Genomic DNA, 72,089 nt, shown 5'->3' on the forward strand with positions numbered 1-72,089 from the left:
GCATTATTGTTATTATTTATTTATTTGCTTACTTCTACAAGCAGAAAATGAACTCCACTGTTTTATATGATTAGCCTTGAGTCTTCTAGGCTGTTTATTTGTCCCACGGTTTCTTTTGCATTTTTCTGCAGGGAAAGCCCTCTCAGAGATGACTTTTATGATGGAAATTAGAGTCATAGAATTAACTGGGTTGGAGATCATCAACTCCGAGATCATCAAGCCTAACCCTTGATCCAACCCCACTGTGATTACTGGATCATGGCACTCAGTGCCACATCCAGCCTCATCTTAAAAACCTCCAGGGACAGTGAATCCACCACCTCTCTGGGCAGGCCATTCCAATGCCTGATCACACTCTCTGTAAAGAACTTTCTAATATCGAAGCTAAACCTCCCCTGGCAGAGCTTAACCCCATGCCCTCTTGTCCTACTGCTGATTGCCTGGGAGAAGAGACTGGGTTACACATGCAACCAGTCAGAATTACACAATGAAATACTGCAAATCACATCTTTTTTAGATAGTCAAACCACACATTTGCCAAGGAATGTCATGCACACAGATAAGTATGGCTGAGAAGAGCAAGTGAAAACTCAGAATGATCCTCGCTGGAAGATGTGTCGTTACTAACTTGTCTTCAGGATAAGGCAGTAAGTTTTTCATTATTTTTTTCCTCTTTTACTTTATAAAGAATTTACCTTTTCATTTGTTTGTTTTTTTAATTCGTTTTGACTTCAGCTTCTTACAGTACCCTGTTGTAACTCTGATGTTTCCTCTTATTTAGGATAAATATTTTAAATGTTTTCTATTTTTGAGGCAGACTTCTTTTTTTTTTCACTTTTCAGAGTAAACTGTAAACAGTAGTGCATACAGAATTTCTGAGAAGTGCAAGGCACCTAAGTATAAGCAAAACTTTTTCTTTTAATAGATATTGAGCTTTGCAAGCTGGAAAGCTGTGTCTGCAGCTATTCTACTCTACATATAAAAAATCTATTTGTAAAAACTTATCAACATGTCATCATAATATCATTAAAGAGCCACCACTTTGTAGCAAGATTAGTGTTTTGCCCTCAGTGGGAGCCAAAGCAAACAATATAGGTACAGATATAAAAAACCTCAGTAACTATCATCCTTCTGGATCCATAAGCAAAATAAAGAAAAGAGAAAAAAAAGCAGACACGCATTTGAAGCTTGACTGCTTCACTAGCATCTGTTTATGGCATTTGAATAATGCCAGATGTATGAGAAATACCAAAAGTTAGAGATACAGGAGCTCATGTCATCACCTGCGCCAACAAGTGTAAATACACACAAACAGAAAAAGATCCAAATAAAGCTCAGTCACATGTATAATTTCTCAAGCTGTTTTTTGAAATTCAGCTGGATGACATTTCTAGAACAGTCCATCTTTTCAAGCTGAAGTGGTTTTTTTTTTTGCATAACTGAAAGGAGGATGTTCTTTTTTATCATTTTTGAAATAAAGTTCAGTTTCTATTGAAGAGCAGCTTTGATTGAGCTGATGTTAAAAGAAGGACCATAGCACCCTCATTGCTCATGCTAAACTCAGCCTTTTCTAACCAGAGAAAGATTTAAGGGATATCCAAATGTGTTAAATTATTAGACCAAGGAGAAGGTAATCATTTTTCTCAGTTGAACTTTTTCTTTTATTAAACCCAGACACTTTGATCACTTTTACTGTTCATCTACAAAATAAGAAGAGCTATTTTTTTTTTGGCTCTGCCTCAGTATCTGCCCTTTCCTCCAGTACAAATGACTGGGGAGGCTTGATGATGATATTCTGGCTATTTTAAGGATAATTTATAGGCCAGATAATTCTGTCACTTTTATCCCACCACCTGACGAGAAACACTTCCTTTCTTTGAAGAAAATCAGCATCTCCACTTATAGTGTTTCTTCTAATAAAAATTCCAGCAAATAAGCATAAAATCATAGCATGGTTTGGGTTGGAAGGCAGTTGAATTTGGGAGTTTTTCTTCATTTTTTGCTATTTAAAAAAATATATACCTCTGCTTCCAAAAAGCCTTTTCCTTTACAAAGCATCAGTTTTGCTTACTGAACCTGAAAATAAAGAATCAGGCTGAAAAAGAGGACATTAACAGTAAAATTTAGTTTTGCATCTCTTCCTAAGTATCACTGTAATAGAGAAATATCACTGCAGTGAACTCCTTATCTGAATGTGAATAGCTTTATTGTCAGCTGTATACCTACTTTATATACTAAATGACAGCTTTTCTCGTGTTCTCCCCTTTCTCCCCTCATTGCCCATTAGAAACATTTGTACTGATATGTTAAACTATTATCCTATTAAGATTTTGCTGGTTATGATGCAACAATTGAGCAAGCAATTCTTCCTAGTTTTTCCCCAGAGATTTGTGTTAGTCTCTGTTATACATGATAAATAGGAGATATTTTAATAGATGGTTGTCCTTCCAACTCAAGCCATTATTAATGCACTAAGGTAACAAAAGACAAATTGAACTGCAATAGAGGAGTCAATTAAAGCAAATATTTTGATAATGCTGGCACAAAGCACAATCATATTACTGTACCAAGCGCAAAGAGTTAAACTTAGTCTTCTTTGTACACCGTAGATAGAGAGACAAAGACAGTTGGTTTTATACAAAGTAGTTTCCAAAATGTCTTAGTATGACAGGGGTTTTTTGGCTCTTCTAAATGGTAATAAACAGTGAATGTATGTAATAGATATTTGCAACTTAACCAACAAAGTTGTATCTCTGTAGGCTTCTACAATAGCGCCAGATCTAGCGCTCTGTGGTACGTTCTAGCCCGTGCATTCATATGACATGAACACACAGTGTTTTCACATATGGTTTCAAGTTACTATTTCCTGGGGATTTTCTTCATTTTAGTTGGCTTTAGCCTTCTGTAATATTTCTTCCTCTACTAGTTTTACCTGCTTTGTCAGTGGAGTGATTTCTGGTGTACTTCCACAGATGCCTTTGTAGGGACTGCAGGGTTAACTTGTTTGATACTAGTTTAAACATTCTGTGTAACTTATCCATGATGTTGGCCCCAGATGTTCTGTAGCATCTGCAGCTATGGAAGAAGGACTTAAATCTTTTCAGTGGATGCTGCCTTCGCACAGCAGATCTCTTCTGGACAGTCATAAAGGTTGTTGTAGACCAACATCTATCATGAGTGAGATACTGTGTGCTGAGAATCAGTCATGCAGTTCTCCCTTACACTAATTATAACCACTGGGATCTCTTTTTTTGCCATACTTGCTGCTGAAAGCATAATCCTTGAGATATAATAATTTCTTGGAAAAAAACCCTTGTGGATATGATAAACATTCTATTCATTTTAGAAAATTACATTCTCTCTCATGGAGTACTCAGAAAACTTCTAGAGCACGCTTTTCATATATGTAATAGGCTAGTATACCCATTTCTACCTATTGAGAATTCTTCAAACATAGTGAGTTTTAAGGAACTTTTCAAAAAAGAACAATTTCAGGATTAGCTGTGATTATGTTGCAAGGACTATGTGAGAATTTACTGTGCATTCGTTACTCCTTCCAGTAGAGTTCCTGTAGAACCAGCCCCAGGGATTTATACTAAGGGAATGTGGTTCATGAAACACTTCAGATGTAGTAAACTACTCTGCAGTAAGTCTGCACAAGCTCACTGTGCTCTAGTTTCCCTCTATAAATGGTGTCTGAGAGTTTTGCCCTTTTTTGAAAGGGCAAAATTCAAGGTTTTTGTATTAATCCTGACAGGGATTAGTATCTGACTGTGTATCTCCATGTGACCTCTTTACTTCTAAACCAAGAAGTAGCCAAACATTTGCATTAATATAACTCACAAAGAGTTCTCTCTAATTACATCTGTTTGAACATTTATTATAGATCTAGTTTCTACTGAAGTATTGTTATGGTCAGTTCATTGAAAGAACTTGTTGGCAATGGCCAACCACCAACCACCGTCTCTTGTGAGACGCTTTCAAATAATTTAGAAAGCAGCAGTAATTATGGCCATAACTCAGTGAAGAAATAAAAACAGTGTAGTCTGTCTCTGTCAGCAGAACCTTTTAAATCAGAGAAACTACGTAGACACTTTGCCCACATTTTGGGACATCTCTTCATAGTTGATTGCACCTGCATAACCATAACAGGTTATAAGATTATCTCTACATAAAAACCTTATTCACCTCTATAGATTACCTTTTCAAAAAATTACAGACTAAGGTCTTCATCTTCTTTGAGCCTAAAGAGAGATGGCATTGGTACTCTTGTTGCATATGATGAAGAATAAAAGCACAAAAAAAATATAATCCTTTGAATAAAATACATTTGCCCTGGAATTACTTTTTTAATAACTTGGCATTTGCAGTCAATCCTGAAGAAAGAATTTAGGTATTCCTCTATTTCTTTCTAATCATCCCTACAATTACATATTGAGTTAACTACTCTTACTGGTATTAGTATTTTCTGAGTGGTCTTCTTTATATGGACCATGGCTTCAAATGATTTTGTGATTTTGAGTGCAATTTTATAATTTTTCGTACACATACCTGGGGTTTTTTTCAGTTCAGTACAAGACATTGAGTGCTGACTGCATGAGCAATGAATGACTTTGCCAGCTGATTCAAAGGTGAAGCTGGCTGGCAGCAACTATGATGGAATAAATGTGAAAAATATAACATTGTCTGCTTATAGGTTTATCTATTTATTTATTTAACTTTTCCGTGTACCCAAGATGCTCTAATCTACTTGGCCAGTACATTGTCATGGTATTTTTTATAAGGGTCAGATTTAACTCATTTTTTTGTTTTAGAGTGAGACTCCATTCTTCTGGTATGCTGAATTAAAAGTAATATTTTCCCCACGTTTGTAGATTTTTTAAAGAAAATAAGTTCTATAAATTTACATAATAGAATGTGGATTAGGATACCATAACTCTCAGTTCATATTAATTATATATATATATATATATATAGAGAGAGAGAGAGAGAGAGAGTGACTAAACCTGAAGAACCTTGTTTCAACTATTCTTTGCCGGTAGTAGACATACTAAGGTGTTTCAGAAGTGTATGTTTGAGATACATTGTTGCATTTCGATATTACAAAAACCCCAACCAAACAACAAAAAAACATACATCTCCAAAGAAAAAAACACACAATGAAAAAAATGCGTACTCATTTGTTTTCATTTGAACATCTGCCTTCCGCAAAACTAAAAGCGCACCGATTGTACTTCTTCTTTTGATCTGGTGAATTGGTATCCAAATAAGATCTGACAAAGTCAATTAAAAAAATCAAGAAGCCATTTTGAGAAAAACTATATGGAATAGAACCAGTTTTTTCTTCCTCAGTTAATCAAATATGGCTACTAAAAATGTATTTATTATGTAGGGTTTGTGAACTAGTTTTCTTTTAAATTATGAAAAAATAAGATTTTGTTTTAAAACTTACAGAAAATAGTGTAAAAGGACAATTTTAACGTGAAAAACTAGGAATTTTGTGAAAACAAATTTCAAATGTAAAATTTTAAATTCTTTCACGATGTTTCTACATTCACTCATTTTTATTGGCTAAAGCTGCATTTTTTGACTGAGTATGTTTGCAGTCAGAATGTTTATGGTTTCTGTTTGAATTTACTTAGTTAACGGCATAGATTCTTGAGTTTTCAGATGGACTTAAAATCTTGTATAACTTATTATAATAGGAGATCCCAAAGTTTCTTCAACTGCAGGAGCACAACAAGTCAATTGTAGCTCTGCATTAGCAGAAGGAAGGCTGCTTATCTGAGAGTAGAACATGACTGGGCTCCTCTAAACCAGTCTGACAACTTCAGAGCTTGAGTCATGTAAAGTAAACTAAAGCACTCAAATATAATGACAGCCTCAGCTAACATTTAATTTGCAAATCTACATGACTGAAGATAGTATTACTATTTTTAATACCATAAATAAATAAACTTCCAGTTGAAAAGTTCAAAATATTAATACCCACTGGTGTGACTCCCAAATTATCTTACAAGAGTACTTGATCTTGGTATTTGTAATGTTATGTGCACATGTTTGTGTGCTTTCTGTCCTACAAATGTAAATTATTTATTATTATTATTATTATTATTATTATTATTATTATTATTATTATTATTATACAAAGGCATAAATATTCTATTAGTAATTCTAGTACAGTTGTTATATAAGCAAAATATAAAGAAGTGATAATAAAGTATGATTTACTGAGATGATTTTTGAGTTTTAACATAAATAAAGATGATCAATTTATGGTCAAAGCATTTCCGAAATCATTCCCCAACATAAACAAGAAACTTAGGAATCATTTGTCACAATTACAAAATTAGGCTATGTGCAGCATGACATTTCTCCCGTTAGTCTGAAGTAAATCTGCAATGATGTCAAAAGTCAGTCCTTTGATATTTATAAATGCTTACCATTCTGCCATAGGCACCTCACTTGTGTATTTTCTCATTAGCATAAAAAAGGCTAGCAATGATTCAGTGGCTTTTTATGATTATTTGCAAGGGCTGGGTCTCTGGGTGGTTCAGTGGTATGTGGCTGCCAGCCTTCTCTTACCATTGAAGATGTGGATTGTCTTCCTATCCTATAGCAGCCCCAGGATCCCAAGCACATGACACAAAGAAAATAGTATGTGCAAAAAGATGGGTTTTTTCCCCTGAGCAGTCACTGTTCTTGTTTGTATTTTTCCTGCATTTGTTAAATTAATTGGCCCTTTTTATTGTTTTTTTTCTCTTCAAGCACTTAAAACTCCCCAATTATAATAATGCTTTATGTTCCTATAATGCCTGTGTAGAATATATTTGTCCAGTTCTGTATTTTTCAAACGCAATTAGCACTTCTATTTAGTATTAAATATTCATAAATTTGACCTCAAGCAACTGATGACTCTTAACTAACATAGAGATGGATAACAGCCCTCCGTTCTGAAACCTGATGGTTTTTTAACTCTTTTGCAAGAGTAATATAGGTACACCAGCATCTGCAATGTCAGGAGCAGCTGCTAATTGCCTTTTTTTTTTTTTTTAATATCATCAGTTTATTTTGCTCAAGAATTTCTTTCATGAAACAGAAAAAGGAAACAACATTCTATAAATATTTCTAATATATAAGCTTTCATAAGAGAACATAATTTCTCTGTGTGACACAATATTACATGGTTGGACAGCATAATTGATTTTGTCTGTTTTTGCCAGAACACTCCTTGCCACCAAAGTTACTTGAAATATCTGCTGTTCAAATGTTAATTTCCTGGATACAAAGTCTAGTTTTTATATCAGAAAATGCAGCAAGCAGCAGCAAATCTAGAGAATACAGTGACCTTGACCAGTTCCTGAAAAAGTGTGTGAAACTTCATTTTCTTTGTCACAGAAAAGTTAGATTGTAAGTTGGGAAATGTTGAAGGGTTTGGAACCATCTTCTTCTAGTCCTTCATATTAAAATATGCTTACTGAGACTGCTTCCCATGTACTGAGGGGTTTTGTAACAGATTGCCCCTCTCACTATGACAATATTTAGTCAGCAACATGGACTGAGGAAGCAGAGGTGGTTAGGGGGCTAAGAAGAGCAGTTTTGAATTTTCTGAGCTAAGAGTTTCAGCATGAAAAGGTTTCTTTTGATTTTTTTGAATCTTATATCTTGAGTTGTTTGGTTGTTTGAATGAGATTTGTTTCCGTGTTTGTTTCACTTTTGTTTTGTGAGATTTGAAGCAACTAATTTATTGAGTGAAAACCATGCTTCCTGGGTATCACCTTTCTCATCTCAGCAGCAAAAGAAACTGCTCTGTAGTTTTGGGCCCAATGAAAGTTTAGTCTTAATTTTCTGGAAATTTTTTGATGGACAGAAGATAGAATTAGTTAAAGCTTTTCCCAAATGACGTACAGAATTAAAGTCCAATATCATCATTCTTATGTTAAACTTCTGAAAACAAAGGCATTCTGTTAGGGTGCCACCATTAGAGAACAAGGCAAAAGTATCTTTGGTTTCTTTCTTAACTATTTTTGAGCCATTTTGAGATGGAGCTATTTGTAATGTTTTTATCTATATAGAAGGAGATACAGAGCTCTGAACATTCTTTCAAAAAGCCCCCTAAGCCAATCAGCAGTGAAATTAAATAACTAACTTGTTAGGTAACAACAGATTTATGAGATGATCATGTCTTCAGGGTTATACAAAGATGTAAAGTCATGTAATAAAGAGCTTTCATTTGAGAGGGATGTAAAGGAAGATTTAGGAAAGGAAAACATTTCTAATTTTGCTCTATTTATGTTTTAATTAGATATCAATGTTTAGTTATTAGACATTAATATTGTTTAGCAGTTGCAGATTCAGAGAGACTAAATTTTTTAACTAAAATGCCTTAATGAAACTGGTAAACAGAACTTGACATGTATTAAAAATTGTTGTTGTTGTTATTATTATTATTATATATCAAAAAAGAGACGCATAAAAAGTACAGGGAGGCTTCTTGAGAGGAGCTGTTGACTCCCTCAAAGGCAGGAAGGCCCTGAAGAGAGACCTTGACAAATTAGAGGACTGGACATTCACCAATCATATGAACTTCAACAAGGAAAACTGGCAGATTCTGCACCTGATGTGGGGCAACCCCAGTTGCATGTAAAGACTGGGGAATGAGATGCTGTAAAGCAATGCCATGGAAATTGATGTGGGTGTCCTGGCTGATTGCAAGTTGAATCTGAGTCAACAGTGCTCTGGCAGCCAGGAGGGCCAGCCGTGTCTGGGGGGCATCAGGCAAAGCACCATCAGCAGGTTCAGGGAGGCAGTTGTACTGCTCTGCTCTGCACTGGTGCAGCCTCGTCTTGAATATTGTGTGCAGTTGCGGGTACCACAATGTAAGAAAGATAATCACCTATTGGAGGCCGTCCAAAAGAGGCAATGAAGCTGATGAAAGGGCCTTGAGGGGAAGCTGTATGAGGAGCAGCTGAGGTCACTTAGTGTGTTCAACCTGGAGGAGACTGAGTGGAGACCTCATTGCAGTCTACAACTTTCCTGTGAGGGGAAGAGGAGAGGTAGGTACTGATTTCTTCTCCCTGGTGACTGTAAAACTCCAGCATATTCTGATTCTGTAAGATACAGGTAGTTTACCTAGTTGACTAAAATGTGCGGGAATGTCTTAGGAATAAGGAATTTCATAAGTAAGTGATTTTAGACATGAGCATGCCCTTAATAGTGTAATAAAAGAGGTGTCATACTACTGGACAAAATCTCTTCATTACAAATGGGTCCTCTAAATGCTTGTTACACAAACAAGCATTTCTGGACTTGTTACTACTATAACCTTGTAGCAGCAAAAAAAGGACCAAAGAGAAGTGTATGACTTCGTCTCATTTCGCTACAGCTGAAAACAGAATGCATATGCCAATGGAGTAATGCTTGGGATAACAAAAAAGTGCTCCTTTCATAGTTAGTGTTCTTTTGAAAGAATGTATTTTCTATTATCTCGTAGTTTGCTTAACTGGTTGTATCTATCAAAGATATTTTATGTGAAGGTGAATCAAAATCCTATTTAATACAACATACAGACAAAGGACAGTTAATTAATTGTATTAAGTGTACTGATGGCTCATTTTCCTTTTTTTTTTTCCTTAATTGTAGGAAGTGAACCTATATGCGTTATCTGATTTGAAAAATATTTCTTAAAAATTCACTTAAGATACTGTAGGAACAAATGCTCTATTTACTTTAAATTGATGGTAAGGCAGTCCCCTTCGATAAAGAAAGAAACAGGGGAAAGAGATTATTGCTGCAGAAAACAGCTATATCTTCAGTATATCATCAGTATATCATCAGCTGTATCATCAGTCCTTTGTTTTATTAATAATCTATATTTCTATCTGAACTCTATTTCCAACCTCACCATCACTCAGATCCACTCAAATTATTTTTTTGTATCATGTGAGATTTTCCACATGGAACATGTTCTCTTTTATTTTACCTGAATAAAAATGCCCACACATTAATATTATGGCATACACTAATTGAGATTGTGTTTTGAGTGTGTGGGATTTTTCCACTTCTTCTAGCCTTAGAGTTCTATATCAAAAATATGCAAGTTTTAGTTTTCATTTATTGCATTAATGTAAATCTGTAAGTTAAGAAAAAAAATGTATTTCCCTTTTTTAACCTTTTTTTTTTTACCACTTCTAGTCTTCCAAAACCTCAAACGTAAGTATTTTGCCATTTTTAAAGGAAATCTGTAGTATTACTTATTGATAAAAAGAGGGGAGAAGGTAGTTGAGAGGAAATGACAGATCTCTTTTTCTCTGATGTTTCTTAGAATCATAAGAAAAAGCCTATGAAACTGATAAATCACTAGGGAACACCCGATGTGTAAAATGCATACATATATTCACATGCTTATGCACATATATATGCTTGTTTATACATATACATATAAATCCCTCTGTATATCCTGTTTGCTGTGAATGGCATAGATAGAATGCCATTCACAGATAGAACCTACAGGTAGAAGCCTAAACACAAAGGGTGCTCTGTTATTTGCACAGTAGTCAGTTTACTTGGCAAGTATCCCAAAAAAGAAAATGTAGTACAAGAAACTGTCACTTTTACACTGCAATTTTTCAACTTTTAATCAATCAAGAGCATGCTGGATTACTTATTTACATCATATAAATTTAATCTGTAGAAGTTAAAGATCATCAGTTCTTTTCTGAATCTGGACATAGATATTAAATTGAAGCTAGGCAAGATACAGCTTGATATTGGTGTTGGACTAAGTGTATAGACTGATGAATTCCTTCAGGTATCTAAAGAGCTCATTTTTCTTTGTCTCCTCAATAAGTGGAAAGGTGCTCATGATACCTTTCCGAGGTGCATATTTAACACTTCTGGAAAACAGGAAGACTGTGGCATGCTTGTTCCCTCCCAAGTCTACAGCATTATTATTATTTAGTACTTCAGTATTAAAGTACAAAGTAACAAAGTAACTTTAGTTACTGTGGCAGTTGTTTCATTAAATCTACCGTCTTAGTTTATGCTCCCTACAGTATTTTCAAGTGGTAAATTATGGTTTCTGTTTCAGGATGCAAATAGTTCTTTTATTCATTCCCTTCCACCATGTTTTGTTCTTTGTCAAGCAGTACCAAAGGTTTCAGACTTGATTCTTTACAACAGTAATGGTTCTCTGTAGAACTGAGTGTTCTACTGTGATTTAGGTCACTTTGATACGTAGATGATATTACAAACTAACTGCACTGCTTTGGAAGACTTTTAGATTAATGAATGACAGTAGGATGTCATTTTGCTCTTGACATCTTAGATATAAGTGTGAGCTAATAGTTTAGGACTAGGATCTGTAAACCTGTGAAATTTTAATTGGGCTTCTGACATTGACATCCCTTTGTCTCGAGTAAGCCATTAGCCCATCTCAGAATTCCCTATTATGATATAGTCAAGATATATAACCTTATGTAAGTATATTTTACATAAGATCATTGAGTTAATGTTAAAGGATATGTCATGGCATTGTTCTTTAATTCATGAAGTTTGCATAATATTGGATTTATTTCTTTTGGGTTTTGAAAGGAGTGAACTCGTTTGAAAGAAGCTTCCCTTTGGGGTTTAGTCCTTTTTTGAAACCAATGTTAACAAATTAGGAAAACTTACATACTTAAATATTTGCTTTTTTCATTACATATTACTTGCTGTATCTTCTTTTGATAATACCAATATATGTGCAAAAAATTACATCTTACTGACAGAAAAGTCTTCAAGACTAAAATTTCCCAATAGCTGTTGTTTAGTCTTAGGTGTATCTGTCTGACCAGCTGTTTTATTGAAGGGTGCCTGTTGTAGTTGAGGACGACCAAGACAATAAAACTGGGCACTAGATGATGATGATTTAAATTCAGGTTTTATTTTTTATTGAGGATATTATACTTTTCTTCGTACAGTTGTACTCTCACACACACACACACACACACACTGAACTCAGAGCCTCGCATACCTTTCTATCTTTAGTCTCTTTATCTTTTTGTTGTTAGTACTACTCACATTTAATTGGTTATTTTTATTATTTACATTCCTTTCTCATGGTCAGGACTGGCACCTCTAAGATCTATACGACCCCTGCTTTTCTTCAGGGAAAAGGCCTCAGGGTGTCTAAATCAAATTCTTCTTCTTCTTCTGCATCCTCCAAAAGGGGCACGGCGGACCCGCTGCCTACCCCGACAGGTGCCTTATAAAAAAATTAGCTCTGGGGGCAGCTAGAACCGGGGAACTGTCAGTTCTTGACCTCTGAGCAGATGTTGCCTATAAAGGCTCTTATTTTGACAGTGTTTCCTTTGAGGCATAGGAAATAAGAGGAAATACCTGCAGAGGTAGAATTAACTCTGCAGAGTATTCTAGAGGATAATTTTCTATTCTGTGTTACAACACATTACACCTTTGAGAGTATCTTTCATTTGGGGAAAAGCTGTACCTGTAAATGCCTTGTGGTTCAAACCTTTTTTGTCCCCAAGGATAGTTGAGTGTCATGACAAGGGCTCCCCTTCTCTTGCACTCAGAAGCAGCAGCAGAGTCTGCTTGGACTTGATGTGAATGTCTTGACTTTACACAGGTCCCAGTTCTGGTTTGTGTGCGGGACATAAAAGGCAGAGCCAACATAGGAGCTGTGCTCAGGGCACAGAGTTAAGTGGTACAGTAGTAGGACAGAAACTAGCACAGTACATTTTCTGAGGCAGTAAGAAACTTCCAGTCATCCACAATTCCTCCACATCCATGTTGTCCTTGTTGCTTCTTTATCATTAACTCTGTCTGCTCCCCTAACATATATTAGCATACATAACATATATATTAAAAAAGGTCTCATATCCTCCCAGCATATGTTTTGTACAGGAATTTCTTACTTATTTTTTCACAGAATCAATGAATATTCTAAGTTAGAAGGGACCCACAAGGATCATCAAGTCCACAGCACCTCCTTTTTGTGCTTTAATTAGAGATAGATTTCAGAGGATGAAGAAAACAGTCTTAAATTAGAGTTTAAGGCTAACAATTAAATATCTCATTAGTAACACCTGTTTCCAAATCATATTCCCCTATTGTTAATTTGTATTGTTAAACCCTCTTTACTTATGTGTACATATATGTATATGTATCATATAGTTGTAAATGAGGTCATGATAACCACAGGGAAAATTTCTTCTAGAATTCTGAAGCCATGAACAATCAGTGCCTTAATTTATATTTAAAGATATGTTTTAACGTTCTCTTCTGAAAGTCTGAGTCAGCTGTCCTGGCCCTCCATGCTCCCTTACAGCATCTTATGCATCTCCTCACTGGCAGAGCATGAGACACTAAAAATTCCATGATGTAGAGTAAGCACTACTGAGCAACAACCAAAACATCTGTGTGCACAGTATCAGTTACTAGAAGGAAATTAACTTTATCCCAAATAAAACTAGGACAATAATTAAAGAACATACTTCAGGTAGAAAAGCTTTGGATGTTTGTATGGAAATCTATAGCACACCTGATCTTTTCTAAACCAAACAAAATTAATCTAAATATACACAATGTGGAGACTTTAACTGAATGGTTCGAAATGTTATCTCAATACACAGTGAATGTATAAATATAAATAGTTTCAGAAATAGGCCTTCAGGGACTTAGCTGCAAAATTTATCTAACATGAAAAATTTCCTGGATCAGAAACTGTTGAATTGTGCAGTTGGGATGTGTGGGGGGAGACAAGAAGGAGAGCAAAGAAGAAGTGGTCTAATTATACTGGTTAAAAAGTAATACACATGAAGGATTTTCAACAACTACAACAATAAAACATCACAATTAATGCCTGAAACAAATATACTGTTTTGGGATTTTCTGTATTGAAAAAGACCAATAAACTTCTCAGATAGTTTGCGAAAGACAAGGCAAAGAGGGTTCCTATCTAAAAAATAAAAACATTTCTACAATATATGAAGGTACCAAGTATTGTACGTGATTCTGTCACAGGTCAGAGCTGTACAACTCTTCTTCTTTTTTAAGCATATCATTCAGTTTTAGAAAATAAAAATATAAGGGTAGGGGTTTGGGGGTTTTTTTGTTTGTTTGTTTGGGTGGGGGGGAGGTTCTGGTATATTTTCTTTAAAAAAAAAATTTCAAAAGAAGAATCATTGGATTAGCAGCCCTTTGCTTTCAGTCTTTCAGTGGTTGCAGAATAGATGTTAGGAGGCATGCCTGGAATGTTAAACTGGTCTTTTGGAAAAAGGAATAACATTTTACATATCTCTAGGCATACTGAACCCTGGGGCAAAGCTATATTTCTTCAGTTGGAGTATATATTCTTACTGACTTTTAGTTAAATTACGTAATATGTATGCACTGAGAAAGAATTTGTTACTGGCAGTTATTAGTCCTGATGGTTATTTCAGTACAGGTAGTAAAATCCACTATGGAATATATTATGTAATTATTAATCCTGCTTTACCCTACAAGCCTTGATATATTTAGTGTTATATTTTGCTTTTACATACAGTAATGTCATGTATTGACACAGTGTGAAACTATGGAAGACACTACCAAAATTACTTTGCATCACAGTTGGTGCAATTAAATGTTAAAGGTGGATCTTCTTTACTGTGGGAAGGTCTAGCTTAGAGTTTCAGTATTGTTAATTAATAGAGTGGAGATTTTCCAAGCTGTCTGAAATTTATTGCTGTTCTTAAAGATAGCTTATTAACAGATTTATGCTTATTGAAAAATAACTTGACCAAATACCTCAATCCAGTGAATATTATTTTCACTGTAACATGCTGACATCTGATAACACCATAAAAGAAAACTGAACATGAATATCTAATATTTTTTCTTACAGGTCACAGTAGTCATTAATTCAAATGAAGAATCTAAATTTGTTGTTATTATAATGACATTTGTCACATTAAATATCTCTGTTGGAGACTTCTGCTTGAGAGAAATCTTTGTTTCCACCTTGTGAAGAGCACTCTCCATTCCTAGTCATTAATTTTCTCAGATTTTACAAAACATTAAAAGCAATTTACTAGAATAATATTGAATTTGATTAAAACAATCTGAATAGTTAAAATCCTTGTTTTCAGAACTAATCAGTTGTTGTAATGTCATAGGAGTATTCTTATATTTGGAGGTTCTGACTTGGGACAGCTCAAAATTATATAAATACATACATAAATTATAATTGCCATAAATATAGAGTTTTAGGTCACCTTTTTTAAAAAAAAATTTGGGCATTAGTTTAGTATTCTCTTAGTTGAGCTCCTGCATATATCAGATAAGTATTTGCAACTGTACTTTTTTTTAATTCCCCCTCCCCTGCCCATCCTTGATTTGTAACAGCAACCACAGGCTGTATGTGCAGTAACAATTAGGAATATTAAGCAGCTAAAATTGGTGGTTATTATTTTTTAGTTAATTGTCATACCAAACAAACTTATCTCCTGGTAGTAAGAAAGAATTTGTGATCAGTAGTTTTCAAATTCACAGTATCATTTTGAACAAAGTCATATATAGACTTGTCAAGGTAGGGCAAAAAATATGAAAAAAGAGAAATACAGACATCCTTGTCATCAGTGCCTTAGCAGTTAAATAGATCTAGCCTCCCTGAATAACTGAGTTCTTGAATTATTAAAACATCTTCTTACTTTCCTTCAGAAGATGATAGACCTAATTTAAAAAGAGATATTAAATTTGAAGTGATAGTTCTTAACATCTTTTGTTCTACATTAATATGATTTACTGATATTCATTCTTTCTGCTATAGCATGTTATCTTGCTTAAACTATATATAAAGAAAATTACTTAATTCAAAAAATGTTCAAATTTCAAACTCCTCTGGGTTTAGTGGTATTCATATCTGCCCAAGAGATTTGTCTCCCTAGGTTTCCCCTATACTTAGAGAAGTGGAAAGCCCTTACCAGAGGGTGATTTGTATGTTCCAATTTGCCCTCTAAAATAATGTCTCTCATTTTGCTACTAATAGAAAGAGCCTAGGGAAAGAGCCTCCGTGAATAACCCATCAAAACCCAAAGACCATCTTTTCAAAAGAACTCAGACAATTAACAGACTGATTTTTGAGAAATGTACTTATTGAACTGCTTTTAGTGTTCTCTTAAACATTTCTCATCTTAAGAGGAAAGATTCTTGAATGGAGCAGTTAGTGACATGAGGAGTTTCATTCAGTGTTTCACATTTGAACACAACTTTCTAAGAACGAGACTGAGAATTAATTTAATTGAACTCAGCTTAAATTACTTCAGCTGAGATAAGATGGATGTTGATTAACAGAGACAAATGCCAAGTCTGTTAAAGTAATTCAAACTTAACAAGAAAACATTTGTGACATGTTTATTGAGGCAAAGTCTCTTGAAACAAGATTACATTACTACATACTGAAGTCTAGGTATGTTCGGGACCTTATGTGAGCAGGAATTGCTGACAAAAAATATAGAACTTAAAATTAATATTTCCTTAGTGTTCATGAAGTTAGAATCTTAAATTTTACATACAAAGCCAATCAGGTTAAATTGTGCAGACTCTTATCCTCTAGTTTTTAATGTAAAAATGGAATTGCAGACATTGAAACTGTAAGCATGGTCTGTCTAAAGAAATTTATTTGTTTCACTGGATCTCTAATAACAAAAACAAAAGCACCTTTTCTTTAAGGTTGTTGTATCACATAAAACAATATTCATTCCTCAGACTGCCAAAGCACAGCTCAATCTCCAATAAAATATACCGCCTAAGGAGACTTTCCACTGTGCCTTTTGCAACTGGACTGGTCTATCTCGCATTGGCCTGTTTCGCCATCAGCGCGCTTGCAGCAAGCGTGAGGAAAGCAACGCAACATAATTGCACTTTACCATGCAGCTAACATATAGACTGCCCAGAGGAACACTTTCTGAGCTCTAGAAGGTAAAATGTGCTCATTTAAACTCTGGCCTTATATTAAAGTTGTGAAATTCTATTCCTGTACAACAAAAGAAAAACATATCAAATTCCTGTTTTCAGGGATGATCCTTTTTTAAAAATTAAAGCTGCTATATTGAAGGTTTGTGAAGGTGCTTAAAGAATACCACAGATTTCAAAGAGAGAAAAAGAGATTAATTTTATTGGCTGGAAAAAAACCTTTCTCAGATTTTTCTTTTTCTCTGACACGTTGGAGGTATATGTTAGTTTATTAAATTTTCCCTCTTATTCCTTCATCTTTCAGCAGTAGAATGTATGTGTGTGAGGTACTTAAACATTATGGACAGGATTTTTCCAGTCAACAGATTAGGTAAGAGTGTTTAAAGATTGTGTCTCATGCTGACGAAATAGTCAGCAAAGAAACAAATGAAAATAGAGGGTAGAATGGCTCTCACAGAATGTTACTGATGGAGTGAAAAGTGAGAAAGGATTGTATGCTCTTAGTGAGAAAGGGGTGGATAAAAGAAACAGTTTGATCAAAAAAAAGTTTTAGAGTAAGGTGATAGAAAAGGGTCTCCTTGAATATTGTATGGACTAAATGTTCTTCATTCACAGAAGTTTAAAACAGCTGGCCTGTGAAATTGGAAGTTATTAGCAGGGATTTGTAATGAATCTGCCAAGTCTGAGTGGCGCCATATGACAGGAAAATACAATATCTAGCTTATAGGAAAGAAAAACATGCAGCTGCAAGCTGATGAGGCTATCCTCTGTAGCATTCATGTCTTATGAATAAATGTTGAAAGTAAGTAGTCAAGTCATGCCTGTAAATGAATAATTGTTGGAAAATAATGCATCAGTTCATCAAAAATAGATTGTGTCAGACTAACCTTGTATATGTCTTTGATAAGACAACTGATTGACTGTCTAGACAGGGATAGTCAATAGTTTTAATCTAATTTCAGTAAAACATTTGATATAATACCATGTAGCAAAAGACAGTGATGCAAGGTGGCTAAGGAGGTTGTGTTGCCTGATTTTAAAACAGAGTATTATTGTTTTAGAAAGAATTTTGTACCACTGGTGACTGATTCAAGTGGTTCCTTCAGGTTTGTGCTCACTGAAGAGTGGTTACATTCGTTAAATAGATTAATCATTGCTATTAATTTTCTCTTGGTCTAAACTCTTTTATACAAGCCTGCTTATGGAAACAAGGAAAGGGAAGGTTAAGGATCATTATTGAAATATATTGAGCAGAAAATTTAGTCCATTTCTTCAGGATCATTTTTTTGTCTTCCTGCATCATCTTCATTTTTTATAAATTATGGGTATTACTGACATTACATATTCTCTATTTAGTGTCAGATGAGTTCCATATGTTTTACTGATAAATAAAAAAATAAGGAGATTAAAATGAATATTCTGGCAAGCAGGGCTAAGATTTGTGAAGGTTTACTTTTAAGTAGCTTTGAAGTCACTTGAGGATCTGCATAATAAAGATGGCTGTATCTGTGAATAAGTCTGCAGTATCCCACACTGATTTCAGACCTTGCTTAATGTCAATCACTATAATCAGCATATGGGTCTCAATAAGAATACTTAACTTGAAACTGTTTTGTGAGCCATCTGTAATTTACAAGTTTTTGATATTATGGGTTATAAATTAGTCTGGACTCAAAGAGCCAATACTGTATAAAATGAGAAACTAAATTAGAATAGCAAGTCTTTTTGAATTGTATGCTCTTCTTAGACGTAGATTTAAGCTACATTCAATTTCTTTCATTATTTTTAAAAATTCCATTACAGTGCTAACCAATATAAATCTTTTGCTTTTAGACCATAAGAATTCATTAGAAAAACTGTTAAATCTAGTGGACAGATTACAGAATCATAGGGAATTTCTATGGATAACTAACTAGGCGTATATGTCACACATCTCGTCAAATATGGAGGGAATAGGGATGAGAAACGGAGGAGGGAAATGATAGTGGAAAAGGGTCAAAATATGTTCACAACAGAAATATGTCAAATAAGGAATCTAGATGTCACCAGCTTGATGTTGTTGAAAAGAGTTATTTGAACTTTTGAGAAAATAGGGAGCTCAAGAGCCCAAGTTTGAATGACACATCCTACTGACTTGCACGTTTTTCAAAAGGTTATTTGGGGCTATAATTATATCTTCAATTTTGCCTATGTTAAAAGTAAAAAATGCTGCCTGTTAATGTATGATTTGTGATAGGAATTGTCAGAATATTCATAATTACTTTAAAAAACCAAACAAAAACAAACAAACAAACAAAAAAAAAACACCAAGAAACATATACAAGTTTTCTGTCAGTTTTGTGGCTTTGTCTTTGATCTCTAGTGCATCACGTAGTCATGCACTAGCCCTTTTCATATGGTTATGTGTGACCATAAAGTTGTATTATGCTGTACAACAAAGCTAATAAGTGACACCAGTAACAGAATCATAGAAACATTTAGCTTGGAAAAATCCTTTAAGATCATCAAGTCCTACCAGTAACCTAGCATGTCCAAGTCCCTAAGCACCATGTCTATAACCCATTTTTCAAATACCTTCAGGAATAGTGACTCCACCACTTCCCTGGACAGCCTGTCCTAATGACTGACAATCCTTTCAGTGAAGAAACTTTTCCTAATATCCAACCTGAATCTCCCCTGGCCCAGCTTGCGGGCACAGCTGTTTAGCCTCCAGGCTAAACAATCCCAGCTCCCTCAGCTTCTTCTCATAAAACCTGTGCTCCAGACCCTTCACCAGCTCTCTTACTCTTCTCTGGACATGCTCCAGCACCTAAATGTCCTTCCTGTAGTGAAGGGCCCAGAAATGAACACAGGATTCAAGGTGTGACCTCACCAGTGTTAGTATGAGAGGATGATCACCAGTCTGGTCCTGCTGACTATACTGTTTCTGAAATAAGTTAGGATGCCATTGGCCTTCTTGGCCATCTCACCACATTTACTATGAATAAAAAGGAAATTATAATTAAGAAGTACTTTATGATTTCAAGAAGTTTAAATATAATGCAGATTAATTTCTTGTGCATAGTGTAAATTGTCATCAAGCTATCAGGACAGTCATCTGGGCACAGGAGCAAAGAATAGACATTTCTTGCAATGGTGGAAATAAAAAAACTTATGCCAAAACTCAATGCAGTTAGAAACATTTATTTACATTATAGGACTTCTCTGTCTTACTATTAGACATATCAAATTGAGATCTACAGACTTCTCTATAACCTGTTCAAATATTTACTGTTTTTTTCTAAGATGTCTACTGGGCTGTGGGCTTTCTGAATTTCTATTTCAGCATTTCAGAAACATATGATTTGCCTGGCACTAGTATTTCTAGTTTATGATTGCTTTCTTGTGCAATATGCTCAAGCACATACCAACAGTCAAATGGAAAAAAAAAATCCTTAAAAAATTTCTGTTGAGTCCGATCTCACTTTATATTGAAGGTGAAACAAGTCCACTCCATACTTTCCTTTATTCCACATAAGTATTATAAAGTTGTTTTATAATAATGACACAGTTATTAAAATCAGTACTATAAAAATAAGATTTGTACAAGATTATTTCATATGAGCAAATTAGTTTAACTTTCCTCCGCTGTTACCTGACTGGAACGCATTACATTATTGTGATTTGTCAGTATGAGTAAATTACAAATGGAAGGCTGAATTATTTGTATAGAATGAACTTACTGATTTAGCTAAACTTGCACTTTCTCACTTTATAATACTCATCTGATGTATATCGTTGGATGATTTTCTATGTAGTCTAATATTGCTCAAAAGCTACTCATTCATGGAAAATACATAGATGAATCTTTACCTAGAAAGAACTTCTGCATGTTCTCTAAATTCTGAAGTGTTGCTGGTAAGAACTGTTTCTGGACTAGGTTTAATTCTAATTCTAGTCTGCTTCTCCATTATAAACAAAAAAAATCTTGACCGTTATTGTGAAGATAATGGTGGGGTTTTGTGAGGTACACAAGAGCCACATGCCAAATGTTAATAGTTCTGATAAAGCATTCAGATAGTACTACCGCTGCCCTGCACTACAGTATGGTTTACCTTATTGTCAAAAAATAAGCTGAAAGACTTCCCGAGAAAATGAACAGAAAAAATCTGGGAGTTGCAAAGATAGATTAAAAAAAGTGACTAAACCCATACGTGGGATAATTTCCCACTGAGTTTGCTTACCTAGCTTGTAATAAAAGGGAATATGATAGTGCTCTCCACATTAATAAAGTTGAATAGCAGGATAAAACCACCCAAGCTCCTGTCAGCGTGGTGAGAAGGACTTGGATAACACAATACCTCTTTTTTGAGACTGAAAACACCATTATTATATCTTCTTGTGTTTCAGAGAAGTCTAAACTTAGTGTGACAGAAAACAGTTGAAGGTCTTCTCTCAGGCACAGCTATCCTAGTAGGATAGAAAGGTAAGTCAGGTCTTTTGCAGAGAATAATTTTGTCTTTTAAATAAATGATAGAGAAGATTGAATAGACTGTCAACAACATACTAATCGCCTTCAATTCTGCTACCAGTAACTGTTCCCCACAGACCATAAAAGATATTCTGATTTGACTTTTAGATGCCTGGCCATCTGTTTCCTGAACATCTTGTATTAATTGTCTGAATGGATAGATATTTGGCAAGCACATGTAGCCTACCTAACCTGTCCACTCGTTCAGATGAGACGCATCATTAACAGTACACTATCTACAGTCCGCAGTTGTTTCTCCCTTTGACAAGTCTGAAGTAATTATGTATGCATAACATGCAACCTGTCACATTAGGAAAGTCAGTTGTCAGTGCTGTCTCATATTTATGTAATCTGTCTGTCAAATGATTACTCATAACAAAAAGAGACAGAATGAGCATAAGTAGGGGCATAAGTCTCTTGGCAGTTAATGAAACTACACAATATCTCATGTGGCGGTGATGTTTTTCCATATGTAGGTAGCCCTGTTGTCTTCAGCAAAGCTAGCTTTTAAAATGGAAGAAATACCACTGTTGCCATTGGTGTAGTTAGATTAGCATTGTTGAGTCCTGGCCATTAATTTCATATGTTAGATATTACTGTAGAGGAATAATCAGTAGCAAGGTCTTGTTATCCTCCCTGACTGTTTCAGCTGAGTTTGATGCTGCAGTTTGATATAAGGTATAAAACAACACTGAAATGAACATAATAGTTTTTATTGGGGTTCCTGTCTTTTAAATAAAATTAATCACTTCTCTAAATGGTTATGTGGACCATAAACTTTCATTTATGAGTTCAGCAAAGCATTTAGTAGAATTATCTATTTACTTTTAGAAAAGGAAACAAATGGGGAAAGCTTGAAGCCCTGAAATGTTACCCTCACTGTATTTGGTAAATATCATGGCATTCAGATCATGAATACATTAATGTATGACAAATCACATTATAATAATGATTTGAACTAAATTAATTCTTCTTCCTTGATCAGTGGTAGAAGACTTGCAAAGGGTTAATGCAAGTGGAGAAGTCTGGTAACAAAATTTTTGTTAGCGTTATTAACAGTACACCAGATTTCCTGCAACTAGAATAAAACTTAGGGAAAAAGATCAGTTGGGTATATTTCACAAATGTCTCCTGAGAATTGAAAAATAATGATAGAAGTGCAGATAGTGCAAAGATTCTATAAAATCATAGGACTGATTTAATACTTCAGGACAAAAGGGTTGCTTGTATGCTTTTCTTGTTGTCAATGAACATGTGTATAAGTTTTAAATGAGTATCATTTAAAAAAAAAGAAACAAACCCCAGCAAACTGCAAACTGGAAAAAATTCACTGCAGATGAAAACCAGTGCAAATATAATTTCTCTTTTCTTCATGTTTGTTACTAGTAACTGTCTTAAAAATATTTTCTGCATGTTAGCAAACTGTTACCCTATTGGCTTAACCTTGAGATCTGATTTTTTAAAGCATGGTGTGTAACACTCCACATGAAAAATCCATAACCTCTACTAAAAATTGATATGAAGGCTATTGCAAATGTTGAATACAATTTTGACCTGAGAAAATGTATGGTGATATATGTGTATTTTAAGGGACTCCTTAAAGTATTTCTTCAAATGTTTATTTGATTAAGATATTCTCCCAAAGACACCATTTAATATTTAATTATGATGTATACTTTATACACCTACAGTCGTGTCATTTGTACACATCATATTCTGTTAATGTTGTGTTACATTATTTTTAAATACTTAGCTTTTTAAAATAAGGGCTCAACACTGATCAAGTATCCCTAAAATAGTTTTTGACCACTCTTTTAAAAAGTTTTTAATCATACTGGATAATTTCCCTATTTCCTCTGGTTTCTCTTCCTTGCCCGTCTCCCTCTTTGACCTGGGATCAGCTTCAAAGCAAAAGACTTGTGAGGGACTGAACAATGGTGTTATGTTACTACAGGTGTACCTGACCTCTTTTAATTCAGTTGAAATACATCCACAGTTGTGCAACGGGAAGGCAGGCTTGCTTTGAGCAAACCTTTCTCTTTTATCTTCTTTGAAGTAACTTCTGTAGGCAACAGCAATGAAGCTAAGGTAGCAAACTGTGCTTCATGGGTGAAAATAGTCCTGAGGACTTGGTCCAACAAATGCTGTCAGAATTTCACAGCATCTGAAGGCACTGTCCACGCAATGTTCATAAAACCAGTGTGGCATCTACATGTGAGATCTCTTCAGCATGGCACTAGCTATGATTCCTTTAGGTAGTTAGTCATCACCAGCTAAAAATAAAGCCTTTAAACCAATTTAAGAAAAAAATAGAAACACAAATATAAATTTAGAGATGGAATTTGAGGATAAGAATTCTAAATGTTCATGAATTTGGGAAGTAGTTACTGGAGGAAAGCACATATCTTAAGAAGAGTGTTTTCTTTCACTTCCACATCTTCTGATGAAAGTCTTAAGATTATTTTTTATAAGTTGGAGATAGTAGCAGCAATACCATACTAGAAGAGGTCACCATGCTCACCTGGAGTATTTACATCTCCTTCAAAAAAGCTTTTTGTGAATTTTTTGTCCTTTTATTTTTGTTTCTTCTTCCAGATATAGATAGAATTATTTAAAATTGTATTGCCTTTTCATTCTTACATGAATGAGCTGGCATTCACTGAGTGATGGTATCTTTGTGCTGGTCTCAGCAACAGAGATCTAGAAAGAAAGACAGTAAGAGAAGAGGGCATACTATTTTATTAGGACTGTAGTCTCCATACAAATTGTTACACTTTTTGTTGTGATTTACAAATTCCCCTTCTGTATAGCTTTCAATTTCTTGAGGTAGTCTGTATAGATAAATGGAGAAGAATGCAAAGCAGGCAGGGAACAAAAGATTAGTACCAAATATGCCTCCCTTATGTTCTAGAAGGTGTGCATTCTTGCAGAAACAAGCTCATATGCCATGTGAGCTATTGACTTCCTGGAGTGAAGCTTGGAGCACTCTTGTATCAGGCATAGCCTAAAAGAAGCAAAGAATGACCAAGAAAGTCCAAAACTATGCAGGGTACTGGCAAAAGAACCTTGGCAGAAAGTGTGCCTCAGGAATGCGTTCACATTGAGTTCAATGGTGGAAAACATCCCACATCTCAATGAAACTGCTTTTCATTAGGGTTAGAAAATCATTTGCACAGGCTAAATGACACACAGGAACGTTTTGCCTGTGGATTAAGGGTGTTCTGACATGAAAGAATTCAAAATGACCCTCTGCAATGTAGAAGTGTAAACAAAGCCCAATCATGTCAGAAATACTTGTTTTGAAAAGCACAAGCTTATAATTAACTTGTTGTAACGGCTTAACTAAATCCATTTTTTTTTCTGTAGCCACATGGTTAGAATTCCACAGAAGTTCAGCAGGAGCACTGGGATTACAGTACAGTATGCACATGTATGTATGTTTTGAATTGGTATGTATTTTATGATCTAGTCCTATCTTACCGTGTTACTTCATAAGGATAATACAGAAAGTTCCAATTTTTAAGATATTACCTAAACCCCCAAATTTTCTGTCATTTTAGAGCTGGAAGCCAGTCTAAATAGTAGTTCGAGTCAAGTATAGACACTCCCTTGGTATTTCCAAGGTTCACCTTGGTAATTCCCAAAGTACTTCAGGCTATGAGCCTGATAAACAAGAATTACTATTAAAAAAACTGATAAAATTACTGTTATACTTTAAAAAAAACCCCAAACAATCACTGTTACAGTAAGTTTTAAAAAGAAGCAATGGCATTTATATGGCATTGGTAAGATTTTGGGGGGGGGTTTTGGTTGTTGGGGTTTTTTTTTTGAAAAGGCACTGATTGCTCACTTTGTTCTTGAAAAGCATTAGGAGCAGTTTTCCTTATGGTTGGGTGAAGGAATATATAAAAAAATCCATCTCAAGGTAAAAGTAAAAAAAAAATCTGTAGAAAAAGGCTTAAAAACTCATCTTTGATTTCACTTTAGTACCATTTCCTTTCTCTTTCTCGTTCTTAACTTTGGGGTTTAGATCAAGTGTATAAAATCCTTTAATATCTTCCACGTGAATTAGCACTTAACTAGTTTTTCTTTTCTTTTTTTTTTTTTCCTCAGCTTGCTTTCTTGTATTAGTTACAAATACATGATTCTGTGATAAATCTGAAGTGAGTTCATGCTCTCTTGCTCAGAAGCATGACATCTAGTGAAAAAGACGTTTAAAATTTTAAAGAGGAAGAAAATCCCTTCACATTGATTGTTTGCACACTGTGCTCTGTGTGATATAGTATTTGTATCAAATTTTCTGTTTGTTACTATGGCAAATTTGAAATTACAACCATCTCAAGGAAGTTCTGCTGACTTTGAATTTAATAAATAGCCATTGTATTTCTAAGTATTACCATTAGCTGAGTCAGCTTGTTTCTACTTAAATAGATAGATTTTTGGAGTCTTTCATGTACCTAATACTTCCCTTTACATAATATCTTGAATTATACATCTCTTTCTGTCACTAATTTGCTGCTGTTTGTAACCTCTCAGTGGCATATAGAATCATGCAATCTGGGGGAGTTTGGTTTTAAACCGCACTATATAAAATGCAGAGGACTTCAATAAGAAAGAAAACCATGAAATTAGGCTGCCTGCACTCCGTTGCTCTCTGTTCTGGACAAATGCTGACAAAACAAAGGATACCTGAATAATGGCTGTTAAAAATAGAGACAAAGAGAATGCAGCGATCAGAGAAGCAGTAATGAGAGATTCCCAGCCCCTCGGTATCAAGTACTATAACTAGCAAGATTGATAGATCTCAGTCTTTATGCTGAACAGCTACGCCTTTCTCCCTGCTGGAAAATCTGCTTTGGTGCTTCCACAGAGGAATGCTGAACAAACTAAGGGGATGATTCTGTAAAGGTGGATAGGACATACTAGGGGAAACTTGGAGAGGGATGGAGAGAAAAAAGTGAAGAGATAGGAGTGAACTGGGATGGAACAAATGCTGAGCAATGAGGGGAAAGGGGCATAAAAGAGGCTGGGAATGTGTAAGCAGGCTCTTGATCACTGTGCTTGTCTCACCAACCCTGCAGCTGATCATCACCTGTCATCTCCTGGTTAACCTCAATTTTTAAACATCTTCTGTCTGAGTGTGCTCTCTATTCTGCATATGCGACCCAGTAGCAAAATTCAAGGCAATCTATCTGCCAACCTGGAGAAGTCTGGGTGATGGTTAGCAGGGAGACCAAGGGTCTTGGAGCTGGCTAACTGCAGACTTTGGATCTGATAGCAGGACCCCAGACAGACAGAGCACCTGGGAGTGAAACACTGGTGGAATCTGGGAAGGGATTTTTTCCCCAAGAGCTCTGAGAAAGGACTGAGTGATTATTCATGCAGTCTCTGTTTTAAGTGGGTGTCTGTGCCAATGCTTTTCTCCTGTCTGTTGATCTGTTTGTAAGCAGTTGTGTCTGCACAGACCTTTTGTGTGCCCATGAGAGATTAGGGTTCAGAGAGATTAGGGTTCATGAGAGATTAGGTTCCTGGTGAGGCCTGGAAATGGGACTAGGGCAGATCCTCTCAGTCAGCTCGCGAGGGAATGGACCACCTGCATCCTTCAATCCACTGGATTTGGATGTATATTACATGTCTATTAAATACTCTAAGTTTACCTACTGATCTTAATATTTCAAAACTCTAGGTTCAGAACTCTAGGAGCTCTTTCTCACGGTGTGTGAGGGTAGGAGGGGGTGTGGATTTTTGTGTACTTATTTTTGGTCATGGGGAGTATTTTTGGGTGGGGTTTTTTTCCACTTGTAGTGTCATTAGCTTGGACCATAGCTAGATGGGAGGTAAGAGAGGAAGAGTTATTTAAAGGCATTGAGCATGGATGTGCAACTATGCGTTTTGTTGTCTCAGTGAAAAATTCATGTTACACCTGAATTCAATACAAATCTTGTCAGGAAGTGACCTGAGATATCCTGACTCATCTCCCTGCAGGTCATGTTTTGGCTGGCTTTGATGTTTAGAGTAACTGGCCTGCAAACCTGGACTGAAGTTTTGCCTTTGGAAAAGAGACTCTGTTTCAGGATTACTTTACTTTTTCAATAATTCACGGTTCACACATTACAGTGTCATGTCTTAAACCCCAAGTCTGAGGTGCAATTTTGTTCCCATGAAAAGTTGCAGACCAAAGCACTTTCTTTCATGACTGTGATAAAGATAAAATACTGCAGGGCAGGTTATCAAGGTATTGAAAGGATTAAATGAGGTTAGAAATAGCTTTGGGGTTTACTTTGTGCAGGAAAAAAATCTTCTATGAAGAAAAGAGACTAACAAGTTGTATCACCTGCAGGAGAGCACATTCTTTTTTGAGTCTCTTGAGGCTATCATAGAATCTTACCAGGGAAAAACAATAGAGGAAAAAATTATTAGTGATTAGATTTGAAAGGAAGCATAAAACTTGAAAATATTTTATATCAATGTTTTTTAAATGCTTTTACCAAAAATGTTGACACAGAAAATAGTTTTTATTACACTAATATTTTTATTTGCTGTTTTAGTCTGTTGATAACGTTCTTACTTTCCTTAGTAGTTGGCCAGCTAAACAAATACTAGTCATTTACACATGGATTTTTTTTGTAAATGTTTCTCTTTCAAATGACTTGCAAATTGGTGATTTCAAGAGATTTGCAAAGCAGAATTAAATTTCAAGCAATAAACTTCTAACTCAAATACTGTAATAACTAATTTAACTAATCAACTATTTAACTAATTATTAACACAATTAGAGTTTACAAAATCTACTCTCCAAGTTTTTGTTTTGCCCAGATGGATATTGTGAGAGGAAGTACCCCATAACTGGAGATGTCTTCCCAGGAAGAAATCTTGCAGAAGGTTGCCTTTATGTGCCATTTTATGACACAAATAGAAAGCACTCTCATTTTATTTAGATAATAATCCTCAAATATGGAAATGCGTCAAGCAGCATTCAGGGACAAAATGTTGATCTAACAGGATACACTGTCATCTGATCTTGCAATATTAAGCTTTACTTAATACTTTTCCCTGGCTTCATGTCCTGTCCATCAATTCATTTTTAACCAACTATGTTTCTAGTACATCTCAAATTCTTTATATATACTACCCCTCACAAGTCCTTAATTCTAGAACTCTGGAATTCATCATCCTCCAACTTCAGCACATTCAAATACTGCTGTTGTCTATGAAAATACATAGTCCTGTATAACTATTTCTCGTGGTCTTCGTTCTTTGCTGTATGAAGATATGACCATATATTTCGAGACCTGGAAAATAGTTATTGATTCCAGAGATTTCTCTCCTACTATTTAAGAAAAAAAAAAATCTCACAGCTGATAACATTTTTTTAATTGAATACCTCCTGATATGTCGTCTTAATCTAAGTTACAATGCAGTAGAGGTTACTGCGTAACCTTGCAGCATATTCCTTCACTTGCAAAGAACTGTCTTACTTAAAAGACCAAGATCTTAGTTCTGTGTGACTTTAAAAATACGTTTAGTTTATCTCCTGTCAGTGGTGATCATTCTTAGGGAAAAATCCTTATTGTTGTACATGGAGCTTTACAAATACCTCCTGAACTGTGGGGGTTTTTTAAATGTTGAAGAAGACATTAAGTCAAAATAGAAATTGATCACAAAATGGAAATTCAATTTTAGTTGAGGCAATTGAAAAGAACATAGGAGTATAGCAATAATTAGACAATTACAGTGAAATATCATAGATGAATGAACCAAGTGACAAAAAAGTCATGTAAAAACGTCAAGTGTCTGTGTAAGTTTACTCTAGATTCCTCTGTTATCTCCTAACTGCCTTCATTACTGTTGCCTGGGACATAACATCATGTAACAGAGGGTCACAAATTTTTTGCATACTCAAACCTCACAAATCACGAAGAACTTTTTTCACCCCAAAGTTTAGGAAACAGAGACCATCTCTGCAACAACAGGCAACACTGCCAGGGTATTGTGGGGGAGATAAGAACATTTAAGATAAATAAAATTATATGAAATATTCTTTTTCATAAGGCAATTTAGAATAGGGAAAAACTTAGGAACTGCAACAGGTCTAAAATTAGTAGTCATATCACACTGATGCTCTGACTGTGGTTCAACTAAAACAATGTTACTGAAAGAGTAGCAGGAGATGTGATTGAAAATCAGTGATAAAAGACAAAAGCTAACAAGAAATTTTGACTGGAGAAGAACATTTTTTTTCTATGGCAATAGTTCTCAAACAATAGTGTGGTGACAGTTGACACTAGGCAAGCTGGTACACAGGGAATTCTTGACACACCATACAGTGTGAACTCTACTGTCTCTGATTGCTGTATCCACTAAGGCAGCTAAAAAATATTTTCCTGCTATCACTTTTCTATGTAAACAGCTGCTGTATTTGCTAGTGATGACAGCTAAGTTGGGAACATCCATGAGAAGTTTTCTATTTAACAGTTAATCTGTGTTGCTGATAAATACACCTGTTCCTGCTGCTCCAAGTTGGTTTTCTTGGTGGTATGCTGATTGCAGGTACATCTTGATAGTCTTGAGAAGCCAAGTTCTGCTTCTTGTGTACTTTTTGTCCTTTGGAGTTTGTGAGAATAATCACCTTTAACTCATTTTGGTGGATTTTCAGTGAATAACCTGCATTAAAATACGCCAGTAGAGACTTTACTTACAAAAGGATACAAAATGTAGTTAAGTAATCAGCATGTATTCATTGGGCTTAGCCCTCTAAGCTTCAGGCTGAAAATAGCTCAAAAATAACAGTATTTTGTAGGAATTCTCCCTCTTTTCAGAGTCTCTACTACTTTCTGATAATTACCAAAATAGGAAATCTGTTTGTCTGAAATACTGGAAAGATTTATTCTTGCCTGAAACCTTGTTGATGGGTGTAATAGGTATCTAAGGTATAATAACAACATTTTCTTATGATATACTATTCTTTTTCCTTTTTTTCAGCTAATTTCTCCAACCTAGTAGTTTCTGATATTATTACTAGGCCTTGGGATATTTTACTGGTGCAAAATAATAGCTGCTGGAGAAAGAAGAGCAGGTTGGCTTGCTTCCAGTTGCATTTGAGGGGAAAGGGGCAGAAGCAATGCATTTTCTAGTGCTTTCATTGAAGCATATTATCTAAATGTTGCAAATTATATAAGTTCTTCTGCTTTCCTTAAGAAATTGTTTCAAAGTTAAATATTTTTGCGCTATCATGGTTTATTTTATTTTCTTTCTTTTATTTTACTTTTTTTTTTCTCCTCTCCTAGGACCTTGTCAGTCTTCCTACTCACATGGTCCTCTTAATCTCTTCCTTGCCTTTAAGCGGGGAAAGATTTCCTTCCTTCAATAACAGTATATTATTGTCTTAAGCCATTGCTTTCTAATTTCTATTTTAGCTATAGTATATGTGTCTTTCTTTTTCCAGTTTCTAAAGTAGCTTTCATATTTTGGCTTAATGTCATTTTTTGAATTCTCTTTGAACTGCTAATGACTTATTGTCAAGACAATAATAGGATTATGCATAGGATCCCTGCCATGCCACATATGCAATTACTGTCATAATCTGCACCTTATATTAAAATCTAAGAGAATTATCTGGCTTCTATTCAACAAAAGGGGTTCATTTCCAGTTCTATTACAAGTCTTTCTAAGTATCTTCTTCCTGTTAAATAGCTATTTATATTAGTTCTATATAGTGGATCAATTCTTACAAGATTGTAGAATACATGACTAATGGAGTGGGCCTTGTGAAAAGATCATTTATTCAGGTTTTACAGGGAATCTTGTGTGTCTCTTGGTGTGTAAGAAATTTTAAAATAAAAGTAACAGTACATATTAGGAAGTTAGCAAAGAATATTTTCAGGACTCACAAAATTTTTCTGATAATAGAATCACAAAAAATTTCTCTCACTAAAGACTTTGTAAGTGTGATTTCTGAGTATAATTGTTAGAGGTTAGAATCAAGTATTTATTTTAAATTTATTGTACCTAATAACCTTATTTTCTTAATTATCACTTGTTATGGCATATTCAGAACACTAGTAAGTACTTGCAACATTCATTACATGTTATTCCATACGTATTCAAACTTGTATCCCATCACTTAATGATAGTTTTACATTACGTGACAATCACCATAATGAGATTTTTTTTTCCTCATTTTGATACAAGCCAAGCAATGTGAACTTCCACAGATGCCTCACTTCAAATACTATTCAGTTCCACTGATTTTCTTGCATTTTATTCAGATTAGGCAAGTACTTTTACTCTTTATAAGATGGATTTACTTGCATTTTAAAAAATAATTAAATAAATGCAGTTGATGGGATAATTGTCGTAGATTCCAAAACAAATATTCTATTTCATTATAAATAAATATATATCTCCTGGTTCAGTATCATTTTACAGAAATACCAGTTCCTGGAAACAATATATTTTTTAAAGGTCATTTTAAAGGAAAAAGGTCCTTAGGTCAAGATTCAGGCTGAGAGTTTAAAAGAAAAAAAAATTTTGAAAAATCATTTTGGATTTTCTGTGAATTTTAGATGTATTCTTTGGATTGAATTGTGCAGAAGGGTTAACTCTGCACATTTGTGGAATTTAGGGAAGACCTATAAAGAATTTTTTATTTTTAAAGGAGACTTTTCATGATAACTGTGGTAGTCTGTGAATGAAAATTACAAATTCCCTCCTAATGATCCTATTCGTCTTCATAAAACCACAAGTATTAAAGGTAAAGAGAGGATGAGCTGCTTCTAGATTTATAATGTCAAGGAGGGAGACATCTAATGTCATGGAGTAATGGATATAAAAGGTTAATCTTGGTCCAGAAATCCAAGTAGCATAGTAAAAACAATGACTGCTAACTTCAAGTATTTCTGTAACTATGTATTTCAGAAACTTTTAATAACCTTCATCTTCTTGCAGTGCTCAGTAGACAAGGCAGCAATTTTCTGTCTTTGTTAAAGTAGCTAAAAATGCTTCATGGTGAACTACAGAATAATTAGTCATACCACAGGATTTTGAATTTTCAAAGGCATGTTTCTGAACAAGTAATCCATACCTGATAGTGTTTTCTGTGGTTTTTTTCCCTCTCATAACCTTGGTTCCTAGCATCCCAAATCTGCACATAAAAGAATAGAACTTCTATTTTCATCTTGTATATTTTCTGTTTCAAATCCTTTTATACAACTATTTTTTCTTTAAGTTGCATATTGAATTACTTTTCGGCACAAGATGATTTTGGATCCTGATTTTTGTCAGGTGAATTTATATGACCACAAATAGCAAGGAGCACTGGAGTGAGAGTGCACTAACTCAAGACTTTAAATCAGTTTACTATTTTCTTAAAACTCTGACCCTTGCAATATAAAGGGGAGGACTTTATTTCTACATTTATGTCCTCAACATATGCATCTTTATTCCATTCGGTCTTCACTAGAAGTGTTCACCAGTTGATGCACTTGCTCTAAAATGTGAGAATGTAGGAACATCCACCAAAGCAAAAGCTCTGATCCCTTCACTCTGTCATGGGTTGTTGTACTCAAATTCTGTAAAAAGGTGGGGTTTTTTCCCTCTCTAAAAGTAATCACATTCCTTATAACTGAGATAAAAATCCAACCTATGTGACAAACAAGCATAACTTCAGAAATTCACTTCAGCCTATGAGCCCAAAACCCCAATGGGACTCAAAGTGGATCTGGAGGCAGCAGAGGACTAGTGAACTAAGGAAGGAAGCATTTTTGAGATAAGCAATCATTTCAAGTTTTTCTTTCCATTTTTCACACTCTGGGATTTACTTAAAAAAAAAAAAAATCCACAACACATTTTCCGCTCAATAGATCTGAGTTTAAATCATTTTACTGCTGTAGTGGATGCAATTTAAAAAACAGTCAGTACCAGAATAACAGAGGTGTTTATGTTCTCTGGCAAAATTAAAAAAAAAAAAAAAAAAAAAAAAAAAAAAAAAAAAAAAAAAAAAAAAAAAAAAAAAAAAAAAAAAAAAAAAGTATAAAGGAAAATTGTCACAATGTTCATGTGAAAAGAACTTAGGTGTGCTTTAGGTCTTTACAGTTTCTATAAAATGCTTATAATTGCTTATGCAATGTTTCTGTAGTTTAAAGAGCAAAAAAATAATAGAAACAAAAAACATTTTTCTGGGAAAAAAAGCAATGCCCGGAACACTTCCATGGAATTAAATTCAATATCTGATTTTGATGGAAGATATCACAAGGTAACCACAACAACATTGGTTAATTGGGAATGTGGAGATAAGAGGTGCGACCAAATATCTCTAAGCCTTCAAGGACATGAAAGTGTACGGTGCTCACACAACCCTAAAAAATTGAAATTGGGAACTGGCTGAACAGCAGGTCCCAGTGGGTCCTAATCAGTGTCTCAGGGCTTGCTTGGAGGCCTCCCACCAGTGGTGTCCCGCAAGGTTCAATACTGGCCCAGTAGTTTACTTTAAAACTGCAGAGGAAACTCCATATACTTAGAGTTAAATAGGTTTTCAACATCATAGAGTGATAATTTGGTTTTAATGTAATGGAACCTATAGAAAAACAAGATTCTTAGATTGAAACTTAGACTTAATCTTAAATTGAGACAACAGTCATAAATGCTGCCAGACTTCACCAAAATAAAAGTAGTAGGTTTCCCGTATCCAGGACAGATTTCTGACAATTTTAAAATCTTTTTTTAAGATCAGTTGATTTATTTTTTTTTTTTTCAGTTCAGGTTGCTGTTAATAGACTCACCTCTATGCTACCAATTTTCTCTATTAAGTCCCTCCTTTCATTATTTTTTAATAAAAAGCACATTTAAATTAGAAAGTCCATTAGTCAGAGTAGAATAAGAAAAAGTTCACAAAACATTTTAAAATTAAGCATTTAAAATTGGTAATTCAGCTATTGTAACTGTAGCTGCAGCTATTTTTATTCTGTGTGCCCAAGGTATAACCTTATACCTATTACCTTGGTGCACAGCATGTATTTCTTGTTCTCTTAGGAAAACCATTATAGAAACTTAGCTCTACTTTGACAACTTTTATTTTATTTTATTTTATTTTTAGGTTTAGAACATTCGTCTTTCCCAGCAAAGGGAACCACTTACCTGCTCTGTAATTATTGCACGTCTCAACAGCCTTTACCATAGAGATTGCTGAATATGCTTTCTCTCCCTCTCTTTTTCAGTTATGTAACTTAAAATTTTGTCTCTCCTTGGCTCTTAGTCTACTGGGAGAAATTGGAAGTTTTTGAAATTTCAAATTCCACTTGACTTAGTTTCAGTTGAAGTCTTATTACAGTAGTTGTCCTGAGATGTTATGGTGAAGGTATGTAAAATATTAAGCTCAAACAAGTGGGAGAAAAGGTAGATCATACTATACATGATTTATCCTGTTGCTTGCCCTTTTTTTCTGTTTTTGATTTCCACTACTATTGCAGAAAGTTTTATCTCCATCTCCTACAGGTTCTCAACCTCTCTGCTTTAGCAGCACTATTCTAATAGCTAAGATTGTTTACTTCTCTGTTCATTAAGTTCTTTTTAAAGAGAATAAAATTAATTACTTCTTAAATTACATTTTTACCCCAGTTCTCATTAATGACGAATCAGGATCTTAAGCAAAATTCAGAGGAATTTGTCTTTATTACAACTCTGCTTGATATTGTAATCTAAGGCATAAAGTCTGATCAAGAAATTAAGATAATTGACTTGATTGAATAAAGCTATTTATATGTGTTTACTCCCAACTATAAATTTGGAAGTAAGGATATTTCAATGGCAGAAGTCATTCAGGAAGAAAGTTTTATTTGAGTGAAAATACAGTCATTTGATTGGGGATAAATTATTCTAAGAACAGAGAAACAAGAGAAGAATACAAGCAGGTTCAGTCTTTCCCTGTACTGCACCTAACAGAGCAATGATGTTGTGGTGGCAATTAATAGTACTTCCCACAACTTATCAGGAAGAAAATAATAACCTAATCTAACCTTTGCAAAATGAAAAAATGGTCAAAGTAGTTTTGTTACAGTAAAACAATAAACCAGACAATTGGAGAATTATGTCATGGTAATTTTTTAGGTTGTTAATGTGATAAATTTTAATTAGCAAGATTATAAAGGTTTCTTTATTTCCAGAGAGGAGGTGCAATGTTGAATACCAAAAGATTATCCAGCTATAACACCTAACTGGGGATGACTTGGAGTAGGATATTCCTGAAAATTTGAAAAGAAATAAAGAAGAAGATGGAGATTTTTCTCTTCAGAGGTCAGGAGTTCAAAGTATAAATCTTTCTTCAAAAGGTAAGAAAAAGTACACAGGATTTTCCTTAATTCTCTAACAAGAAGTAGCAGGGAGCCAGAGAGAAAAAACAAAGAATTTTTAGGGATAAGATATAAAGGCAAACTCAAATCAACAACTAGGATGAACACAGCAGCAAGTGACTTTCTCCTAATGTGTTTTATTTATGTCTTTGTTTTCAAACCGAATTATGGATTATTTCAGTTTGTGCACAGAAAGCACACACAGGTAAAAATGGTATTGTGCTTGTTGAGAAAGATGAGAGGATGAGAAAATACAGCAAATGGATGGATAAAAGTGAATTTTACTGTAGACAAAAAAAATAGACAGGAAACAGGCTTAGCAGCTTCACTGAATGTGATATGAAGTTATTAGAAAAATATAAGTAAATCAACGGAAATCGAACAATACCAAAGTAAATGAGGTTATCAAGCTGAAAAATAACATCAAAGGCATAAAAAACTTACGGAGGTATGTCTGTTCAAAAAGCTGAAATCAGTTAGTAAGGTATTAAAGGGACTAATATTGTAGCATTTATGCCGGAGTGATAGTTACAAAACATGTATTTGTGGGGCAATGAAATGCTAAGAGTGCTATTTCCAGTATGGAGAGTAGGAAAACATTCCAAATTATATTTTAGCCACCCAAAAAGAACATGATTGCGATGGAAGCAATTTTTCTGTCCCTGAAGACATTCAGCAGCTCCTGGTGACATAAGTGGCCCTTCCAAAGGGCTCTGTTGGAGCCAGTTTTTTTCCTTAAGGCAAGCACAGAGATATGCTTGGGAACACTGACATGTAGATTGACCAAAGACCACCAAGTGAGCGTGTGTAGTTGTCTACTATGCACTTAAACACTGTATGTTTCTTGATGGATACTTGATGTATTTTCATTGATGTGTTTCTATTTAATTCTTCAATTGCTTTAAAATCACATTAGCATACCTTTTACTCATTGGACAAGTCTTGATTTGAATTACTGGGAGGCCATATTTTATTAATAAAATGTAGTTAGTTAAGTGATTTAAATTTATTTTAGCTCCTAGCTAAAGTAACCCTGATTTCATGGTGGTAGCTTTGTACACACTAGCACTGAAATTCTCCTCCTTATTGGAAACATATTCTGGGACGTGTATCATAGAATTAAAATTTAGATATCTGGGCAGGTTTTATAATGAAGGATTAATACTGGACACTTCTATTTCTTTGGTTTGCTCTTATATAGCATCCTTACTAGTGCTACTTTGTAAGTCTTTTATCAAATGCTATGGTGGTAATCTCCTTCCCACATGACTTTCACAGTTTTGAGTGCTTTCCTTGTTCTGTGCTCTCACAGCTTCTTTTCCTGCAGATTAAGCCCATTACATAGAAGCAGTGGATAGCAGTTCCTGATGGTGATGGGAGGGCTCAGAAAAAAAGAACATTTTGTAAAGCTCAGAATCTCAGTCAAGAATGTAATTTCACTGTTGAAAAAGCACCAACACAACAACCCAAACCCACAAAGTAAAACAAACTAAAGAAATGGTAGCCAACTCAACGAACCGATACTAATCTAGATGGACAAAGAATTAACACTATCTAGACTGAGAACAGTAACCTTACTATAAATTAATATACTATATTCTTTCAGTTTTCTCTTTTAAAATTTGGTTTGATATATTCCTAAAAATGCTTCCCTATAAAAGTTCACTGAGTTGTAAATATTTGGCATAAATTGCCTTTTTTCACAGTTCTACAAAATGGTTTAGTTGAATAGTGAAAGATAGAAAATTTTAGTGGCTTCATGGAACAATCTCCATGCAAAATGACTGATGGTATAGTTATAGAAAAAAAAGAAACAGGGAAAAATAAAAACTGAATTGAGTTGTCATTACTGTTAAAACTGTTGCAGGTAATATTTATTGGAAAAATAAAAATATTTCAAAGGGTTATATTTAACTGCATGTTAAGATTGCATCTTAATGGTAATAACAGGGACATGAAAGCATGCTTTAATTTTTATAGAATGAATAATTCCCTAAAACAAGTAGAAATTATAAATCTCTCTCAGCAATATCTTTTTTTATTTTGTAGATTAGAAAATACTCTTTAGTTGGATGACTTTGGTGCTAAAGAAGCTGTAAATAATGAAGCAAAAGAAAAGGAGTCAGGGAGTAGAAGAAAATAATAAATAGGAGAAACCCATCATTTTTCCTTCCAAGCCTGAATGAGGGTTGTTGTCTATCTAGGAGTCAAGGTGCTTGAGTTCCCATGAGGCAAAAGAGAGCAAATTGCCAGTTGCAGACAATGCGAATGCAATTTTACACAAGGTGGGTGAATAGGGGACTCTCTTTGTGATTGATTGCTTTCTAAACCATCAAGAGAGTATGAAATAGGGCAGCCCAGGGGTACACTTTGCACTTTACACATTCTGTTTGTGGCTGTGTCATTTTCATATAAAATTCATAATAATGTATATTCAATGTTTTTGTTAATTTTCTCAAACTTTCTATTGAATTTGTCTGGAGGTTTATTGTTTTATTAATTTTCTTTCTCTGAGGGAGGATTTTCTGGGGTATGGTGGTTCTCTGCTCTTATTCCTGACAACAAGGGGAAAATTGCAACAGTGTTGCCCAAATACTACATTTCATCTACCTGCATGAATAAGCAGTCAAAGTCTCCAGTCTGCTCCAGAGCCTTATAGAATTTCTGCAATGTTTGTAAACTTAGAAAATGCATGTAGCTGTTTACAAATTCAAATATGAAATGCAGATCACATCCTAGTCTTAATTAATAGTGTTTAAAGAGCTGTAATGTTTATTTGTAGAAAATCAAGCGATTGAAATTGAAATAACTTGGACTAGCTCTCTTTCAGTTGTTTACTTTCTGCTTCTTCTTGGACCAACTGTCCCTGGAAGTTTGGAGGAGTTAATGAAATTTAAATTGGAGGTACTATACTTGATTAAGCAAAAAAAAAGTTCCATGTTTTCTGTGAACCGGATTCAAAGACACTTGTGGTAAATACATTTTCACCTTGCTGATCCAACTTTGCACATTGCCTTTTAGCTTGCTTATGGTTTTTTTTTTCTCTGCAATTAGCCAAGTGTAAAATCCTGAGGACAATTAAAATATTACCATAAAAATGGAACTATGGTTTACATTTCTGCACAATTTTAGACTGCTGTATAATAATTTAGAAAGAAAAATTTTATCATAACAATAATAATACCAATAAATGGGGAGAGACTATCTAACCTGATTCACAAATTACAATGTGAGACTATTATTAGATTTTATAAGATACTTCTACCATGTTTTACTTAGTTCTGTTGTTAAGGAAAATCATAGACAGTGATTTGGAAAAGCTCCCCTCAGCAGAATAAACGTAATCAGTTCTCTCCTAAAGAATAAGAAACAATAAGAGCTGTTAAATATGTTGTCACTGCACAATTTGCATTTTAATAGTGAAAGTACTCTGACAAATTACGGTTTTCTGTCCTTTTAAAGTATGTATATAACACTTAAATGTATAGCATTATTGCTGGATCACAGAGATTTTCAGTTTTCTCTAATATCATTTGTTATGAGCATTAAAATTTTGCTTCAAGCTCTTGCTGATTAACAGTCCTATTTCTTCCTTTCAGCAGCTAATGTCACTACAAAAATAAAATTATTTAAAATAAGTATCACTTTGAAAAGAAAAAAAGGAAAGTATTTCACTTTGACATATTATTTTCTTCTTGTAAACATTCCTTATTGCATTCTTCATGAAACATGCTGTTCTCTCTCTCTTGACACAATGCCTAACAGTTTTCTACTACAATATTTCACTCTGTAACATAGAATTAAAACATATCTAGAAAATAGAATGCATTCTTCATGATTAAACATTGTCTTTCTCATCCTAGACTTTCTCCCTTTATTTGAATTCATGCATTTGAGATGGCTTCTACAGAGCCTCTTATGGCAGCATAAGATAGTGTAAATGATACAAGCACGGATTGAAAGCATTCTACCTGGCTACACATGCAGTCCTTTTGCCTGTTGTACTAACGCTTCAATTGAAAAATACATTAAAAAGTAGAGAATCATTACTTTAGACTTAATGTAAATGAAAAGCACCTCTTCATTTAGAAAAGGTCAAAGCAGATAAAGTGGTGAATGTTTGGAGAGAGTGAAGGAACAGTTACCTTTCTCACAAGGTCTGACACATCTTTTGTGCTCATTCAGGAGAAATGTGTAAGTGTATTCAAGTTGCTTTTACTGAGAGGGTAATTTTCTATGAAAGTTTCTTTTGGCACAGTTCAAAAAAGGCAGGTTTTTTTCTTTTCCCTAGCAGTTTGGGATGGGGAAATCATAACTGCCAGTAAAATGTAGTGATCAGCTCCGTATTCTAAGGCTGAAATAGCTGCAAGTTGCTCAGTGGAAACTTATAAATACAATACTGTCTCCATCAACATGTTCCAGATAGCTGAGGAAATCTGTGGCACAGCCATATCTAAGCTTTCACATATGAGACCTACAACACTGGAGTAGTTTTCTTTGTGACACAATGGTTTTCCTCATCCTTATAACTTTCTGAAAAGGTAATAGTACAGTTTGAGGGAATGTGAAATATTGGTTGCTGTGCAGTTATATAAGAGTAAGGTGAATGCTTTCAAACAGGAAGTGACGTTACAGAAGATAATATATATCACTGTGTGTGGTTTTAGTTCCTGTGTGAATTTAAAAAAAAACAACCAAATTTAAAAAAAAAATTTAAAAAAGGCACATAGAAATTTCACAAATCATATTTCTTGATTAGGAAAGTAAAGACTATATTTGGAATGGTTAACAGAACTTATGAGCAAAAATGCTTCTTAATCCAAAGAAAAGATCAGCCAGAGAATATGATAAAAGACCTTGGATGGCACATAAAAAATGATTTATTCTTACCTGCCTCTAAAAACCTTGCAGCTATGGTTGTATAGCAGAAATATTAGTTTATTTTTTATTCAGGGAATGACATATCTGTACTTCACTTTATCCCCAGGCTTAAACATATTATGTTTTAACTATCATTACAATGGCTCTTTCATCCCACAGTAGACATTACACTTTCATTTTATTCAGTTTTACTGAGTGCTTATTTAATGACAGATTTTTGTTTTGTTTGGATTTTGTGGGGGGACTCTAGAAGTGAGTAGAGGGAGTGGTGAGAGTATTCTCCCCTGCATTCAGACTGTTCTGTACTTTGAAAAAGTGATGTTAAATTCCTTTTAAAGAAACATCATTTTCCACTTCAAATAAACAGTATTCTCTGTGACAAAAGAATATTTCACCTAGGGTAATAAAAGAATATTTGTGATAGTAAGCTGCCTTAGAATGAGATATTTCTATTTCTTGTTATAAATCTGTGTGTATGCTTTCAAAATATATGAGTTCATTATAATAATGATGGCACAGGCATCCACATTTTTACACAGAAATTGACAAATATACTTGTGTGTGTAAACAGATACATTCATTCATCTATGTACAAAAACACTTTAGATGAATACTTGTTTCATCCTTTGGTTTGTTACTCACACACACACACATGTGTATATATACATATAAAACAAAAGACTGAATATATATTTATTTGTTTTAACAGGTAATTGTTTATTAACCCAAAATCATATGTAATACGCTGCACTGGAGCTACAGTCAGCAAAACTTTATTGTTTAAATTACTTTAAAGGTTAGGGAAGCTTCAAGTCCAAGGAGACTTGCTAATGCAGGCTGACAATGAATATTTTCATTTCAATGATAACTTGTTTAACATCTTGTAAATATTTTCAGATGCCACTTTAACAGGCAATGCCTCTGGGGAAAAAAGTACTTTGAAGACTAATGGTAACTCAGAATCTTTATTTCCCAGTACTTTCAATTTAACATGTTGAGGTGGATATAGTAAACAAGGACTCTAGCTTATGCTTACAAATTATATGTATATAATACTTTTACAGTGCTATAGAGTCAGAGCAGTTTTTTCATGATGTTTATTCTTGTTGAAAAGCAAAATTATAGAAAGAGGTCCAAAGAATAATGTGTTATTAATCTTTGTCTGAACATCTAGGAATTCAAATATTATTCTCCTAAAGTCTCAAGACACAAATAATATCTATCAGTAATCAATTTTATTTCAGACAAGAATAATAATCTAAAAATTCCAGATTGTCATGCCTAAAATGGAAAAAAAATAATCTACAAACAATGTTAGTATAGATAAGGTAGAGAGCAGTTCTTTAACGAAAACTTTCAGGTGCACAGAGTACATAGTTGCACACCCACATACAGAATTCTCACACTTTTATAACTGTAACTAATTATTCATATCTAGGGGGTACATCCAACCCGAAGACCGCTCTTGTCCTGGTACCACCCCCAGAACTGCCCCCTTGGAGCCCCTCCAAGGGTTCTGGGTCCTCTATTTTGTTTTGTCTACATTATATCTTATTACTCTGGTCCGGGTGCACATCTCAAACAGTCCTTGCTAAAATATCCTGCCTTGAAAAGACAGTTAAATGGAAATTCATTGGAATGTTGCACAAACTGTGAGAAAAGACTTTAGTAACTGTCTCAAATGTCTAAGGTAAAAGAAAACTGTACAGCTATGCTAAAATTTACAAAATACCTAAAAATCTTTAGGCATCAGTTGCACTATGAGCTTGGTAACAAACAAGCAATATCTATGATCTTCAAATATAGTTTTTGCTATATATAAAACTTTATAGATATAGAAAAAACCAATCATGCTCCTTTTTCAAAGACTCCAATCTATTTCTCTCCCACCTAAGTCTTATTGTCAAAAGTGTGTTAATCCTGCAATGACTAAGGACAACAGCATTGCAATCTTGCATGGTAAAATATATGAAACAAGCAGTGAAATAAAAATAAATGGAAGTATTGTTTCAGAGAACGTAAAGTCAAGTTGTAGGATTTATTGTCTTGTGGTGAAGTAAAGGTCAGAATGCATAGGGGCTAAGAAGTATGTGACTATCAAACAATAGTGCGGATGAACCCTCCTGCTTTAGAGAGCCTTACAAACTGCTCATAATCAGTATTGCATGGAAGCTGAGAATCTATGTTGTTTTCTCCTTTTTTTTTGTATTAACAGATGCTCTGGAAAATATCACACAGATCAATGGGCAACAAAGTGTAGATTATAGTTTAAAAGAAATTATAACATAAATTTTACTCCATGAGATAATGCTAACTACTGCAGAATTTTTCCTGAACTGTTGTAAAAATGCTTCTAAATTCAAAGATCAAAATGCACCCAAAAAAAAAAAAAAAGCTGTAAAATTTCTTCATGGGCTTTTAACTTGAAAGTGATATATAAATGGAATAATAAAGAAAGAAATTCACCCCTAAAGAGTAGAATGACAGACTGTAACATGTTTCACATTGGTGCTATTACTATGGGTGAACCCATGCTCAACTTCATTTGAAAGTAAACTCTCTCTATAAAAAGTAATAAATTATTTTATATGTGTATAAAGTGTACATATATTACTTTATAGTAATTATTATATAGATTAAATAGATAATTAATATTTGAAAAAATTCTAACTAAATATTTGTTTGAGTGTGTGAATTTAATTTCTTGTAAGGACTTGAGCTTGGACTTGAGCAAACTTCCACAGTCTGCACTCATGGTCACCTCAACGTGATTGGAAGAAACATTGAGTGAACAAATCCTTCCTCTAAAGATTTTTTTCCCCTTTTGCAGAAGTTACAGAAACACTTAAGGTGATGACAAGTGGGTTGGAATTCTTAATTTTATTTTTTAATTTTCTTACACCATTACTCAGTCTGCTTGTTATTCCAGTCTATATTACCTACTCTTTCCCTGCAGATTAGAATGAAGGTAGATGTCGGAAACATGCTATAGAAGAAAGAGAAAAGAAGAGAAAAGAAATTATAATATACAATGTTTCAAAGGTAATGTTTTTTTAAGAATGTTTCTTAGATGTAAAATCATCATACTTAAGTGCAACCTGTGCCACCTATGTTATAGCATTAAAGCCCCTGTTCAGTGATCCTGGTTTTCATGTTGAAATGACAAAGTAAGGTATGAAACAGCATTTTCCTTCAGATTGCTTCTTGGTAAAAAATTTATTGCATATTAGAAGTAAATTGCAGAGTTTAATAGTTTATCCCTATGCTAATTCAAAAACCATATTTCTCTCCATGCTGCTACAATGCCTGGAACAGCATACATTTTAAGTGAGTGAAATTAATTTCAGTATCAAACTTTTCTGAGTAAGCCAAGGGGAAAATATAACACACAAAAAATTATTTTTTAAAAGTTGAATGCAAAGACAATAAAGGAAATGATAAAGATTTATATAGGATATAGGTTCATAAAAAATAAAATTTAAAAAGTTAACTAACAAGGAACAAACAGTATTTTGTAATTAAAAATAATAAACATTGAAAATTATACCATATTGTTTTGTCCATGAAACATATTTTGCATTTGTGCTTTTCCTTCTTTTTCTGTCTTTCATATGGAAAGGAATTCTATGAATAAGGCCAGGGTATATTTCTTAGTGGTTTTAAAAGGGGTAAAATTTCTCATTTATACCATTCAGAAAACGCTCTGGAAAAGGTGCTTCTCAATCAAAATTTTAAACAATGACATTTTCATCTTCATTTATCAGTAATTTTCTTGTAATCTCAGAAAGATTTGTTCCACCACATACCATCCTGAGTTGATTAAATGTGTTAGCTACCCACAGTTTGTTTGGGATGTGCCTTCATTTTGAGGTTTTGGCACCACCACTCAGCTGGAAGGTGGTTTATTCCTGCTATCATGCAAAGTTGGCCAATTTGCTTCAGAACATTTTTAGTGTATGTTCTTACTTACTTTAGTGCCCTTAAAATTTGGTAATAACAGAGTGACAGGTTATGGATACAGTGGTGGAAGACAAACTTTTAAAATGTCACTGTTGTTTTTACCCCCTGCCTCATGAAATTCGTTTATGTTTTACAACACATAGTAATATTCAAAACAGGAATTCCTAAGCAGACCATAAATCAATATTTGTCTTTATATAATTCACTTCAGCGCTCTATACACTGCAACCTTCTCAGCTTATATTAAGGCTAATTTCACAAGGTCTTCCTTACAGAAATACAATCCTTATTTCTAGGATGCATCAGACACAGCATCACCAGCCGGCTGAGGGAGGTAATTGTCCCACTCTACTCTGCACTGGTGAGACCTCACCAGTGAGTACTGTGTACAGTTTTGGGTGTTACAGTGTAAGAAAGACATAAAGCTATTAGAAAGCATCCAAAGGAGGGCTATGAAGATGGTAAAGGTCTAGAGGGAAAGCCATACAAGGAATGGCTGAGGTCACTTGGCTTTTCAACCTGGAGGAGATGGAGTGGAGACCTCATCACAGTCTACAACTTCCTTGTGAGGGGAAGAGGAGGGACAGGCACTGACCTCTTCTCTGTGGTGACAACTGGCAGGGTCAAGGAAATGGCCTAAAAATGTGTCAGATGAAGTTTATGTTGGATATTAGGAAAAGGTTCTTCACCCAGAGGGTGGCTGGACACCAGAACAGGCTCCCCAGAAAAGCGGTCACAGCACCAAGCTTGACATAGTTCAAGTATTTGGACAATACTCTCAGGCACACAATCTGACTCTTGGGGAGGGCCTTGTGCAGGGGCAGGAGTTGGAGTTCAGTGAGGGACCTTTCTAATTCGAGATAATCTATGATTCTGTATTATTAATTTCTCAGTTAATTTTTTCCTCAAAATACCCCATAAAACAGAATTATCATACTCTAATCTCATTTTTACAAATTAATACAATTAAGATAATTGCTTTTCCCTTACTTTCAGATTTAGTTGCTCAGCATATTTTCAGTCCTACAAAACCTACTTCAGGCTTTCTGCTGGGTACTTATTTACGGTGATGACTGTTTAAACAGCTACTTCTACTTCTAGTAGAAGTAGTTCTAGTTGCAGTGAAGGGTACAGTAGTGCCTTAATCTAGTGAAAGGTGTCCCTATCCCCAGCAGGGGTGTTGAAACTAAATGATCTTTGAGGTCCTTTCCAACCCAAGCCATTCTATGATTCTATGATGCCACGGTTCTACAATTGGAAGTGTCTCAGTTGTACTATGCTAGCATTTTAGGTATATATGCATGGTTCTGTTCCTGATCCACTCACGTCTGATGCTGGCCTTTTAATGATCACAGTTTGGACAATTCTGAATCAAGTTTACTGTTATGGGCCTACTTCATAAATATGGGGTATTTCAGTCTAACTAGCTTTATATTTTCAAAGTGTAACTTAGAACATACTGTATATTAAAGCATTAAATATCAATGTTCTCACACTTTTAGTGAGGGGAAAAAAAAGTAAATTCCAATAGTTAGGCTTAAAAAAAGACTGGTGTGGAGAAAAAATATTTTAGGATGCAGAGGTTTCAGGTGCATGCTGCAAGAATTTTGGCAGAGGTCAGAGGTACAGTAGCAGCAATAGTCTGTTGATTACAATGTTTTCTGACCCTACAAAATGTATTTTTCTAAGCTCTTTTTTGTCGAAGTGCATCTGACCTATCTCTTCCCCTAGATACAGAAAGTAATTCTCTATAGAAAGCCATAAGCTATACTAGTACATGGAACAGAATGTAGATGATAAAATACAGTGTTTCTAGTGGGCCTCTGGGGATAAAAAGAGCACAAAAAACCTAAAGAAAACAACTGATAGCTTTCCAGTCCTAGAAATCAATAACTACAATGCTAGTTAAGAAAACTGAAGTAAGCATAGAGCAAAAAGATTGTGTAAGAAATTGTAGGTTTACTGAAATTACATGATTTCATATGCAAAGGTTCGCTCCGTGCTGCCACTGCAGATGTGAAAAAGAAGTGAAGACACAGTTATAAAAATAAGCTAGCATTCTGAAATCATATCCAAGCTGTTCAATTTGTCATAAGCTACGAAAAAAACACGTTCACTGCTGCTAGCCTATGCTTAGCATCAAAAAGTTGGAGAATGATGCACAGGGAAAGAGACTCGGGAAGTGGACTTGAATTCTAATTCAGTCTCTCACTTTGTCATTGATTGTTTCATGGGATGGATAGGGTAGCTGAAGGCAAAATTGTGTTTGCTTTGCATCCAGCTCTAAGGACAAGCTCTGTCCACACTTGTTCAAGTTCCCTCAGCTGAGGAAGACCTACAAGGGCTCCAAACAAAAACAAACTATGTTCAAACTGTGTTAAGTCTTCTCCAGCTGGATTAGGAATCCTAGTAAAAGGATAAACTGACAAATTTTCTTTTGCCTTTTCCAGCAAAATAACATCCTCTTCCCTAGATTTTAAAAGTTTTAAAGGGATGAAAATGCTATTTAAATTAATTTTTTCCTGTATTTTTATTTTATCTCTTGTGCCATGGTACACTTAAATCCTTTCCAGGCTTCAGAATTATACAAGAACAGCATCAATGACTGAAAGTGTTTTATTTAATTTTTTTCTGAGAGCCATTTTGCTTAGGATGGCTAATGATGCTGTGGACACCTGCTGTGACTACAAGACTCTCATTGAAATGAGGAATATTCTTGAAGTCTGAAAAGATGGACCCTGTGATACAGGTGGGAAAATTTTCATGAATATAATAGCAAAATATAGCTATGCTTGACATGGCATATATATCCATGAGACACTCCTAATCAGTCATGTGATGAAGCCCTTTTCCGTCAGTTCAAGGTGGTTAATTGGTATGGCTGTATTTTAGAGTGGAATGATATGGATTTAAGTATGAGTACCACACTGTGATGGGTTGGCCTTAGCTGAATGCCAGGTGCTGACCAAACCTGCTCTTTCACTCCCCTCCTCAAATGGACAGGGAAGAGAAAATACAACAAAAGGCTCATGGGTCGAGATAAGGACACTGAGAGATCACTCACCAATTACCATCACAGGCAAAACAGACTCGACTTGGGGACAAGTTAATTTAATTTGTTGCCAATCAAATCGGAGTAGGATAATAAGAAATCAAATCTTAAAAACACCTTCTCCCACTCCTCCCTTCTTTCTAGGCCCAACCTTGTTCCCAATTCTCTCTACCCCCTCCGACCCAGGGATAGAGGGGGATGAGGAACTGGGGCTGTGATCAGTTCATTACACATTGTCTCTGCTGCTCCTTCCCCCTCAGGGAGAGGGCATCTCACACTCTTCTCCTGACCCAGCATGTGGTCCCTCCCATAGGAGACATGAATATCTCTGACTCCTTCCCACAGGCTACGGTTCTTCACAAACTGCTCCACTGTGTGTCCGTTCCATAGGGTGCAGTCCCCTGGGCACAGCCTGCTCCAGCATGAGTCCCCTGTTGGGTCACAATTCTGCCGGTAAATCTGCTCCTGTGTGGGCTCCTGTCTCCATGGGTCCACAGGTCCTTGCCTGGAGCCTGCTCCCACATGGGCTTTCCACAGGGTCACAGCCACCCTTGGCCATTCACCAGCTTCCATGGGCTGAAGGTGTTTCTCTGCTCTCCCAGGGACATCCATGGCTGCAGGGGCACACCTGCCTCACTATGATCTTCACCACAGGCTGCAGGTAAATCTCAGCTCTGGTGCCTGGAGCACCTCCTCACCCTCCTCTGAAGGGCTATTTCTCTCATAAACTGTCACTTCTCTCTCTGGCTGCTGTTGTGCAGCAGCTTTGTCCACTTCTTAACCATGTTATCCCAGAGGCACTACCACCATCACTGATGCACTCAGCCTTGGCCGGTGGCAGGTCCATCTTGCAGCTGGCTGGCTTTGGCTCCACTGGACATGGGGCAGTAATACATTGACATTTATTTATCTATTTTAAGGTATAGCAGTGCCTTACAGAGAAATTATTTATTGATACCATATGGCAATCCCCCAAATGATCTCTAAATTAATTTATCTCATTAACTCCCCAATTTTTTGCCATCAAAAAAAAGACTGAAGGACTGAAAATATTGCCTAACATAGCTTGTGGGTTTTTTGGAACTGAGTTCTCAAGATGCTTAGAGCACAAGATGTATAGAGATTAGTTGCACTTAATATAATAAAAAATGCAATATGATAGTGCAATATCATTAAAATATTTCGAGATATATTTAGGTACATTTTTCTAATGAATATCAAATCCTCATATCAGTGTTTCTGGCAAGTCGGTAACAGTAAAAATCTAAAAGGAGGAAACAAAAAAGCAAGTTATATTTTAAATCTGTTTTCATCCTTATTTGGAGCAAGCTGCAGGGGTATTTTCCCCTCTGCAGGACATGACACATATGTGCCTTGCTTAGGGAGTTTGCCTGTCATATAACTCAAGGACAGTGCATAGCAACATCTGTTGTGTATGCCTAGGTTTATTAAGCAATTCTATCATGCTGCAAAATAGCAAATCTGCATTACCATACATAAAATCTATTTCTTATCTTTCAGAAGCATGTTTTCCTAAATGTTTGCATAACATCAGATTAATGTAACTAAGCATATAATTTCCTTCAGATAGCATAGTCATATTAAATTTTCCATTTTTTTTCCCTCTTCTTTCTTATGGTCATGGAATGACTGTAAACAGACTATTTGGCTAACTTATTCCAGTAATAATTTGGAAGAAGTCATGGGACACTGTGTTTTTTTTTTTTTTGATTTGTAGATTTCTGTCACTTATTAATGGATTTGTTTTTCCAAATGTAGTTCTAGATCTTGCCTTTCCTGAGTTAAAGCTCACAGGGAGAATAATTTAGATGTATAAATTCAGGCAAGGAAGAAAACCGAGGTCCTACATCCTCCTAAACTCTTTCTGATGCACAACATACTAGAGAATGTTTAAGTTTATGAAGGGGGAAAAATAAAAAAGAAACTTCCTTTTGAACAATAACAGATCTTCATGTACTCAGCTAGAAATGTTTTTGCCCTGATATAGCTGATTGGAATGGCAGAATATAGTTCTCTGATTCCCTTTACAAACCAGAAAAAAATAATTTTCATGCTTAATTATATCCAGGATCTGAATTTTCAGTGTTCTTGAAGCATAATTAACATACACTATAGGAAATGACTCTAAGTTCTATAACAGAAGCTTGATCTTGTAACTTGAGCATCTTACCAAACATTAGTTTTTTTTCATTTTCAGGTCACATTACAGGATCATGCTTAAGTTCCTTAGATGTAAGCCACCCTGTTCCTCAGTTTGAAGAAGATGGAAGTGTAACCCAGATTACCTGAGTTGTGGGGACTAAAAGGAAACACAAGAGAGACTCATTAAACATCAAATTCATATCTGAAGAAAACAGGTCTTGACATTTAGATCTCACCCTTCACAGCCAAATATCCTAATCCCCTAAGCCAAAGGTGAGACTAAGCAGCAAAAGAACCACCACCACCACTCTTACAAAAGGTGTGAGGTAGTTGCCCCTGCCTTTTATTTTAGCTACGCTGCTTTCTGAGCAATACATATGGCTTCAGGCTCTACACAGACTCACTCATACTCTTGCAGTGGAGAACAGTGTTTCACTCAGTCTTATACGTCTTATGTTTCCTACAGTCTGACTCTAGTCAGTGATGATTGCTCTGATGACCAGCCCAGGTTAACTACCTTTCCTGCCTTTACCATTTCTGTAACACAATAAGCATACCAGCATTGCCAGTGACTTTCTGAGAAACAGCTGCCCATTTCTAGGATTCACAATGCTAAGGATTACAATGCCACAGTCCCATTTTTATGTGAGACTTGGTGTTTGGTTGTTTTGAGCCATTTAAATCTGGCATTTTTAAACAGAACAGCACCTGTACAACCTTAAAAACTAGGCCTAGGAATAAGCACGAGAGAAGGGCACACAGACTAGTCATGTTTCGCGTATAACATGCAACTAGAAAGAATTCAAGATCTGTCATATTCAGAACAGATGACTCCTGGCAATAGATTCTGGCAAGAAAAGGGTCTTATTCCTTTGATTATCTTTCTCGTAAATAAACAGCAAGAGCAGAGGTAGATGCTAGATTATTCTGAGTAATATGTTTGAATGAGAATCTTAAAGGATTAGCCAGGATACAGACTGCTCCAGCTAAGTGATTTACGAAGAGACAGGATAGTGGAGAGCTTAGAATGGCTTGGAAGATCAGGCAAAGCTGAGAACAAGCTGAGGATGGGTTGGAAGATCAAACAAACAGACTGTGCTAAATGAGTTAAACACTTTTGGGATGAAAATGAGACTGGTTTTTAAATCTCTAATGTCTGATGTCAGTGTTTCCAAGAGAAAGTTTTTTGTATTCTTTCAGGGTGAAAAGAGAAGATGCTTCTGAGAAACTCCATTGTGATGGGGGTAATTTTATAAAGAAATCTCCAGAGAAGGAACAGTCAAGGAGAGGTAAAGGCAATTCTGGTTTGGTTTTAAACATTATTATTTTTATTGTCTAGGGAAAAACACTTCAGTTTGACTAGTGTCTATACTGTCACTATAAATAATGTCTCTGAGGAAGAGATTTCAGCAATGTCCAGAGGGATGTAGTTAGTCTTCCCTATCACAAAATGATTAAATGACCAGATCATGTCTTTCCTTCTGAACCAATTTTGTCCTGCATTTGGAAACAAACACCATGAGAAAACTTCTTAAGATTTTTGAGGTATGGTTCATCTGTGTGAGATCCAAATCTAAGTAGTAGAATCTTTTCTACAGCTGTATTTCTAAGATGTTTCTTGTGTTAACAAGGTAATTTTCCACCTAATTCTAGTAGTTATAAAAGAGATCTTTTGCAAGGAAGGTGAAATTTTTCTGTGTAAAAAGAATAAATTTTAAAAAGGGAAGTTTTGAAGTGGCAAAACTATTAAATAGTCATTAATATGAACTCAAACTAGCAACCCAGTGTATGTCACAGATTATGGAGGGACTGGTAATTTGAAAAATCATTACACATAGTCATGCAAGAAACAATGAAGTAAATTTTAAGGGGATATAAGGAAAGGTTAAGGATGTTAAGAGGTGTGAACACCTACATATAAGTGAAATCAAAAAGAAAAGAGAAATAGACCCACAGAGGAATGGAAAGAAAAATTTAAGTAGTGGTCTTTACAAGATATAGATGAGAAATTATGAAATTCATATTACATTATTAAAAAAAAAAATTCTAGTCTCCATCTGCACCCAGGAATGGTAGAATATGTTTAATTGTATGACACTAGAATAAAGCCTTGGGGGTCTAACAACATGCTGGTAATATATATAAATATGTATGTGTGTGTGTGTAATCCAAATATATTGCTGATTTTGATAGTTTTCCTGTTATTTCTTAAAATAATAAAATCCTAATGAACTAAGAACAGAAGGCACAGACAGAGTTAGAATGGCCTCTTCTGTAAAACATGCTTTTTTGATTGAACAGTTGTAGCTAGAAATTTCAGTCTGCTTCTCTAAAATGCAAATGTATATTTATTGTTTTGACTAGCAGTTTTTAATAAAATACCTAAATCATAAGGAATTATGTACGTTTGTTTTTGCTGAGAAATGATATTCCACTGTGATGAAATTTTTGTTCTGGTTACCACAGAAGCAAGAGCCAGGAGCAATCTGATTTTAAATGTGTCAGGAAAAATAAGTAGTAATCTGGCAAAACTCACAGAATCAGGCCTTCCTGTACCAACTGAAGGCAGTTTTATAAAGTTTTTAAAATTGCCACTAATAACAAATAAAGTCAAATTTATTAAGGTAAATATTTTTCTAAGGTGGAAAGAAAATGTGTTTGAAAGTAGATAAACTATTTGGACTCAGCTATTCTCTCTTAATATGCTAATTGTTGGTGTCTATGAAGAAAAATTCAATTCCATTACTATTGTCAGGTTTATTTTAAGTTTAACATTTTCCTGTCTTCACATTTGACAGTTTTCAGTACAATTTCATAATATTGCTAAAAGTTATTTGACAACTTTTTGCTTCAGATTTCCAAACAAGTTATATAGTTCACAAATGTTTGTTGCTTGCACCTTAGATTTCAAAAAGGACAAGCTTTTGCCTCCCCCCTATCAATGTCTGTTTCAATTAGGCAAATGATGCAGACACCCTACTTTGATTTTCACTTTACTGGCAGGTGTAGGCTTCAACACAAGGATCACTTGCTGCCAGTACGCCTGCTGCGCCACCTTGTGTGTCATAGTTGGTTATTTCCTGATGGGGTCCGTCTGATCACTGTGTAAAATATTTTCTCCAGAGTGCCAACCTTCACTCTCACATTTTACTGCTTTTATGTGTCAGCTGCAGTTTGGCTGCATATTTATTTAGTCAAGAAATTAATTCTAATCTGAGGTGGAAAATGCTCAGAAGACTTTATTGCCTATTGACCTTAGATCAACTCATAATCCATGTTTCCCAAGCTGGCCACTCTGATGGCATGCTTAGAGATTCATGTACACATTTATCAATCAAACTATATTGATATTGTATATTTCTAATGGGGAGAGTGGGCCGTAAAGAGGAGTGTTTTGAAAGGACACCGAAGCTGGTGAAGCTGGACAAGTATGAGCAAAAAAGAGGAAAGCTAAACGTACAGTAGCTTAAATAGCACACCTATAGGTTTCTCATAGTGCTGAAGCCTTGAAAGAACAGTGGGAAAAGGAGAAACATTCTGTAAGGGAAACCCATAGTTTTGATGGCAAACTTATCTACTCAGTCTTTAGGAGATCCATATGGAAGGATTTATATACTCGCTATATAAGAAACAGAAAACCATAGGAGATGATGATGATTAAAGCTACATTTTCTTCACCTGCAGAAGTAAAATATGAACAGAACAAATTTGCTGTAAATGGTATATCCTGCGATATGTAACCACTGCCATTATGAAGTCCCCAAATAGATGTATCATGATGAGTCTACTAAAATGGATGGGAGACACCTCACTTTTCACCTCAATCATCTGCTTGCATTAGGTCTTTTCCTATCAAAAAAATGAAGAGATGATCTAAACTCCAGCTAGCAATCTTGATCTTGGCCATTATATATATGTATAAAAATGTATTTTAATAGTAGAAATTAGTAATCACATCACAGTGCTTTTCCCTTGTTCCAAGTCTTTACAATGTACTACTGAAGCATAGCCTGTAAGATATGTCCTTAGTGATGTTCTTTGAAACAGAATCTGTTTGAATGTAGTAAAGTCAACCCTGACATGGAAATGCCCTTCTGACACTTCAAAATGAGTGTGTATGAATAACCCAAAGTAACAGGAGTTTTCCCAAGGTACTGTGATAGCTTTTGTAATTTAGGTTGAAATTAAAAAAAGATTGTGTCTTTGCAAAGTCTGGCTGTAGTTCTAGTCTTATGACTAGGCTGACATTTTCAAACTGTTTCTGCTTTTTTCTCTACATTTGACATAACTGAAGATGTGGAAACTACCATCAGTCTGTGTGGAGCAACCTGAGATTTTGACAGCTCAAAAAGACACATGCCAGAACATAAAATGAGGCCACTGAGGCATAAGAAATAGGTATGTTATTTTGTTAGACTACTTAGCCGCGATATTTTAAGTGCTGTAATCACCTCAGTTTTAGTCAGGTATCTGTATAAAAATACTTCATATTAGAAAAAATACTTTTTTCTTGTTTACCACATGCTAAAGTGTATAAGAAAGCTTGGAATTTAATTCTGAATTCTTCCTCAAAGAAAGGATATATTTTTCTTTTCTTTTTATACTGGAAATGATTGCATCTAGAGCATAATATAATGTGGTATAACTCATTTGAAAATTTTTTCTACAGCACATTTGAATGGAATCAGCAATAGCTCATAGATTAAATACTGCAGAAGGAGGAGTTCGAAGGTTGCTGGCTGTCCTGAAGAGTTAATAATCTATGGAATGGATGGATGGAAAGAGAATAATTTACTAAAAAAAAAAATACATGAAGGGGAATAAGAAACCAATGACATTATATTGGTAAGTATAAAAAACAGTGGGCACAGAACAGCATGCAACTTTCACGCTGTCATAACTAAGAATTTCAGGTTATTTTTCCAGTCTTTTCTCTAGCTATCATAAGAAACTATTTATGTTGGTGAAATCAAAAACAATACAAAGGGGAGATAAGCTGAAATGTGAACATCTTAAGAATTTGATAGGTTGTGTACTGAGATATTATTTTATAACTTTCCTCTAGATCAGGTCCTTCTGTTTGCAGATGTCCACTTTAAATCAGCATAACAGATAAGTTTCTTTTTCCTAGAGAGGAAAACAACTAATTCATGCAATGGCTGAGCAAGAACTGATGAAAACAATGTATGTGCAAGTTTTTCTCTCTTGCAGCATCAAGTAGCCCAGAACAGAGGAGCTCTGGCATGGCATACCTGAAATTGCCTTCAGTTTCTCCCTATCAGTGTTAACTGAAAATGCATACTATAACATTTCACCTGTAGAAATGCAATGACATTGAAATCAACAGAAGCACTCAATGTGTCTGTAGCTGCTGACTTTCAAAAGAAGTCCTAATTTATTAACTCTCAGACATTAGGTGCATCTTTTTTCAGTGTCAAACCTTTCAAAAGAGGAAGTTTGATTGTACTTTCCTTTAGCTTAAGTTCTGTATTGATCTATGGGATCACTTGACAGGTTATAACTATACAAAATTAAGATTATTTTTCCAGTATAAAAGCAGAACAGATACTGTACAGGTGATATAATGTCTAGCAATATTCATTTTATGATCAGTCTAAATGAAATCTGACAAATCTGTCAAACATTCTTCAGTTTCATACATGATGCTTGGCTTTTCTTGCAGATCTCAGGAAATGGACATGTACTTACTTTACAGTTGGTGGTGGCTGGAGCTGTTGCTGTTGTTGTTGTTTGGGGTTTTTTTGTGCAAAACAACATAACCTCCTGGCTTTTCCCAAAACATCCCTCCCTGTCCTGATTCTAGCCAGAACAGGGTTAATTTTTTGCAATAGCTGGGAGGGAATATGGCTAGGGCATGGAGGTTATTGGATACCACCTCAACTTATTGCTGGGGTGGGGGAAAGGGATACTCCCCGTCTTCCAGGGAGAAGGGTTTCCTTCCAGTCAAGTAAGCATGGTAGATTGAGTGGTGAGGTGGCAGTAACTGTGGTCACGTCATGTTGGGTTGGGTTCAGTGAGCACTTTGCATGCGAATCACTCTCTCTTTTGTACACTGTTGTTGTTAATATTGTTGCTGTCAGTGTTTGTTTTCTTATCTCATTGCTGTTTTCAATAAATTGTTCTTATCTGACCACCTGCGAGGGAATGCGGAAGAAGTGTAGGGGAGAGAAATTTACAGCAGCATGGTTTGGAGAATCTCAGTGGGAGAGATAAATTGGGGAGTACCATTACTAAACTACAACACTCCCGAACCTGTGCATCATTTTTTTAAGAAGTTTTACTTTAATCTCTTTCAAATATTTACAACTTCTACAATGAAGAAACTAAATGCATTCAAATCTCAGTAAAATGTCAGAGAGGAGATAAAAGTAAAATAGCTAAAAGTCAACCCATGAGAGGCAGAATTATGGCATGGATTCTCCCATCTGCTAATTTTGGTGCACTTCCATATTTATTTCTCTGTGGGTCAAGTGCAGATTATGAAAGCTTTAGATTTTACTTTACTAAAGAACTTTAGCAAATACAAGCCAAAATATCCTAAGTCAGGAGCATGATTAAGAAGTAGTCTGTTAGCCAAAAGAAATCTTAAAAGATTGCTTTCTTGTTGCCTTTCTTAAGTATCTATTTGGAAAATACTATAATCTGAACAATCTATTCATTATTGTGGGTACATTAAAATCCTGGACCTTCTTATTAATTTCTATTAAACACCACTAAAGCAATGTTTTAATTAGTTTGGGAGAAAAGACTTCTCAAACTTGAAGCTGATAAAATACTACATCTGCATCCCTGTAAATATGACAAACAGTTAAATCAGCTGGTGGGATCTGAAACTGTGTTGGATGCAAATGGTAAGCAGAGACTTTGGTGATGGTGACAACAACTCTATCAGTGCTAATCCTAGAAAAGAAATTATAATTTTCTTTTGGTACTTCTGATAGCTAAAGTAATAGTAATAAAAAAACCCTCATTTCTGGTTTTAAGAAACTGGCATTTTTCAGGCACAAAATAACCTAGCTGGGAGAATTAACAAAGTTGGCTAGTCTTACTTGTTTCAGTTTACAGTTACTTTTTTTCAATCTTACAGTTTCAGTGACATTTGACAGCACTGATATTGGACTATATTACCATGGCTGAGTACAGCTGGAGTGCTTCATAGCTTAGCTCTGCTAAGGACTGCCAGCTAGTATCAGTGGCAATTTTTCTTTTGGGCATCCAGAAATCTATATGGTTCCCCAAGGAACCATGCTGACCCAACTGTTTCTGAAGTTGCTATATGCTGCTTCTTGAATAGCTCTATTAGAGGCTTAGACAGGTGCATGACTGTCAGGAAGGTGATCTTTAACTATATATCTTATGCTCTTTAACAATTGTAGGAGGCAATAGACCTCTCAGACTTTACACTAGAAAAATCCCAGAAGAGCTGCTTACATGACTGAGGTTTTGAATTATGAGTGTTCCATCAGGAGATTACACCTTCCTAGAATCAGAACAAAATCTGGTCAATTCTGAATAATATTAATATTAGAGAAATATATGCTGCCCATATAAAACCATTTTATTAGACGTGCTTTCAAAACATTGCTTCAAAGTTAGGAAATTGTGGGATTTTCTGGTGAACTATGAGAGACAATGTCATGCAACTGCATTGGTTGATAGAAAATCACTTTCCTAAGAAGCGTATAGACAGAGCTGTAATTTTCTAGTTAAGTTGTTGGGGGGGTGCAGAGATTTATTGATTGTGGTGGTTTTTCTCCATCTTGATCACCTATGTATTAGTGAAGCTTGTCGTAAAAAACTATTTAGTCTACACACTATTTAGCCTCTGATGGCTATTATTCTTTTGTTACAATGTTTCAAAAAACACTAACTGATGAATGCTTTAAACAAACACAGCACTCCCTTCTTACCCTGCAGTCCATCTTACACTGACTTTCAACCCACCCTCATCCTCAGGCTAGTACCACTCTACCACCTGATGTTGAAACTTCCATCACAGAGGACAGTCTGTCCTTTTTTTCCAGAGTAATAGTACTTGAAAGACACTGCCAGAAATTACACTAAAACCTTTGCTATTCTACATCTTATTTATTAGAATCTTACCTAATAATGAATGCACATAGTTACATAATGATGTGTATTATAGCATTCATTTCTTCAGGTTGATCATTTCATATCCAGTTCTCCCAGTCCCCATTAATTCTCTCATCTCCTTAATCTTCTTGCTCAATCACCTTTTCTTACTAGTGTTTCCCTGCCAGTCTCTTACTTCTTTGCTCAGACAGAAAAATTTGCTTCCTATTTCTCATCAAATAAGTTTCTCTCTTCTATTTTTGTGCAACTTAACTCCTGCCAGGACTTCCCCTGGTCTTCTTTAGCCCATGCTCTTGTTTATTTGGGCACAGTTCTGTATTCACTGTCAGTGTCTGCGGGATCTCTCAGTCTTTATGCTTCCCCTCCTTGTGGATCCATCTGTCTCACAGCTGAATTAATGCCCACTACCTCTGTTGCAATTCTCACTTCTCTCCTGCCATTTCCTCTCCTCTATAATGAGTAGCGTATTCCTGACCAAATCCTATCAAATACTAGATATCTTTCTTATAACACAGTGATTCTGTCTATGCTCAGAGAAATCCCTAGAATTTCTTAGCACCATTAAAGCTTACCTTTCTCTGCCTTACAGTGACTGAATTAATTTTACTGAAGTCTTCCAAAAATGTAGTCTGAGTAAAAAAATATTAGTGACATTCCACAGAAAATAATTGCTTTTTAATTGCATTAGGATTCTATTTTCATTCTTACATATCACAGTTGAACAACCCTACAAATGGGTGACGCTGCAGACTACTGATAATATAGATAATATTTGTAATATTTATAAACATTGAAATTTCCATAATTGCTTTATTGTATTCTAAAAAGAAACACACAACTGACAATTACCAAGCATTAAAAAGAAACTGTTTTACAAAGCTTAAGAAATGACACATCCAGTTTAATGACTTTTGTTCTTGTTTTGACAGATTTTTAATTTTATCATACATATTTTGTCTTTTTTTAACATGATTTATAAATTAGATATTTGTAGTAGTAGTAAGAATAAACATAATTGGAAGCAGATGCTTGAAACAGCACCAATAAAAAATAATACAAATAATAAATTTTAAAATTACTTTATTTGCCTAAAAATTCCTAACAGACACATGAACATTTCATTAAATAAACATTTAGAGATGAATATATTATTGTTGCTATGGTTCAAATGTGTCCCTAACTTATACCTCGACAAATGCTGAAATTTCAGTCTTTTAGCAGATTTCCATTATTGAAAGACCTGTTATTTTAAGAATTCTCCATATATAAAATAATTTTAGAAAAATGCTATAATAAAAACTCTCAAAATAATTCATCATTAAAAGTAATATCCATTCAACTCTACAGCAATAACATTACAAGAAAAAGCATTCTCACGAATCTTACTGCTCTTTGTCTTCTAACACTTGGCTATAATTCTTCAGAGAGATGTGAGATGCAGTGCTGCAAAAGTGAAAGGTAACGTATGCCAAATATCTGGCAGGAAAGCATCAGGAAATAAAGCTCCTTAACTCCTTTCGAGACAATCCATTATCTAGAACAGTGCAGCAGAAAGAGCTTTCAGATAAATGAATCTTCAGAGAAGCGGAAATAGTGCATAGATAATTGGAAAAAGAAAGATAAAGAGAAAAAAAAAAGAAACAACTCACAGTTGAACTTTCCAGAAGCAGGGGTTAGGAAAGGTTAACCTTCTCAAAGTTAAGCATGATCAGTAAATCTGATCCCTAGATAGTCAATAGAGATAAGCCACTCCTGAGAAGTGCCTAAAATATGAAAATTTAAGTAGACCTGCAAGTACCTAATGGTCTTGGAAAGGGAACTATCTTTAAGGAAGGATTACTTTTGGAGAAAAGTATTACATATTAATGAAATAGAAAGAGACAATAGATGCTTGAAACCTAATAGAGACTTGAACCTTAAGTTGAAATATTAAAAGAAGCTCATGGTCAACTTAAATTTTGCACATTACACGACTGCTATGCTGCCACTAATGAAATAGAGTAAGTTAAAAATCTTAAAAGACCCATCACCACAAGAGTTAATAGCAGGAAAAAAACAGTTATTATTGATGAAAATAACTTAAAAACTGATCATTGTGACAATTAAAAACTGGTTTTATTTTTGTGATGCATTTATAGAGATAATGTAAGTTGCAGTGTAATATCATGTAGGCACAAGCGTATGGTTTCAAGTTAAACACTGCTCTGTTAGATGAAATCTTCGTTGATACTCCCTTGCCCTATCATTTATTTTCTGTACTTCTTGCCTTTTCAGGGTTTATTTGTACTCAAAATCAGTTTATATCCCCTTGTTTCCTTTTTACTTAATATCCCAAGAGCATATTCAGTGCTGTGGTTCCCCATTTAGCTGACCATTTATCTGACCTCTAATCATACTCCTGACTTGGTCCTCTGGGTTGGAGTACCTGAGTTTTCTACCACACTGTGGCCTGTTTTTAACCACAGCTCTGCTGCTCCTCCAAAGTTATTGCTTTTCTTCTCTCTGTGGTTTAGACATTACTTCATATATCAGTTCTGATGGCTAACATTGTCTTCAAAATAAACCCAGTGCAGATTTAACCAGTTTAAATAACCTGAAGGTCATGTTACTTTCCTTTCAAAAAATAGCATCCTTTTAATACTCTTGTGTAATATGAAGAAGCATTGCATCCTCTCATTTTAGCTCTAAAATTATTCTTGAAGAAATACAGAATATAGAAAAAATATGCAGAAGAAAAGTGGAGACAGTAGTAAAAATTTTTGAAAATTTGTTTTACCTTAGTCATAAAAAATAAATATCAGGCACAGTCTGTTTTAGGCTAATTGCAAATTTTCATCTGGTTCACATGAATAAAGTAATGCATGTAACGAAGCACACAGTCAGTTAAGGGTCAAATTACATATTTTCACATATTAACACACTGATAATGGAATCGAGGGCTTCAGTAACTGAAAATCAAAAGTATAAACTAATTCTAAAAGGATAAAGACTTAGATCCAGTTTATAGCTACTTAGCTCTGAAGTGCTCTTCAGCCTTGCACTTGCACCTCCATATAGATAAATTGCATATTATCTATTACCACCTCATCTGAACCTCTGAGAATGCAATGAATTAATGTGTTGTCTCTGAGAGCTGTTTGCATGAGTCACCTTTGTGTTGGCAGCGATTCAGAGGAAAGAAAGCTTTCTTCAACACTAACTGCTTATTATTAGAATAAAATTGAATGCATTTCACAAATGTATTGTCCCTTTCTCTTTATGTTAAAAACAAAAATATAAACTACTGAGTTGTTTTCCCGATCGCAGAATGTAGCCTGGTAACTTAATGTACTTTAATAGCTGGTTCCTGGCTAACCCTTGTATCCTACGAAGTGTCAGCCTAGAAATGGCTGCTTGTTTAGAGCTAGTGAGACTTGTCAGATTTAAATAGATTCTTTTCATTTTCAGCCACATATTTCAATTAATAATTCCCATTTGCCTGAGTTATAAATGGAATGTGCTTGCTTGTTTGATTTTTTTCTTTCACATTAGTACAGATTTTAAAACTCTAAGTGTTCTCTTTGAATTAGTTTTATATGTAAACTGTTAACATTCAATGCAGAAAATCTGCAGTTACTGCAATTGGCCACAACCTGCTTGGAATAAAAAGGAACTAATCAATCAGAAACTCATTCTCCTCTCTATGATAAAGCAAGCTGTTTGCATACATTCAAAGTGGATATGCTCCACCTGTTTGTTCAATGAAATACCCTAGATTTAAGTGGCAATTGAAACTCCACTCTTTCCTCAAAATCAGCTGCCAGGAAATGACCCACCCCAGATGAAATTTTTGCTTAATTTACAAAGGAAAAAATGTTCTATGAGCACTTAACACATGGTTACTTTGCACTGAGTGCTTTATATTTCCCTTTTAATGGGAACAAAACCATTCAATTTTATGATTTTCTTCACTCATGAAGCATTCATAAACATGAACTTGATCCTCGAAGATGCTGAGCATCTGGCCCGGGTCCAGAAAAGCACTCCAGAACATCTTTAAATATGAAACTAATCTTAGGTTTTAACTGATAGTTATCCCAGCTGCCACTATGCTTTCATGAATCAATAGGACTGGGCAGGAATGATAACGCTTTGGAAAACAAAATTTATGCCCTCTCCTTCAGTTCACTGCAGGCTTGGTGGCAGCCCGGACCTTTCCATAACCTGGAGGACCACATTATCTTTTATTCCTTGAGTAGTGAAGCCCTGGCCTTATTATTAGCTGTGATGTGATAAATGTTGTTAGCTACAACAACAGATGATGTGAAACCAGGAGATTCTTTAATAATTGGGGAACATGCCAGAACGTAGTCATTGCATGGTGACAAATTTGCCAGAATTGATTATGGTTCTGATTTCCTGTGGGTCTAATCATAGTTCATATCCCAGTGAAAAACTATGGCAATTGCATTGTCCTTATCATATCACAAGGACTCCTTTCAGGCACCTTTGTCTAGCTTAAAAGTAGTCCTCCTACTTGAAAAAGAGTCTGGTGGGAATACTTTGGTGTATTATTGATTACAGACTTAAGGATGCTCACCCACTGCCCATCTTTTTGTCAGTGCAGCATTTCATCCACATCTATAATGCTGCTGATCCACATCTATAATGCTGCTGCTGCTTTTGAGAATACATGCAGGATTACTCTTGAGGAGAAAAGACAATGCAGAAAGAATCGCATCCTGTCGATATCACCTGGGGAGTCTTTCTGCTGTACGTTCTGAAACTGGACTTGTCTATCTCACATTGGCCTTTTTAGCCATCAGCGCGCTTGTAGCAAGTGTGGGTAGAGCCCTTCTCAAATCTTCGTTCGCAAAGCCTAGCCATGATGATTTGATCCACATGATCCACAGTCCTTCAAAGCTAGTGGGTTTGGTAGGCTTCAGTCAAGCACAAGATTATGAAAATGGTTTCAGTGGCTGAGACCAAGAGTCAACCTAACCTAACATTATTTCTCCAAAAGTGAACTTAAGCAGAGGTCTAGGGAAGACTAGTAACAGGGCAAACTTTTCAAAGAATCACAGAATCAACCAGGTTGTAAAGGACCTCTGAGGTCAGTGAGTCCAACCCATGACTGAACAACATCTTGTCAACCAGATCGTGGCACTAAGTGCCACATCCGGTCTCTTCTGAAACACCTCCAGAGATGGTGACTCCACCACCTCCCTGGGTAGCCCATTTCAATGCTTAATCACAGCCATTCTGAGTAGGAAAATATTTAAGTGGTCCTTAAGGAGCATGTTCACTACTACACAAAGAGTTTTGATGTCTTTCCCCTTGACATAACCACAAGATCGATACTCATTTTCTTGTTGGTATTCTTCACAGTTGGTGTTAGATGACCTTTGAATTCATCTAGGACAATTATTCTTCTTCTTCTTAACATCACACCTGGTCTCCTGATAGAAAGGATGTACAGTCAATCCTTCATTAAATCTGTAGACATCTGTCCTTAGTTTTTACACCTCACAATTATTCCAGCAGTCAGTTCTTCCTTCAACATTGCTTTATGCTTCTGTATCATATACAGAAACAACATTATCCCTCAAAACTGCCAACATTTCTACATTGTGTATCTTTTCATCCATTAAAGCTTTGATGGTAGTAGATTTTGTACCTGCTTTTTCAATGCTGAAATGGATGTCTGATCAAAGTAAGGCAGTTTTCTTGTTTGGCACAGCAGGTAACAAAGTATAGGAACAGATGTGGCAAACTGAGGATCTTTGGCATAGACAAAAAAGTTCTGTTGTATCATTTGAACACAACACTCCTCACTGATCTTGACTTCTTGTTCTGAAAAATTTTGTACTTGTGCTAGCTCTTGATCTTTCAGTTTAATCATTTCCCATGTATTCCTGTTTCCATTTCTTCTTTGTCTATGTACAAATTATATTACCTTGTTCTTACTCTCCATGGAAGTATTCTCTTATTGGTCCAATTGGGTCAATTTAGAACATAAAAGCTTCCATTTTTATTCTTTCAATATTCTCACATTTTATTCTGTCATTATATTTCTTCTAAGCTTCACAACTGTAAATTTTTTTTTCTGCACAGAGTACCACTGCAGCTTCCTACACCTTTTAGTACACTAACTTCTGCTCTCATGTCTCCCATCTCCAAAACAGTTGCTATTTCACAATTAAATTATAAGATTCAGGGAGATTCATAAAACTGCTATAATTGCCAATGGAATTCTCTGAGCTACAGCAGGTCACTCAGCTGCAGTGAGGAGGTGAGGAAAGCAGCAGTATTCATGGACTCTTTCTATGCCACCATCTTCTTCTAGGCTCATATGTATCAAGTCGAGGCATCAACACCAGCTGGATGAAATAAAGAAAATCAAACTCAAAGATTTAAATTATGAAATACTTTTCTGTAGTTCACTTACTGAAGTTTGAATGACAGGTTTCTTAAATTACTCTAGTGCCAGAAAAATTAAAAAATAATACTAATAAAAAAAAAGTAAAAAACCGATAAGTACATCTACCTTTGAGGTCCTTGAATTGAAGAGAAGAAGCTGTAAATTGCCTGTCAAAAGATGATATAAATTGGATCTTCAGTATGTGGTGAAGCTCTTAGGTATTTTGAAGTGGTAATACCATTTGACTCACCATTTAAGTTTACAACCATTCTAGCTACACCACCTATTTCGACAGCATAACCAAGGTTGAAATAAAGGTCCTGTCTTGTGTATGTACTGTAGAGTTTAATTCATCTGTTTTTATTCAATGTCAGCAGATAAGGAAAAGATGGTGGCATATATATTTTTGAACATTAATCAAACCGATACATGAAGTGTTTTCTGGTAAGACTGGTAGCTATAACAAAAGTGAAGCATTCTTAGCAAATCAAAGAGATTTCCATAATGTATGTTGTTTCTGAGTGTAATAAGCAAATCTTTTTTGTTAAACTAAAGCTGATGAGTTGTCTCTCTTCAGATGTCTTCTTCAATCAGATGTTCCTCATCTGATGATTAGATTTATAGTGAGCATTTTACTCTCTCTAATGATTTAGAGGCTGAATCTCTCACATCTTTCCCAAAGACATACATTGCACTTAAAAAGACTACTGGCATTTGATCTGTCCTTGGGACAGGTCAAAGACACAATAACCTCTATACGGGCTCATTTAAATGCATAAAATATTTCAGTATCTTTCTGGCTCTTCTGTATAGAGAAAATACTCATTATCCTTATTAAGAAGTCAGCCTTATTGCATAAAAGATATAGTCCTGTTTCTTAGATGCTTTGATACATATTTGAATTTGAATATGTGGTCTCCTCTTCACACGGGCATGATAGAGACAGCCCTTGTAGGTTCCTTTTTTTTCTTTTGTCCTTCCAAAGAAAAAGAAGGCACAGAAAAAGACAATGTTAAAAAGGCACTACTGGACATTATTAGCAACATGAAATATAGAGCCCTATTGTGTCTGCTGGCAGCTAATTCTCTATTTATAGACTTGATGTCAGAGGTATATTCTCTGTTTTGAATAATTGTTAATAGTATAGACTTTGACAAAATGAGCTGTCAAAATAGAAAATGTTTCACTGGTTTGGAAAGACAGAGTCCAGCTTTGGTTTGTCTATTAAAAGGTTCAGTCTTTCTTCCTCCTTTTTTTTTTTTTTTTTTTTTTTTTTTTTTTTTTTTTTTTTTTTTTTTTTTTTTTTTTTTTTTTTTTTTTTTTTTTTTTAGGTAAGAAAGTGACATTGATGTCAGCTAATACCTTATGTGTCAAGGTTGCCAAGTAACAGGCTAGAGATGTGTCAGTGAAGGCTATTTCTATGAGAGAAATTCAGTAGGTTACAGTTTCAGGTACTTGGAAATAAACTTACCCTGTCTGTCTCTCTATTGTGCTCAAACCAATGAAAATTAATGCAGTCAAAGGATACAGTACATGCATAAGACACAAGTCTGAAAATGAGTAGCTCTGGAAGTAATTTGTGTTGCTTCTAAATCTTAAAAATACTGAAATAAATAACATAATGTATCCAGCTGCAATTTCCAGAAATAAATGCCTGGTGGAAAAATTACTTGAACATATCATGATTCCAGTGAAGCTACACGGATTAAAGAGCTACTATAAATAAAATTTTGAAAGACCAGAATTTGATTGAATAGAACCAAAACATGTCAAAAGGTCAAATGACCAGTGAATTTATGAGGAAGAAATCAAATCAAAACTGTGCTTGTTGATTTTTTTTTTATTTTTAATTTTAATTTCACAGTCTGAAAAGTGGCTTGGACAACAATGGGGAAAGCTGTGGTCAAACCTTAGGAATCTCTACTTTTTTAACATCAACTTTACTGATTCATAACTTATTCTCAGGCTACATCAGAGGAGTTTTTCAGTGGACTGTACTGAACAAGATAGTGGTCAACATCTCTATTAATGTTTTTCATTATGGAATGAAGCGTTTCCCTATAGAATCTTGTGAAAACATTTGCAAGCACTTTGGAGGATAGGATTAGAATTCACAATGTTCTTGATGGTGCAGAAACAGACTGAAATCAATAAGATAAAATTCAATAAGGACTAAAGACAAGCATAAAGTACTATATGTAGGAAAGTAGAATCAAATATCCCCCCCTCCTCCCCCCCCAAAAAATTACTTCAATGCAGAAAGAAATAATTAAATCATAAAATAAGGCAGTAGGTTCTTCCAGAGGACCAGTTACTTGCTTTGCATTTATCTGTGGATCCTCTTGCTGTAAGTTGTGATGAGCAGTCTTTCTGATAAAGGAAGTTACAATGAAAGGCAAAATACCTGAGGTTGGACTCTTTGCTAACAGCTCTGTTAATAACTGTTACAGGAAAGAGCTCATATCTGGCCAATATGGCCAGGATGGTTTTAGATCCATCCAAGCTTGAACTCCATGGAGAGACCTTAAATTGGATACTTATAATGAGTGTTGCAGAGCCAACCACCTATGATTTATGCATGAAGCACCTAAATTAGGCAATCTGGGTCTTTGCTGTGTATCTATCTGGCCAAGAATGTGCTCTGTATACAGACATTCACTGTAGTGCAGCCCTGAATTTTCATAAGATTTGAATTTATGTCAAGCCAGCAGTGTGCCCAGGTGGCCAAGAAGGCCAATGGCATCCTGGCCTGCATCAGGAACAGTGTCGTCATCAGGACCAGCCAAGTGATTCTTCCCCTGCACTCAGCACCGGTGAGGCCACACCTGGAGCGCTGTGTCTAGTTCTGGGCCCCTCAGTTCAGGAAAGACATTGAGGTGCTGGAGCGAGTCCAGAGAAGAGCAACCAGGCTGGTGAAGGGACTTGAACACAAGTCCTATGAGGAGAGGCTGAGGGAGCTGGGGTTGTTTAGCCTGGAGGAGAGAAGGCTTGGGGGAGACCTCATCACTCTGTATGGCACATCCCTTTTGGCGAGCCTGGGTCAGCTCTCCTGACCATGTCCACTCCCAGCTTCTTTCCCACTCCCAGCCTACCACCTCTGAGGGAGGTAGAGTGAGAAAAAGAAAAGGCCTTGATGCTGTACAAGCACTGGTCACCAGTAGCCTAAAAATTGCATCTTTGTCAGTATTGCTTTAGTCACAGACTCAAAACACAGTAGCATACAAGCTGCCATAAAGGAAAAGAAATCCATTATAGCCAAACCCACTCTATGGCAATCATCAATATTATTTATGTCACTGGAAAGTGTGGAGTGAGGTCTGGCTTGAAGTTTTAGAGTTCAGAATGAAAGTTCACAATAGTTCAAAACAAAGCTTCCGAAAACTTAGAATTCTACAAAGAGAAATTATACTTCTGCATTACCAGTGCATTATAGATATATTAAAAAAATCTGATTATTATTACCAGTCTTATCTGTTTCAATGCCAATCTGTTTCCTGCCGATTTATTTTCTACATTCTTCTAAACTATAGTATCTCAATTTTGAAGTATAATGCCAAAAGAAAATAGAATATATGTATGACATGCACATTATTAATAGTGAAAAGAAATATAAGGCTAATATATGAAGGAAACTGCTGGTTTGATTTCTCAGTTTAGCTTCAAAAACTGTCAGGATATCTTTTTCAGCAAACAAAAACATAGCAGAAGGCAGTTTATATAAGATTCTACTCTATTTCCATAGATGCAAGATGAAAATTATATGTACTGAAGAATACATTTGAAATAATGGCAAATAATAACTACTCCTGCCTTTTTTAAATATTCAAAAATGCATTAGAATAACACTTTAACAGCTCTTTGTAGAAATAAAACACTTGTCAATGATATTTCAAAGCAGTCATAAGCTCAACAATTACTTACTATGCTGTCATTCTAATTTTCTTTGAAATTTACAGGAACATCATACTGTTGAGTAAAGAATGACAATTTTTCATTACTTTAGCTAATGCTAAAAGCAAGTTGTTCTCAGCTCTCACTGCTGATCATTCTCCATTTGGGAAAAGAGAACTTTAAAGGCAGCAGTTTGCTAGGAAGCATGTAAGGTCTTCTCTTATTCAAAGTGCACACTGAATTCACCCCTCACTACAATGGTGTGAACAGAGAAAAATAATTGAAACCAGCCTACTCAGGAGAATGAGGAAAGAAGGATGAAGAAAGAAGATAAACCTTTCTTTGCTGTACCTCCTCAAGGTGGCTATCCTCTTTCTGACTGAAATGCAGGATTTGCAGGAGTAACTATGCTACCATGTTCAGAGTGCTAAGATTGCTTAAATTATCATTTCTAATCAAAGCAAATCACCAAAAGCTACTTAAAAAAAAAACAACAAAAACAACACAGTAAAAATATTCCTTTTTCCCTACATATATATAGTTATACTTGATCATTCCAGCCATCACTGGATTTTGTTTCCTATGGTTATCTAAAAGATAAGGAAATTTGGTCATTTCTTTTTGGTTCCTACAGTAATGCCGTGTTTAAGAAAGTTGGGAGTAAATAATATTGAAACTGGAAATTATTTTTTCTACCAAATTCAATTATTTCCAAAGTAAAATTGTTTCATTTTATCTTTCACAATGCAAAGGAGCTACCACAGGGCTTGCACATCCTTCTGTGCAAAGCACAATCTTTTTATTCATGGAGGTCTTCTCTGATCCACATAGCAAATGGTATTTACTATTCTGAAAGACATACCATAGTAATCCTTGTGAAGGCTGCCAGTATATGAGACATCAAAATGCAATGATGAAAAATAGCTCCTTTGCATTTTCTTTTTGTGCTCAGTGTATTCAAATAACTTTCAAATCACTATAATGCCCAACAGTTGCAATATCACACAGCTGGATTTCAAGTCAGCTATTACAAAATCAGCAAGCAATTTGGAAACCATGGCTTCCCATGCCCAACTGAGTCCATATTCTCAGTTGTGTTTGTATTAATTGCTATGTCACTCTATGTACAGTGTTTATTCTCAGAAAATGTTCTGTAATCAGTAAACCCTCATAGTTATTCAGAGCCTGAGGTGCATATACCCTCCCTGAATAAAGACTAGCACAGCAACTGTCCAGATGGCTGCTCTGTGTCCTGGGAAGAGGATCTATAAGGAGGATCTATCTTCCCATCATCTCCATGCTGTCCTTAGGGCCTTCTGTGTTCTCACCCTGACTAATGTTAGTATTCCACTGGAGAACACAGGAAAAAGCTTCACATGTCACAGTGACTGATTCCTTCTCCTTCCATGCAGCCTGTTACCTCCAGAGCTGATCTGTAGCTTTGATGCCATCAGCAGGAAGATGAAACTTAATTAATCAGCTCAGTAGTGAAATGATGAAGGCGGCATTTTGTAACATTAATATTTGCAAATTGGAAAAAAAAGTTGGAGTGCAGGGTTTTCCGCCAACCTTCCATGTTAAGAGCACTCTGCAGAGCTTATTCCCCAGCACTACATGTTGGGAAAAACAACTGCAAGGTATCAACAAGCAGCCTGCACATCACTAGGGCAGTTCTTCCTTCAGGCTCTGCTATTTCAATTACCTTAATAAATATAGATCACATAATTAACAGAACACCTTTCTGTGCCAAAGATTTTGATATGTGTGCAGCAGATGACTGTGGGTTTTTTGTCATCTCTCCCCCAGGTACATTCACTTTTTCATCTGTTGTGCCTAACCATCTACTAGTGAATTTCCAGTTCTTTTATCTCCTGCTGCTTTTAGTTTCTGGTTTGGGGGTTTCTTTTCATTAGCCTTCTAGTTTGTCTCCCAGCTGATATTATTTATTATATCTCTGTCCTTTTCTCATACACTGTTTTCTATTTCACTTTATTCCAGTCTCCATTATTTTATTACTTGATCTTTCACTTTCAAAAACTATAATCTAGTTTTCCCATTCTGTGAAATTCTTTCCTCATATAAAACCCAAATATGCCATTGGTTGAATTCAAGAAAATTCTAAATTTCTCCACAAATTCATGATTTGAAGATGGGAGTGAGGAATTGGCCTGTTTGGTGCCTACTTATTTAAAGGTAGGCAACCAAATGCCCCAGTATTCATTTAACAAGAGGATATTCACTTATTAAGTTCCTATAGCAATAAAACAGGGTGGCATCAGTAAATTAAAAAACAAATGCTTCTCCAAGACACTTTCCTACAAGTAATACATATGTGTTTTGTCCTTTCTTTTGTTAGACTACTGGGTATAAGACTGAAATCAGAAAAAAACAACAGAGCTAAGTTGTTTGAGCTAGATATCTGAGAGATTTTGACTTGAAAAGTCTTCATTTGGGTTGGTTTGTTTGAGACTTAGAATTAATTTCTAGGGAAAATGAGCTGAAATTTTGATTGATTGGGAAAATGCATAGTTTCCACTGAAAACAAGTAGTAACTCTCCTTTTAATTTCCTGCTTCAGTCTGATAATAGAGGCAAGTCAATATCATCCCCTGTAAACTAAAGGAGTTCAAGTGATCTTGTAGTAAGGATAATCATCTTTGAGTGGGATTCCAGTATGTCAATATATTTTAAAAAATACATAGTAAAATATCTCTATTAGAAGCATTATTTGTGCTGTACCGCTTCTAAGAAAAAAAAGCATGTACTTAAAATGTAATTGCATTTACAATAAAAAGCTTAAAGTAAAAAAAAATAAAAAATCAGACTAGGAAAAGTTGTTGTGAAAAGCACGTTCATATGTTTCCCTTAGTCCTTCTCAAATTTGAGCCTTACCTCTGGTAACAGCTTTTGTAATTGACTGGGATATTATTAAGCAGACTGTGTTGGGATATTATTAAGCAGACTGTGTTGTAAATGGCACAGAATTTTTGTCTACTTTCCAAGACAGCATTTCTTAGACTTTAGGATTCTCAGACACTTTTAAGAGGAGATTAAAAAACTATCTCTCAGGAACAGTTTTGATTTAGTGGATCATATCTTTGGATGGAGAAATGGCTTAGACTTAATCTTGAGGTGCCTTCCATCTCTATTTTATAATTTTGCCATCTCACAAACACATACTTTAATTTGGAAGTAGCCTCTCTTTTGTGTACTCTGTTGGTTTTCTTTTGGTATTTTTTGTTAAGGAACTGTTTTCCTAAACCCTTCTCTTTTCTGACTGGCAGTGATTGATGATTGATTGATTGACACATCTTTTTTTAAGCTATCACTGGTTCATGCCACATTTTTAATCCATTCCTTCTTTCAGATATTTGCCTTTTTTCAAGAAATTACCTCTGAGGTTACCATGGGTCTCCCTTCATTATCATACTTCTTTCAGTTTTCAGGATACCACATTAGGAATCAATCAAACCAGTTTCATCTCCATTTGTCTCCTATATGCCCTACTTAGTATTTTACTTCTTTATTTTTTGTTTGCTTGTTTGTTTTGCATTTCCCCTTTGTTATAAATTCACTGTATTTTATCTGTTTTCTGGTATTCTAGCACAAAGTTTTCACCTGAAATAATGGAATTGGTTGTTTTCCTTTCTTCTTTAGGTGGATGAGGATGACATTTTTATAAATAAAACACAAGATCATCTATATGATACCCAATTTAATACTGTTCCCAGTAATCTCAGAACAGGGAGTGGGGGTGTGGGCAGGGAAAGTACCTATTCAGCAAAGTCTTTGACACTGAGCTAACTTAAAATGTTCCTCC

General features: G+C 35.2%; 1 long non-coding RNA gene across 1 annotated transcript; it reads left to right on the forward strand.

Annotated features, from left to right (window-relative positions):
• The first annotated feature begins 30,443 nt into the window (after positions 1 to 30,443).
• Positions 30,444 to 35,781, forward strand: LOC114061643. The gene is made up of 3 exons (XR_003572169.1): positions 30,444 to 30,539; positions 33,600 to 33,716; positions 35,625 to 35,781. It is a non-coding gene; the product is annotated as an uncharacterized LOC114061643 (long non-coding RNA).
• Positions 35,782 to 72,089: the final 36,308 nt, after the last annotated feature.

The sequence above is a fragment of the Empidonax traillii genome, unplaced genomic scaffold (assembly GCF_003031625.1).
Source record: "Empidonax traillii isolate 1590-97213 ecotype Southwest subspecies unplaced genomic scaffold, ASM303162v1 scaffold346:size580472, whole genome shotgun sequence".
Taxonomy (NCBI): domain Eukaryota; kingdom Metazoa; phylum Chordata; class Aves; order Passeriformes; family Tyrannidae; genus Empidonax; species Empidonax traillii.